At 35.0% G+C, this 61,781-nt stretch overlaps 5 protein-coding genes and 1 non-coding gene across 6 annotated transcripts; 2 read left to right on the forward strand and 4 right to left on the reverse strand.

Moving 5' to 3' along the window:
• Positions 1-3,413: 3,413 nt before the first annotated feature.
• LOC108985995 (copper-transporting ATPase PAA2, chloroplastic) lies at positions 3,414-20,535 on the reverse strand. Its single transcript, XM_035690592.1, has 17 exons — positions 19,817-20,535; positions 19,665-19,742; positions 19,177-19,274; positions 19,027-19,080; positions 18,732-18,818; positions 17,712-17,876; positions 16,447-16,557; positions 16,131-16,199; positions 15,589-15,698; positions 15,250-15,355; positions 9,213-9,279; positions 7,882-7,961; positions 7,256-7,710; positions 6,317-6,491; positions 5,940-6,071; positions 4,835-4,985; positions 3,414-3,804 (listed from the first exon to the last, which is right to left on the reverse strand). The coding sequence occupies exons 1-17, from the start codon at positions 20,451-20,453 to the stop codon at positions 3,716-3,718; spliced, it is 2,664 nt and encodes an 887-aa protein (XP_035546485.1). The 5' UTR covers positions 20,454-20,535; the 3' UTR covers positions 3,414-3,715.
• A 100-nt stretch (positions 20,536-20,635) lies between these two features.
• Positions 20,636-22,163, forward strand: LOC109010541 (ylmG homolog protein 2, chloroplastic-like). The gene is made up of 3 exons (XM_018991412.2): positions 20,636-21,062; positions 21,316-21,515; positions 21,694-22,163. The coding sequence occupies exons 1-3, from the start codon at positions 20,733-20,735 to the stop codon at positions 21,959-21,961; spliced, it is 798 nt and encodes a 265-aa protein (XP_018846957.2). The 5' UTR covers positions 20,636-20,732; the 3' UTR covers positions 21,962-22,163.
• Positions 22,164-23,153: 990 nt separating this feature from the next.
• On the forward strand, positions 23,154-24,143 carry LOC108985994. Its single transcript, XM_018958484.2, has one exon. It carries the CDS (start codon positions 23,637-23,639, stop codon positions 23,991-23,993), a length of 357 nt encoding a protein of 118 aa, XP_018814029.2. The 5' UTR covers positions 23,154-23,636; the 3' UTR covers positions 23,994-24,143.
• A 2,758-nt stretch (positions 24,144-26,901) lies between these two features.
• LOC118348624 lies at positions 26,902-28,012 on the reverse strand. Its single transcript, XM_035690677.1, has 2 exons — positions 27,556-28,012; positions 26,902-27,035 (listed from the first exon to the last, which is right to left on the reverse strand). Exons 1-2 carry the CDS (start codon positions 28,010-28,012, stop codon positions 26,902-26,904), a joined length of 591 nt encoding a protein of 196 aa, XP_035546570.1.
• A 63-nt stretch (positions 28,013-28,075) lies between these two features.
• Positions 28,076-31,950, reverse strand: LOC118348625. Its single transcript, XM_035690678.1, has 10 exons — positions 31,578-31,950; positions 30,726-31,163; positions 30,524-30,614; positions 30,368-30,454; positions 29,767-30,258; positions 29,025-29,709; positions 28,796-28,928; positions 28,479-28,657; positions 28,242-28,370; positions 28,076-28,153 (listed from the first exon to the last, which is right to left on the reverse strand). Exons 1-10 carry the CDS (start codon positions 31,948-31,950, stop codon positions 28,076-28,078), a joined length of 2,685 nt encoding a protein of 894 aa, XP_035546571.1.
• Positions 31,951-44,386: 12,436 nt separating this feature from the next.
• LOC118348838 lies at positions 44,387-44,494 on the reverse strand. Its single transcript, XR_004801845.1, has one exon. It is a non-coding gene; the product is annotated as a small nucleolar RNA R71 (small nucleolar RNA).
• Positions 44,495-61,781: the final 17,287 nt, after the last annotated feature.

A 61,781-nucleotide genomic window follows, 5' to 3' on the forward strand; every position in this document is an offset into this window, starting at 1 on the left:
AGGCTCGACATTCGACCTCTCTTGGGAACCCGTGCAGGTTCATGTGTGCCCTGAAGGTGTCCAAATGCTGCAACAGATCTTAAGTTCCGTCATACAGGTCAATCTGGGGGACCTTGAAATTTGGCAGTAACGACACTGCCATCACGCTCGTACTGTAAGGCAGACTAGTGCTGGCTAGCATTTGGTCTGCCAAGGATGATGTTCCTACTCTTCTCGCCATTTCTTGGTACTTATCTTAGAGCTCTTGCCGCATTCTTTTTTTATCTCACTCGTCATCCTCCATTATGACTCTATGTGACTCTTCTTCCTTGTTGCGACTTGGCTCCGGTTCTTCCGTTGGTTTATGGGGACCTTCTCACAATGCCTCACTTTCTTTCACGAGTGCTTGTATCTGCACCATTAACCTTTTCACCAACTCATCTTGCTTCATTTGTGGTGTGTCCATGATAACTGATGAGCCCACCAAATCCAAGCTTTTGTAATGAGATCCCACAGACGACGCTATTGTTTTGACTATGTTTCGTATGTACTGGGAGGACTCCTTGGACGGCTGGGAGGTGGACCAAAAGACCTGCAAACATACAAATAAAGAAGGGAGGTGGACCAAGGGACCAAGCTGCCTTGATGGTTAAGTCAATTTTCCTTTTTACGAAGTGTTTACTTTGCCTTAAAATTATGTGAGTTTGAACATACCTTGATTAGGCTTTTATACTAGGTAGTTTGGAGTTATGTTGCTTTCATCCTAAGGAGCTGTCCCATCGTGCCTCATACTTCGTGCACATGAATCAATTAGGGGGCATGATACACTAAGGGAAATAATCAATGTGGCATTGAGCTCTGACTCACGTCTCCCTTAGTCAAGTCCGATGAGTCCCTCTCTCTCTCTTTGCGGGGAGAGCCATGGTTGTTCTTTCAGCACACATTCTCATAACTACTATTTCACGACCATCATATCGGTTGCTTCTCAGCCTGCTGCGGCAGTGCCCACCTTTCTTTCCTTAGTGTAGAAGTTATGGTTACCTCTCCTACACGTTTCTTAGCAGTTATTTTCTACAGACTTGAGAAGTTTACACCCCTTCGGCCTGCCCTGGCAGTGCCCACCTATCTTTTCCCATGTGAATGGTGGTCATAGCTTCTCCCATATGCTTCCTAGTAGCCATGAGCTAATGATGATTCAAGGCGATTGACAAGTCGGCGTATGTTACCCCTGACCACTTCTGTTGGCATCTCATTACTCTTGTGGTGGGCTGAACAGGCCTCCCACTTGGCGAGACAAGCTCACCACCGGCTGTAATCTTTACTTTATCAAACCAATGGGCCTCCTTTAGATCATAGGGTCTCGGACTCTTGGGTTGGGCCTTTTTACCCTCTCCACCAACAATTGCTAACCAGACAGAGTACAATTACAATTATCAACTGTTAAACAAAATAACTCCAATAAGATTTGGGAAAAAACATTTTTCTACATACTAAAGAGATGAAAAGGGCACAAGCTGGAGAACATACAAGAAAAGGAGATGAAAAGAACTCAAGTTCCATGTGGAAGCACAATACATAAAAAAGACAACAATATGGAAGTGGTGTGAGACCAGGCTGGTGTTGATGGGTTTCGTGGTTGATTGCAATAGCAGTAGAGCGATGGTGGAGAAAAGTGCAGCAGTGGAGGATGAACAAGCGGGATGCTAGATTTTTGGATTTTTGTAATTATACTCTGTTTTTTAAATCATGCAATTTTCATTAATTAAGAACTATATTACATATACTGAATACACTGAGGAGTTTCTTCCATGTCAACAATAAAATCAAAAAGTCCTAATGCATTCTTGCCTAGAGTGTGAGCAATTATGTTGGCTTCTTTATGGATGTGTTTGATTGACCAGTGTTCAAAACATTGTAGCTTGAATTTGATGTCTGATAATAGCATTTCAAAACAATTCAAGTCTTCCACGGGACCTTGGATAGCCATCACAACTTATCTTGCATCTCCCTTGAATATTATTATCCTCAAATCCAGCTCACTACCAAATACTACTGATTGGAGAGCTGCATAAGTTTCTGCTAATAGAATCTGGGAATAAGTCTTGCTTCTTCCTCATTGTGGCCGAAAATCTCGAACAACAATCCCAATCCCTACCTTACAGTGTACCCTATCCACAACAGCATCCCAATTAATCTTGTAAGAGTCTCTTGGAGGAGCTTCCTATCTATCAAACCGATGGTTAGTAATTGCTAGTTGATTGGTCACCATTTGTTGAGAGTCTCTAAAGTCTTGTAGCAACCGATATGCATTTTGCAACAAAGATTTTGGGTGGGTGAGAATATCTTTAAATACAAAATTATTTTTTCTCCTCCAAAGTTTTTCAAAGTATTACTTAAAGTTCTTCATCTCCTCCTTGTTTAACTTCATAAACATTTCTTCCATAATTTCCTTGAGGCTCTTGTGGGAAACTCTATTTTTTTTTTTTTTTTAATTTTCTTTGAACACTGCTCCAGACATCACTAGTAGCAATGCATTCCCATGGGCCATAGTATATGGAGAGGGCATTGGGGATTGTCTACTATTTTCCTTTTGCACAAGTTCTCGTCTTTGCATAAAAGACATTGACAAGTTCTCCACAAAAACACCTGGCTGCAGGTGGGATTGCCAACTTCCATATATGTAGCCTGCATGATATGTCCTTTTTTTGAAATGATATGATGTATGAATGACATGTCCTTTAAAAAAAACAAAAAAATACAAATGACATGGCAAGTTTATATTGCTTGCAGTTGTCATATCATTTCATTGTAAAAACAGAGGTAAAACTTGTTGTACGTAGCTCATATGAAAAGCTAATTAACACGATGTGGATGGAGGGTTTTACATCCGGTTTGGATATAAGTTTTTTTTTTTTTTTTTCATTTAATTATTATAAATTTTTTAAAATTTTATATAAAATATAATAAATAATTCAATTTTTTCAAATTTTATAATCATAATAATGTTAAAAATTAATATTCTAATAATATTTTATTTAATTTTTAACTTTCATCTCAACTCAATTCATTTTATTTCAACTCACTATCCAAACAATATCTTAATTTTTTATTTTTATTTTTAATTTTTTGGAACCTTTCATGAAGAAAACGTTTACATTCCACATTTTCCATTTGTTCTCTTTTAAGGAAAAAAATGGTCAAATTGATTTAAAGGTGGGTGGCGCAACCCTGTTGGTAATTTTGGGCCATTGGGATGAAACAAGATATCTAACACGACATGCATGTTATTGTCCGTATTTGATTATTTGTAGAGCTCGGGCAGGTCTACACACCACTTGTACAAATGAAACCCATTATTAGGCCTGTGCATAAAGGGTTGGGATCCGATTGAAACATCCGATTTGTCCAACCCAAACAAAGACGAGTTCATCAGGTCAAAATTCAACTTCGGGTTTTAAACAATACAATCCGTCGAAACCGATCAACACCAGTAAAAGCTGAATTTCAACAGTTACATACAAAGTAGCATACCTGGCATACAAATCTGAGAAAAAGGAAAAAGCTGAATTTTTTAACAACAATTACTCTATTTCTACTTCCCTACACACAAGAATTGAGTTGGGGTGGAAATATCATGATAAATGTTTTTTTATTCTTATAATTTTAATTTTTAAAATAAAAAGTCTTTGCAGAAACAACTCGTGGAAAAATAAGCGAGGGGCATCTGAATCAAAAGCTACATCTTTCTGGTTCCCTTAGATGTATGGAGCTGTAAAAGCAAAGAATTGGTGACAACAAATATTGAGCTCAGAGCCATTAACCCACCTGCAAAACCAAATATCGGAGTGATAAAATGACAGTGGAATGCAAGGCTGTCCACGTCCACACACAAGCTCAGCATGGAACAAGGCTTTCCAGCCATTCCAATCAAATAATAAAATATAAAGCAAAGGGTAAATCACTATTGAGGACGACCTTAGGATTTGCATCTTTTCCAGAACTACTTTCTAAAAGGTTTTAAAAAAGTTACGACCTAGCACCTGCACCTAAGGTTTGAATCATTTCAAAATGGTCCCTCTGCTAGTCCCCTGATTGAAGTTGGAAGTGGCACTTGACCGACACATCCAATCTCAAGAGGACATCATTTGTATGTACAATTAGAGTTTTAAAAAAATAGTCATGATAGCCTACAACTCTTTTATAACTATTTTTCAGTTAGCATTAATAGTAAAAAAAATGAAAAACAAGAAAATAGCAAAAAAATAAAATAAAATAAAGATACACAAGTTTAAAAAATCAACTAAATTAAAAATAAGAACACATTAAAAAATAAAACATTTGAAGAAAAATATTTTTAAAAAATTATAAACTATTTTTTTTAAATAATTTAAATTTGTGTAAAAATAAAAAATACTAAATAACGTAAAAATAAATAAAAACAGGAAAATATTAAAGAAAACAACATTATTGAGCTATTTATGAAAAATGAAAAGGGGTGGGCACCCATGAGTGGTTGGTGGCCACCAAGGGGTGGCCCTTGGACAACGGCCTAGATCGAGCCGTCAAATCTGGGTGGCCCTTGGTGGACATCCACGGAGTGGCACTGTCGTGGGTGACCTCTTTTTTTAATAAATATTTTAATAATTTTTTTTAAATGATGACTGAACATACAGATGACACGTATCTTTCTCTTATTGGATATACAATTGAAGGACGGGATCATTTTGTTATCTGACCCTAACCCAGGTGCTAGTTCTTACTTAGCTTTTCAAACCCTAGATACTAGTTTTGCAGAAGCACAAACCCCAGATACCTGAAAAGTAATTTTCCTATAGAGAAGTATAAATTTGCATACCTGAAAGTGAAGGAGTCATGGCAAAATCATATTGGGGAAGGAGTGCTCCAGCAGCGATGGGGATGGCAACAACATTGTACGCTATCGCCCATGATAAATTTTGGTACACCTTTGCCATTGTTGACTGTGCAAGTTCCAGTGCATCCACAACCTGCAGAAAAAGTAGAACTCATAAACTAGAAGCATAAAAACCGAATAGGCTTTTATTTAATATTGGATAAACCCTGTTACTGGTTCAAAAACTCACATCAGGCTCGTTTTTCTTTCGTAACTTGCCAATCTTATGACAACTTAATCACAATACAAAAGATTTCAAATGAATTTTCTAGCAGTGGTCTAAAACTCAAATGCTTCAATCAACCACTACCAGATGATACACTTCAAAGACAATTTACCCCTTCTATCACTAAAATGAATTGTTTTGCAGCAGAAAGGAAATTCAGCCTAGGATTTTTATAAGGGGAACGAATCACTTGGTTTTGTTCTGTCAACATATAGAAGATTCCTCATCCTTTTGGAAACATGGTTTAGTTCTTCAAATCTCCTAGTGCAATCAGTCTGATTCAGGTCATATCAGCTTGAATGAAGTGACTAATTTGAAATGGCAACAGCCTTGTAACCAAAGCTTTTAGGTAGAATATCAAACAAATACATAGGTGTAGGTGCTTTCTCTGTGAAAGTGTGGATCAGTATATATGAGTATCAGCAACACAGGTTCTTATCTAAAGATACTGTAATATAAGCAAAGTTTTCTGGGTTCTATGGTACTTCTGATCACTAAAATAGAGAACATAGGGCTGACTGCAGTTCATATTCATATCGAACCTTATGGAGCAAAGGAAAATATAGGAATGAAAATTACCTTTTAATATAGAAGCTACTGAAACGAATGCCATCCTAAGATGTTATCTCAAGAACGATGAGTTTCAGCGAAGCAAAAAAACACATCATGTTTATTATTTACAACAAAAATATCTGCTACTACATATTATTGCCATGTTAGAGGTCATCATGATCATCACCTTTTTTGCAACAGAAAAATTCCATGACCTCATGAGTAGCATAAAACAAGAAAACTAAGTCCGTCTAATTCAAAAGAACATACTTGTGAAAGTTTGTTTCCAAGAAGTACAATGGATGCCGCATCCGATGCAGCATTCTCTTGTGCTTCAATCTGCAGAGCAATCCCAACATCGGCAAGAGCCAAAGAGGGTGCATCATTTATGCCATCACCAACCTTCAAAATAATAAAAAGCAATAGCCTTTTAGGAGTCTTTACATTGCTTTAACTGATCTCCACGGGAAGATTAGATGCCCAACTTAGATTTACCTAAGAGCTGTGTTTTTCAGCATCCATGGTGTTTAATGCAAAAGTTTAATTGAAGAGATCAGAGTCACTAGCAAGCTAGGACCTATTTGACCATTGCATATTGATTACAATCACATAAATTCTAGAGAAGGAATCCAATAGAAGATGGTTACCATAGCAACATGATGTCCAGCAGATTTAAGAGTTGAGATAACTCCAGATTTCTGCTGCGGACTCAAGGAGGCATTGATACAATCACTTCCTATTCCAACTGTCTTTGCAATAGTTGCAACTGCCTCTTCCCTGTCTCCTGATAGGAGGACTGCTTTGATACCCTTCTGCTGGAGCCTTCACATCAAAGCAGCAACATAAGCACATGAAGCAGAAAATCACATAATGGAAATAGCAAGGACCAGACTTTCATTCAGGAAAAAAAACCGTATAAAAAATATAATTTCTGGATCCAACAAATGGAATGAAACTAGAGACAGTCAATCTATCAACAACCCACAGCATACCAAACGGACTTCAGAAATGATGAAAAAGAATACAATTACACATGCTGAGGTTTGGGACAGATGATCCAACATAGAAAAGTTGAAGACTAGCCCTAAAAAGAGAAAATAAAGGCAAATAAAATGAAAAAGAAACAGAAGACTATCAATCAGGACACTGGCAAACATAAGATTGACACAACTTTTTCATGGAAATTATATGGTTCAAAGTCTATTTACGTACTTATTTTACTTTTCAAGGACCACATGATTCATTGGAACATCTTTTAATGGTGAGGTGACATTACGAAGTTGTACACAATTTACATGCTCTTTTGGTGACAAGTGCACTGCAATAATCTTTTGGTGAGGTTCAGGTAAAACATGAATCTATAAAACACAAGAAATTCCCAGAACAAAAATCAGAAGAAAGTTGGGGAAAAGGGAAAAATGTTGAGATGCACTATAGTTGGACTCCACAATGAATAGCTTTTGTCAAAAGGATGCTCGTGGCCGCTTTAACTTAAAACTGGGAACAAGACATAAGAGAAACAAGACTTATTGTCTATGAATACATTGATGATCAGTATTACATCATTTTATGGGATAGCAAATTACCTAGTTACTGTAGATTTAGCATCATGGCGTAAACTATCAGATATTGCAATAACACCAATAATGCCTTCTCCTTCACGGCCAACATAAACAACTGTTTTTGAATAGTTTGACAATGATATTCCTTCTACCGAATGTTGCATCACAGCATGCTCCAGATTCCTTAGATCAGATGGGTCTGCTCTTTTTTGGAACCGTTCATGAACCCATTCTAAAGCACCAACTGCTACCAAACGCCCATCTACTTCTGCTAAGGTTCCGAAACCTGGCTCTGCTAATTGCCCTCTAGTGACTGGGATATCCAAATTTAACGCTTCAGCTTTTCTTATAATAGCCTTTGCAATTGGATGCGATGCTGTTTTCTCTACTGCAGCAGCAATTTGAAGGATTTCATTTTCTTCGTAAAGGAAAGAAGCCACAGCAGAAACAGCAGGTTTTCCTTCTGTGAGGGTCCCAGTCTGAAAGTGGAGAAGTTGAGTGAGGAAGCCGAGTACTCGAAACAATCTAGATTAAAAGGCACTGTATCTTTCAAATTTTAAAGCCAGTTCAGTGTGTGTGTGTGGTGTGTGTGTGTGAGAGAGAGAGAGAGAGAGAGAGAGATGCAAACAATTCTATGCATGTAGAGCTACCTTATCTAAAGCGACATAATCTATGCTGGCCAAGCGTTGTAGTACATCTCCTCCTCTGATAAGAAGCCCCTGTCTTGCTCCTGTTCATGTTCCAATGCAACAACGGGAATGGTGGTCTGAATAGGTACAACATTTATGATATAGGGTATAAAAACATAAAGATAATTGCTGGCCATTGGAAAGACAAAACAAAACACAAAAATCTTGATTCAAGCAAATTTAGGCTATATGGCTTATTTGGAAACATTCTCCATATAATCATTTCTTATTAACTGTAAGTTTATTGTATATGAATACAAGTTCTATAAGATTGTATGGAGAGGAGAACGTTCTTGGTACACTGTTCTAGAACTTTTATCGCCATATAAAGTAGACTTATCTTACAAACTATTCTGTCTTTCATAAATGTATGAATACTTCTCTTTTCTTACTAGTCTGATATAAGGGAATTTTACAGATGAAAACATTTCTCCGTTTAAATTTTCAGGTTACTCTTATATTGTCCATATAAGAAATAGTAGAAGCTTTGTTATGTTTATTTATTTTTACTTAAAATGCATATGAGGAATCCATAGTGCATAATAGTTTAACAACCTCTCTAACTAACATAAAATATAATTCAACTTCATATCATGACAAAAGAAAAAAATGAAAGAGCTTTGCTCAGTGGCTTTTGGATACTGACAAATACCTCCTTTGTCTTCTCTAAAGTTTACAACAGACAAGTGGGAGAGGTACGATTAGAATCTATATAGAAATAGTTGAACAGATTACAGCATCTCCCCTTCCTGGCCAAGACCCCTCTCTCTCAATGGGTTCTAAGGATGGTGGCGCCCTGAATCAGTCAGAAGGAGGCAACTCATCTATTTTGGGAGGGAGTGGCATTCAATATTCACAGAGGATAGACATTTTGAGAATCCACGTATCCTTCAAATAATGTTTTATCCAACATTATTGTTTTGGATGCTTAAATATATAGCAAATTACATACAAGAAAAAAATATAATGGAATAGAAGTCACTCATTTTAGCATATGTTTTTCTTTATTTTGAGAAGTAAGAAAGACGATTTTATTAAAATGAAAACACTCATTTAGCATATGTTATGACAGATCCCACTATAGCAGACAATTTTATACCCGCAATCTACAGATTAACAGCAGGTATCAAGAAGAAAGAGGTTAATTACAGGACATAAAGTATCATTCTCTTTTATAAGTTACAGGACATCAAGGATTACATATAAAGCAGCACTCACTGTTATAGAAATTCCATCTACATCATAAATATTCCAGCTGACAATATCAAACAAGTTAAAACAAGTTAATGTACCGAGAGAGGTGCCAACTAGGATTGCTGTGGGAGTGGCAAGACCCAGTGCACACGGGCAAGAAACCACCTGCAAGGAAAGAGATAATTTTACTTTATTTTTATCAGTAAATAATTTTATTGATGATAATAGGCGAGGCCCAAGTATGGGGGAGTGGACATACAAGAGCGACACCTAAGCATGGTTATCAAGAGATACATAATTTTATTTGATGAACTGAATAAATAAGATAATGACATTTCTTTTAAATCTTCAGTGCAAAGTTTCTCATTTGACATATAGAATCAACTACATAAATGTCTTCCCTCCATACATAGAAGTTATGAACGAACTGCTGCCAATAGCAACAATATAAACAATGACAAGATAAAGTGGATCAGTCTAAATCAAAGGCATTAATGGCTTGCACCTTGTATGATGAATTGCATTCAAAGTTCTCAGCCTCCAGTATGTTCTTTAACTGTTAAATCAGTGACTGAAGCAGCTCTTTTCTTGTTAGCACTATCTTGAATAATTGTATATCAGCACAGATAACCTTTTTTCTCTTTTGATAAGTATTAGAATCAATACCAATTTTAAATAACTATCTTTTTCTTTGGTTATTCAGACAAGTTTAATTAATGATCAAGAAAAAGAAGCATAGACATTATAAGTACATAGGGAGTATATTTCGAATACACCCAATGAGAGAGAGAAAAGAGGTAAAAAAGAACTCCTGAATACCCTTTTTATGAGGAATCTTGGAGACCATACAAAATCAACATGCCTTTAATCCGGTTAAACCCTAAACATGTGTAGCACGTCCCCATCACACAGATCAAGTAAATCATCGGCTATTCAACGATAGGATGTGGCCCCAAGATATTGTTACACTCAAAGGTTCAAACCTTAGACTTGGAGGAAGCATGGCACCAACAATGAGGCCCTTACCACTTGAGCCAACACCTAGGGTTCTCCTAAATACTAGAATTGGGAAGACAAAGGTGGACTGCCTTCCAATGGTAAAGAAAAGTGAAAATTTAAGCATTGATTTCTCCCACTATCCTTGCTCCATTATCTCATACTAGGGGTGGCAATATGTGACATGAACTGTGAACCCAACGTGAACAAGACATGAAACTAGCAGGTTTGAGTTTGATGTTAACGGGTTCAGGTCTTAAAGGGTTGACCCGTTAAGACACAATTTATAAATGAGTCAACCTGCTTAACATGAAATCAACTCGTTTTGACTTGTTTAGAATTTATTTCAAAATTAAAATTTTATTATTGTTAAGTTATAATATTGGTATTTCTCAATATGCTTATGTTTTTATTGTTGGGATTATAATTTTAGACCTATGCTCATATTTGTTATTGTATGGTTTGTAATATTGGTTTTATTATATGTTAAAATTTGAAAAATATTGAAAAATATTGGTTTTAAGCATTGATTTCTTCCACTATCCTTGCTCCATTATCTCATACTAGGGGTGGCAATATGTGACATGAACTGTGAACCCAACGTGAACAAGACATGAAACTAGCAGGTTTGAGTTTGATGTTAACGGGTTCAGGTCTTAAAGGGTTGACCCGTTAAGACACAATTTATAAATGAGTCAACCTGCTTAACATGAAATCAACTCGTTTTGACTTGTTTAGAATTTATTTCAAAATTAAAATTTTATTATTGTTAAGTTATAATATTGGTATTTCTCAATATGCTTATGTTTTTATTGTTGGGATTATAATTTTAGACCTATGCTCATATTTGTTATTGTATGGTTTATAATATTGATTTTATTATATGTTAAAATTTGAAAAATATTGAAAAATATTTTTTAAGAAATTGTGGTTATTAATAAATATAGATTTTAACTTTTATGTGAAATTATGTTAATCAGATCAAATGAGTTATACTGTAACGACCCGACCCTATTTTTTTTTTAAGGGATAAAATTCGAATAATTTTATTAAGCTCAATAAATGAGTTAAAGCCCATTAGAAAATTTATCGGATAGATTATTTTTTTTGGCTTCATTATTATTATTATTATTATTATTTTTTTTTTCTCTCTCTCCAAACTCATGAATCCTCTTCATAATAAAAATCCTCCCTACCGGATTTTCTTTTATGAATTTCAAACAATCCACTCACATGCACATGCACATGCACGTCTCTTCCTTTATTTTTTTATCTAGGGTTTTCTTTTGGTTCTCAAGCATATATACATATACACGTTTCACTCACCAAAAAATGCAAGCCGCAATGCCCTCCGCCGTGAGTCTTCCAATCACGTATCAATAAAATGCATGCACGGCTCCATCCGTTTCCTCCGCATTCACGTTTCTCATCCTAGGGTTTTCCTTTTTGACTCTCAACTGGCTAGGCTTATAAATAGTTAAGCTCTCCTCTGCATGAAAGGCATAGCCACTGCCGCCAAGCTATTCCTCTCCGAAAATTTCCATGGAAACCAAACCCACGCCTTCTTCCCCACGTCGCACTATGATCCCCTCCACGCCAACCCAAACTGCAAGCCGCACTCATTAAGCCCTTGCACACTGCCCCCCACTTCATGCACGGCCTCCAGGCCACGTCCAGGAAACAAGAAATCGAGAGCCACCTGCACAACGGAAACCGTGAGTTAGCACTACCCCAGCCCCACAAAAGAGCATAAAAACTTGGCCTCTTTCCATAACCACGACGCAGCTCCTCCCTCTGACCACCTCATTGCCCAGCTAGCAGAATCACTACTCGACTTGCCTCAGAAAAAGCCAACAACCAGCCTCCCCTGTTTTCCACACCCAAAAACAGAGCATTGAGCTCTCCGACTATAAGCCACAGCCCAGCCACCCTCAGCCACAGAACACGCCGACCAGCACAACCCAGTGGCACCCACTCTCCCGGAAAGCCCACGACCGTCGTCGTCCCCTCTTTCTCTCGGTTTGTTTGCGGCTTGACAGAACTCCCCCTCTCCTTCTCTCGGCGTCATAACACCACTGCCCAGAGAACCCAGTCGCGTCTCCGGTCCTTCCCCAGCCACCCAGAGCCGCCTCACATCAGCTTCCTCTCTTGGTGAGCATCGCACCACCCAACCCGATTGCATGCATCCCTTTCACGCGTAAAGCCAAACCGGATCCATGCAACCCGTAAATCAATATTTTTTTTGGTTAGTTAAATTACAAAAATGCCCCTCTATTTTGTTTTCCCAAAATGCCCATGTTCAATATGTTGTTTTCCAAAAATATCCTTGCTTATTTAAGACTAACGGGTAAGGATATTTTAGTGTCAGAAAGCGTTTAGGTTTAGAAAATATAGACTATTTTAGTAGTTTAGGTTTTTAAATAAAATCACTTGTTTAATTAGAAATTTATGCAAAATACGTGTTTATTTTTATAGGCGACCGATTACGTGCCGAAAATAGATTAGCATTGCAAGGTAAGTAGCATGATCATATCCTTACACGTATGTTCGGTAAACTGTTTATTTATTTTTTTAATAAAAGATATTATGCATGTATGCCCTCATTGGAAGCCCCTTTCTACGTACCCAAGACATGATAAAAAGTTATGATTTTATGTGAAAGTTTATGAATATTGATGATCTTATGTGATAATTTATGCATTAAAATAATTATGGGAGTCATACATGATTTATGTGAGAGATTATTCACAAAATTATTTATTAAACGCATGATTTTACGTGAGAGTTATTTCATAAAATTTTCTATGAAAAGTTATGAATTTATGTGAGGAAACATGTATCACGATATTATAAAAGAATACGATTTCATTTGAAATCTATGATACGATGTGACAAGTATGTATGTGATTTCTTTTTAAATCTATGAAATGACAAGTATGCAAATATGATTTGATAAAATATGTAACGGCCTATGTTATGATATGAAAACGGTACCTATGTTATGGGCATATTGCATTGCCAGGTCGTGCATGCTGGTAGTGCACCCAGTATGTCTTCCTTATGTATGGATTTCACAACCCGCGGCCATGGACGGAATCAGAATCTATTTAGATTCGCTAACCCTAACTCACGGGGGTCAACAGTGGGTAACGGCCTATGATAAGTGAAAGATAAGTTAATATTCATGTTCATGTTATTTATGAATATATTTATGAATATGCATGTTTTTCAAGAAACCTTATGTTTATTATGTTTACTGTATGATGTGTTGCTTATTGAGTATTCGACTCATTTTAGATTGTTTTTATGTTTTTAAACCCCCCCAGGTGATAACATTTATGAAGATGAGACTGCAGAACAGGACTTGACTCCGGGAGGCGAGGCAGAGGCCTAGACAGATTATGCTATGACTTTCTATTGTTTAAAGTTTAAATAAATTATTTTGATAAGCACATGAGACTTCCGTATTTTAATAAGTGCTTCCGCAGATTTTATTTTGGATTTTCAGTATTTATTGAAATTTGTTATTTTATGGAATTCTTTCGCATTTGGCGCATTGTTAAAAAGGAAAAGCTTTTATATTTAAGTTTAGTAGTAGCACACTGGCTCCTCAAAAATTATAAAATGTCTTTATTGGGGAGCAGGGTGTTACATATATATTTTAGTTCAACCAATTTACATGAAACAAACGACTTTAAATGAGTCGTGTCATGTTAATATATTTCTAATTAATTATTAAACGGGTCTCCTCCTACACAAATTGTTTGATGTACATGGATAAATACATTGAAGTTTAATCTTAATGGTTGTAGAATGTTTGAAAGAACAATTGATAGCTAAGATTTAAATATATACCTATGGCATCGACTATTAGTAGACTGCTTGGTTACCACAATCTCCTCTGTTCCACTGTTGATTTCTCTTGTTCCTAATCTTAACTGCCCATTGTTTTAGTTGAATGTTAAAAATGTCTTTCTACATGACAACTTGCTTGGGGATGTTTAAATGGAGAAACTAACTATGTTTGTTGCTTAAGGGAGCATTAGGGGAACTGTTTACAAGTTAAAAAATGCATCATATGGCGTAAAACTTGAAAATGAAACATTAATGAAGGAGATCTTTTGGAGATAGAAATCAAAGGGCTTTATGGTTGAGGGAGGGGGATAAATGAAGACTTCTTCCATTGAGTGGCTAATTCGCATAGGAGGAACAATGCAAGTAAGATGATGGTGATGGTATTATTTCCTCAGATCAATCTGCAACAAATTATCATATTGTACAACATTATAAGCACTTACTCTCGGAACAGTACATGGAAACGACAGAAATTAGATGGGTTCGTGTTTGAGACAATTGATCCCTAGGAAACAGGGTGGCTTGAGAGGCCTTTCGAAGAAGACAAGGTTTGCAAAGTGGTTAAAAATATGGCTTGGGACAAAGCAGCAGGTCCCAATGGCTTCACTATGGCATTCTTCCAAGTTTGTTGGAAAGCAGTCAAAGGGGACATAATGTGGGGTTTTCAAGAGTTCCATGTAAAAGGAAGGTTTGAAAAAAGCCTCAATGCAACTTTTATAGCACTTATTCCTCAAAAAGCAGGAGTAGCAGACACCGTTCATATTGAACCTGCACCGTTCAGCTTCAGACATCGGTGGTAGTTCCCATTGAGATGACACCAACACCCATGTGTTTCCAAATCAAGATAATGGGTCATGCAAATCAGACACAATGGATAGTGAAAACAACAATAACAAAAAAAAAAAAAAAAAAGAACCCAGTAGAAGAATGAGATGAAAATTGCTCTGAATGTATGAGGAGGTGAGATGAAAATTGCGCCGAATGTACGAGGAGATGGGATAAAAATCGTGCTGAATGTATGAGGAGATGAGATAAAAATGCATTCTTTCTCGTTCTATTCATGCCTGAGATAAAATCGGGTTGAAATGGTCTTCTTCTGTGTTGGCTCTCTTTCTTTCTTTCACCTTCGTTTTTTAATTTCTTTTAATGCCATGTCAGTGCAGTGTGTGGGTGTGTTAAAATGGGCGGCATCCATGTAGAAGAACTGAATCCCAAAATAGTCTAAAATTAATGCATCAGGCCATATACAGCTAGTCAATGGCATATGAGTTTACCATTACTCACCAGTACATCAACAGAAAGCTTCAAGCTCAAAAGCAAAGGATCTCCTTCTGGCCCAGCAATGCCGTTCAGCAAGACATCTGGAAAAACGTGTGTCCCAATAAAATACCTTAACATGAATACAACAAGGTGTAAGAAACAAATAAAAGTTAACAAAACATATAGAAGAGTCAGAAGTTTCAATGTGGAGTTAAATTGATTAATGTTAATACAAATCCAACAATTTGAACCTTTCTTAAAAACCGATTCCTTAGTCCTATTTAACCTTCCATCAACCTTAAAGCACTTCTAAGTGGTATGGTTCAATCACATGGAAAAGCAATTAAAGAAACAAACACATACCAAAATGCAAATGTGGCAGCTGAAAGACTCATTACACTATATACAAAGGGCCCAGCTATCGAATCTGCAAGCCTTTGTATAGGTGCTTCACGACCTTGAGCATCCTCAACCTGACAATAAAAACATATAGCTTTATTTGAAGAAGAATCTGCCCATATAGAATAAGGTCTAAAATTTCCTATATAGCATCAAGCATTTGATAGTTCATTTGGGCTTTTATGGTAACTGTTAATCCAACCTGGACCAGGCTAATTGAATTGTTCATGACTTCATGCAACTGTAATGAGTTTCAAGCCTTATGTGAATCACTAACAAAGTGGTGATTCGGTAGTGCTAGGATCAGTTCCTATTTTTTAATCACTTGCTCTACTTAGCCATCAATAACATTTGCAATACAAGTTCAGAGGTTGCTTGAGCAGTGACGCTGTCCTCTTTAAAACCTAGAGGTATTTTGAAGATGTGGAACACAGGCAAGCGAGCACGTGCACACATACACAGTTAGAGAGAGAGAGACAGAGAGAGGGGAAAGCTAGCTTACTAACCATGCGAAAAATCTTGGATATCATTGAGTTGGTGCCTGTGGAAGAGGCTTCAATCCTCAAAGGACCATCCTGAAATAAATAATAGCCCTTCTAATAATATTAAGAGAAATTGGATTGTCAAAAGCCACATAAATTTGAAATTCCCAGGAATTAACTCGACTATATGATCTAAAGCTTGATTTTACGAGAAACATGCTAATCAAGCATACGTCAACCTCCAAGAAAAATGAGCAGTTCTATCTATACCCCACCAATGTCTCAAAGATAAACAAAAAACAGACATTATCACAATTCTCAAGTCTAAAATTAATCATACCCAATTTATTGTCCCAGCAGAGACCGTGAGGCCTTTTTCCTTATACACAGGAAGTGATTCTCCTGTAAGCATGGATTCATCAACAACACTTCTTCCCGAAAGAACTCTTCCCTGCCCCAAAAATTTGAATTTTAACTCTCAATCCATAAGCAAAAATCCAGTTTTGGAGTGTGTGTGCGCACATGCATGCATTACATGTGTGATGCAAAAGAAGCTCTGGTAGACAAAACTTGGAAACCAAAGTTATTTGAAATTTTGGACTACAGCTGTGGCGTCTAGATGCAATCATACAAAATCTTCACCTATTTAGTTTGGGTCTTATATTTATGCTTATCACGTAAGAAAGCCCATTGGTTCAAATTTAAATAAGTTTTTCTTAACTGTAGATAATCTAGTAATTTTTTTATTTGTAAGAATGAGATTATCAGAGACCAAAATGTCTTATTTTAAATTTTTTTTTTTGAGAACTTTTCCTGTTTCATTCTTATACTTTTTACTTAATTTAGGTTTTCTTTTAAAAAACAAAATAAGGAATCCTATTTTTTGTTGAATAGGTTTTGGCAATAGCCAATATAAGGGCCTTTAGATAATCTGTTTCAGATTCAGAAATGTTGTTTTGATAATTTCCTGTAGTTTGTTTTTGAGCTTTCAAGGTGTGATTGCCTAGTCTATTCCTTCTTCTCCATTCTATTCTTGTCTCAACAAGCACCAAAGTCGTCGGATCCCTTTTTTAACACCTATTTAACAATATATGCCTCCAACCAAGATCACATCCAGAAACCTACATAGTGCTTAAATCCTAAAGATGCTGCATTAGACTTGATATTACACAACACCACTTCTCTGTGTGCTGAGTCAATATATAATGGGAAGACGCTCAGCAAACTAAAAAGAAAATGAAAGAGATACTATTGTAACTAATCAACAGCACTTTCGTTTCAAGCAAAAACATATTATTGTGTCTATATTGATTGAAGATGTTGTAATTGGCCATATTCCTGATGGGTTGAAGCGGTGGTATGAGAACATTAACTATTGTTAGAATATTATTTTTTAATATTGTTATTATTTTGAGATTTGAAAAAGTTGAATTGTTTATTATATTTTGTGTGAAAATTTAGGAAAGTTATAATGATGAGATGAGATGAAACCATCTCTAAATCCAATCAGGGCCTTGCTATCATGCTAAAATGGTATCGAAGACGTGATTTCTTACAATGACTTGACTACAAAATATGCAACTCCATATCAACCTTAACACTTACATCTATAGGAATAGTCTCTCCGGGCAAAACCAACACAGAATCTCCGACTCGGATGTCATCAGTTGGGACCTCAACACATATTGCATCAGAGCTAAGTATGCTATCACTGTATGAATCACTTTCAGTGGGCATAATTACAAGCCGTGACTGCGTGGATATCAGTGACTGCAAAAACACCCAGCAAACTAGATCAAACAAGTGTTGATTATTTCATCCCCTGAGAGATACCAAGTATATGATAAAGCGCATCATGCATATCTCCATTTCTTGTTGATGCACAAAAGTTATCTGACCATGCAATAAACATAAATGCACCAATGACTTTTTCTAGTCACCAAACCAAAGAGAGACTTGAAGAACAAGAGAAGTGCGAGCTCTGAAAAGTGCTGAATTTAATTAAGTCAATCACGGTACCATATTTTATAACAACACAATATTACATGGATGCTTAGGCTGCTAGCATGTTCATCATAGTGAGCAAATGGTACTCTATCCTCAAATATGCATACCCATGCAACTTTCATATGGGCCATGACATTAGGCTAGACCTACTACAGGCAGCAGAGACATGGTGGTGCAGTCAAACAAAAACTACATTGAGACATCTTTTTTTTTATTTATAAGTAAAAATACATTGAGACATCCGTGACCAAAGTGTTTCGGTAACTGACTATATGGCTTTATTTTTTTAATATAAAATGAAGTTTCCATCAAAATGCACTAGATTTTTTTTTAAAAAAGAAAAAAAAGAAATCATGTCTCATGTTCAAAATACCTGTTAAAACATTTCAAACATAGAATTACTAAAAGTGAATCACAGAGCAGATAAAAAAAATGTAAGAAAATTAAAGTGAATGTAATGGGATCAAAATAAAATTTGCAACTGTCCAAACATAATTTAGCAGAAGAATACAAAAGTAATAGAAATAGAAATGAAACCAAATTTCACACGAAGAGACCAGCCAAATGTTCGTTAGTTTATCTGTTGAAATTAGAGACATGAACCACATTCTAACTTACTAAAAGTTCATTCATATCACTTGATGCCCTGATTCTCGCCTTTTCTTCCAGAGAACGTCCAAGGAGCACAAAACCAAGAAGCATGACCTGCATACTAAAACACGGGCATTCCATGAGGAGTGTGTTATCTACTAAACCATAAAGTTCAACCTTCTAGCTTTCAGATGTAATGATGGGAAGGGTGGTTATAACTTATAACAACCAAGTTGTGTTGTAGGTTTCGCAATCTCAAATTTAAAAAGTTTCTTATAAGATCATGTAAAACACTGTAAAGAATGAACGTAAAGCAACTCACCGGTTCCTCAAAGAATGATGCATCCCATTCAAGCCCAGGATTAAGAAGTGAGACCTATAAAAGGAAAGGAATTCAAGATTCTATAACTTGCAACAAAAATAAAAAAGGAGCATCCCGGAATGCAATGGAAAACTAAGGAAAGGGTCTCACCGCGCTGATCACAAATGCAGCTATGGACCCAAATCCCACCAGCGAGTTCATATTTGGGGAACCCTTCTTGAATGCCCTCAGGCCATCAAAAAGCAAGTCTGCAACACATTGTTATTCTAAATAATCAAAAAATAAAAATTGAGAATTTCGAAAATTCCAATTAAAAGGAATGTAGTAGACAATAAAATAGAATATTTATTCCTAACTGAGTTTTACTATGTACAATCATTTTTATTTTTTATTTATGCACTTTATTGATGTAATATTTGATATTAAAAAAAAAAATAAAACAATCAATCATAATATTAATAGAGTACATAAAAAATAGATAAAAATAATTATACAGTACATTTTTGTATTCCTAAACACGCTAATTGAATTAATATTTTTTTCCTTTTAGGACATTAAAATCCCACAAAACATGGAGTGCTTGAAAAAATTAGTAATATAGGGTATTCAAACAAGAGGAAAGAGAAACCATTACAGACCTCTTCCAGGTCCCAACAGAGTCCCAAAAGCCAAAGCGCCCTTTAGATAGGAATTATGAAGTACTTCCCAGAAAGATCCTGAAACCAACAACAATAAATCAAAGTTGGACATCAAAGCACTGTTCTCCAGTTCCAATATGATGAAGGAATACCATGAGCGACGTGAATGCCAAGAGAGTGCAAGATATGAGAAGCGTGCGATCCGCAACACAAGGCAACCAAAGTCCACGCGAAAGCCACGCGATTCCGAGAATTTGCTAGCAATTCCTCCTTCTTCTTAGCCATCTCCTTCCAATTCTTCACATTCTCCGCCACTCCCATCCCCGAAACCCTCCGCTTCGTCGGAAACCCACACTCCGTCAGCCTCCGAGCCAAACTCTCCGCAACATTCGCCGGAAAATCGGTCCTTGGCTTCAATTTGACAGCCGCGGTCTCGGTCAACATGTTGACCACTACCGATTCGACTCTGTCTTCGGCGGAGAGGACCGACTTGACACGGGACACACAAGCCCCACACATCATTCCGGAGACGTCAAGAAGAACCGACGTTGACTCATTGCAGTTTTGTTCTTCACTTTGTGTTAGAGGCTCGATTTCGAGGGAGTTGGAGAGAACAAAGTTAGAAGCCGAGCGTCGGCGTCTTTTTGGGAGGAGAAGGTTACGTCTCCGTTCTCTTGGAACAAGAGAACCGAAGCCATAACAGCGAGCAATGGAGCTTGATCTGCAGCTGTAGCTGTAGAAGAGCTTTCGGTGAGGCAAGAGAGACAGCCGTAGTAGATCGGTCGCCATTGTACGAGCGCGCGAGAGAGACAGGGAGAGACAGATGACGATGAATTATGTATATCTGATCTACTACATCCACATATGTTCTTCTTTGGCTGCTAGTTGACTGGCTCGTGGTCAAAATAGCAGCGAGTGCCAAGCTGTACTCATCCGTGCAAAAACGGCGTCGTATGGAGTACATTCTTGGGGACCATATCATCTCTTTCCCGTCCTCCTGATTTCGATGCGTGCGTTATCTTTCTCTCAGCCTGCTGCTTCGCTCAACAACAGTGGAGTCGCGAGAAAATGGCCCTGAAGAACGATTCGTCCGCTGAGAACACGATATGTATAGAAACAAAGTGGGTGCCGAACCGTGTAATTCTATCCTGGTGGGCATTCACTACTCAAACGCCATTTCTGAGACCATCCAGCTCCGGCCCCAACTCCAACTCCAACTCCAACTACAAGCCGAGTAGCCATTTTGTTCGTCCAAGCGTTCTTCTTCGTGACCTTCGCTGCTCAGTTATGTCAACTGCTGATAAGTGTTTCAGATTTCTTCTCTTATTCGCTTCTCAAAATCCACTTCTCAACAAGGTGCTATCGTTGTCTTCTCAATTTCAAGGCTTCTGCCAACAGGTAACGCCCTCTCCCTCCTCTCTCTCTCTCTCTCTCTCTCTCTCTCTCTCTCTCAACATGCTTTGAGAGGACTTTATGCAGAAGAAGAAGTGATTAGAAGTAGTCCATCGTAGAGATCTATACTGCTGTTCATCAAGGAGTCGTTCCGACCTTTCTTCGTTAGACAGCTTCAAATTGATGTTTAATCTGATTTTGAGAAATAATTTGCTTATTTATTTGATTGGTGGGAGTGCTCCATTGAACTCTACTTCAGATTAACTGCAGGAACTACAGGAATGTGAATTCTCTGTACAATCACAATTTTGCTGCCGTTTTACCCGGAGATTCAGTGGCAGGAATTGTGGTGGCTAATGGTATCTCAAATTTCTTGAACATTTATAACACGCTTTTGATTGTCAGGCTTGTTTTGACTTGGTTTCCGAACACTCCTCCTGCCATTGTTAGTCCCCTCAGGTGAGAGCATCCTCTATATCTAATTTACCTTGAACCAATGAACCACTTATTTCCATGTATGGAAAAAAGGAAATGGACAGAAAAAATGGAGATTTACTCGGCTTTAGCTTATGGTGTTGAATTTCCCACAATGATTCTGTATATATATCTTTATGATTGATGTCATGTTTCCATCCAGCACTTTATGTGACCCTTACTTGAACATATTCCGTGGAATTATCCCACCACTTGGAGGAACTCTTGATTTTTCTCCCATACTAGCATTTCTGGTTCTGAATGCCTTTACCAGCACTGCTGCTGCGCTTCCTGCGGAACTTCCAGCTACGGGAACATCTGAAGAATCTCCTGTATCTCTTGATAAGTTTACTAATATTACTACATCACAGAAGAAATGGATGAGAAGGCTTCACGGAAACAGGTCAAAGAGCAGCGGTGGTGCCAATTAGACCTTTCTGTTAATTTCCATAGTTTACTCTTTAAATTTTTCTGCATTCTTAGTTTTCATGGTCTAATAGATATGCAGTCTGTGTATTCTTGTACTGTTTGAGAAATGGACAATACCTTTCCGGCTTTTACCATGTCTTCTTTTGTGCTGAACTGCCAAAATTCTTGTGCTATACATTGTTGATAGTAATTCATTTTTCATAAGCTGGGAGATGTGTTGATCTATCATCTTTTTTGGTGCCAAATTTAAAACATTTGGAATGACAATGCAAGCTATTTTACTTTTTATTATGGTGAACTAGTCTATTGCTATTGATAGGATGAAGTCCAGGGCTTAGATTGTGATTTTGGTTGACTTCCTAATTTCTTTACTCTGAACGTGTGTCAAAGTAAATGTAAAAATGGAGGGAAATACTTTAGTCACAAAGGGATTACACAAAAGCAATCTCACATACTGATATAGTTAGATGTGATTCGTCAGATTATAAAGTTATTTGTATTGTAAAGAAGATCTAATGGATCAGATGAAATCACGTCAGTTTGTAGGATTATTTTTATGTAATTTCTTTGTGGATGTAGCAGTACTAAAAAATGGATGTTTATCTCTGCTTCCTCATTCATGTAGCACACTTGAGTCTGTTAATGTGATCGGATTGTCGACAAAGAACACAACCAAGGCTCAGGGTTGTTTCTCGAAGCAGAGAACTCATGACCACTTACCTCTCTGTAATTTTGGCAAGTATACCTCTACATCCATGAGAATCAACTCCTTAAGGAAACTGTCTTGGCAGCTTTATGATTAGGATCCCAGATTCCCTCTCAGGCAGGTCTAATCGACACCTTGAAACTATCATGGTTGCTATGGGCAATAGCATCCCTGCCATAATCATTTGCATTTTAGGCAGATATCAGGCCCTAAAATTTCACGTCATATTTGCCATGGAACAACCAGTATGTTGCATCAAAATCCAATCTCATTTTGCAACAACCTTCAACAGTGTCGCCACTTTTCCTCATGCATTTCTGTACATAGAAATTGATGGATATGTTAAGGTTAGGTTTGGATAATGAGTTGAGATGAAAGTTAAAAATTGAATAAAAATATTGTTAGAATATTATTTTTTAATATTATTATTGATTTGAGATTTGAAAAAGTTGAATTGTTTATTATATTTTATGTGGGGATTTATGAAAGTTGTGATGATGAGATGAGATGAAATGTGAAAGTTGTAATTGTTGGGAAATCTATGCGGCTCAGACAGAATCTGATTCCATATAATTATGCATACAGCATAATACTGTTGTCAATGGAGAATAGTTGATCCCTTTCGAAGAGCATGTTCACATCTATTCAATGTTTACACAACTGTGGCTTCACGGGTAAGCTGCTAGCGCATTATCTTAGAAAGTTGGGAGTAATTGTTTATTAATAGGCTGTGTTTAGTTGCCTTGGGGAAGATAAAGTACGAAAAGAGGATGCCTCTTTCATGAATCTTAACAAAAGTTGTTGCGTAGGAAAATTCCTTGAGATTAGCTCCCAAAACAAGCTAAGCTCAGCAACTAGTTTCAGAGAATATATCAAACAGTCAGTAGGGATGGAGAGTTAAGTTGTCCGGCAAAGCGCCGCCCGTCTGCCAACTCCCCCCACCCCCACTGCATCAGTGATTTGTTTACTGAATGGCGGCTGGCGCTACATGCAGCAAGACAAGCAGGCTTTCTTCATATGAGAGGCTGGTGGCTATAGGCTTGGCCCTTCTAGCTGTGATTTCTCCTCTCTATATCGACAGGAGACCGGTGATTGGTGATTCAGAACTTGATGAGGAGCCCGTCAGCCTTGTTCCTTGGCTTCATCTAATGCTGTTGGTGTTGATATTGGCCATCACTCTGTCAAGTTACTTGGACCGGTGCTTTACCAGGTCTGATCCTTATTGGATTCACAGAGTTGGTGGTTCTTCTGGTGGTCTAATTGTGATTCTTGTGCTTCTTGTACTGGTTTTGAAGTGTAAAGCCTCTGTAAAGAGCTGGGAGGCTTAACTGAAATTGAGAGAGAGGGAGAAGGGTCTTGTGAAGATTTTGTATTGCTGCGTATTGGGGTATTTTTTCATATCTAAGTAATTATCTTTTCAGAGATGGGGTGTAGCTTAGCAGCTCCTTTAATGTAATATAGAGGTTTGTTTACAGCTATTTTTTTTAGCCACTTTCTTCTAGTGGAAGTCATCCCTCCCTCTCCCTCCCTCCCTCCCTCTCCACGCATGCAAACTCAATCATCTTCACAAAAATCCAACTCCATCATTCTATCATTTCGTTATTAACATCCGGGAGATCGTTTGTTTTTACAGATGAGATAAAATGAGATTAAAGTTAAAAAGTTAAATAAAATATTGTTAGAATATATTTTTTTTAATATTATTTTTATTTTAGAATTTAAAAAATTGAATTGTTTATTTTATTTTGTATCAGATTTTAAAAAAATTGTAATGATTAGATGAGATGAATTGAGATCAACTGTGAAAACAACTAGGTCACACCAGAACAAAATTCAAATTTCTTCTCAACATTATAAAAAACGTATAAATCGAAAGAGTCTTTTCATCATGATTAGGTATTTTCGTCCTATCATAAAATTGTCATACTATTTAAATTGTCTATATAAATACTAACTTTTTAATGTCTTTGAGACCTTCATATAACACATTAAAATACAGTCTTTAATCAAAAGATGCATATAAGTTTTGTCCTCCATCTGTCTCATGTCAGCAGCTACTTACTAGTTACTCTTCCATTGCTTATCTTACTAAGTGGTATGGGGTCGACAGACGTTAAAAATTAATAAATTATCCATTCTATATCCATGAATGCTTGGCTTGGCTCTTGCCTCTTGGTTGCTGACACACGAGAGGGATTGACAGATTGTTGTCAAACTGGAAAAAATTAGTTGTTAGAGGTTGAAATTGTTAGCCTTCAACGTGTGATGAAATGATAACTCATTAAAATTTAAAAGTTAGCATGATGTTCTTAGGTCCAAACCTATTTAGCCTGTTTGGATTTAAAGATGAGATGAATTGTAACTAGTAGTAAAATTTTTAATTAAAACTAGATGAGATGAGATCATCTCACCTCTGAATCTAAACGGGTTCTTATGTTTTGGTTTGAAGTGGCTTCACACTAGTTGTGGCTCCGCTCATTACTCCGCCGTCATTACCCCTATTTTCATGTCAGACAAGTTTCGTTCCTTCATTAATTGTTGGGATTTATTGTCATCGTCTCATTTGGTTAATCTAAAGATGAGTTGAAAATTTATGAATAGTAATAATATAGTTTGTAAATAGTATTAAAATAATTTGAGTAAAAATATTTTATAGAATTTTAGAAAACGAGAGAGAAAAAATTGAAGAAAAATATTATAAAATTAAAATATTATTATAACATAATTTTTGTTTTGAGATTATAAAAATTGAATTATTTTTATATTTTATTTTAAATTTTAAATTTTAAAATTTGAAATTAAAAAATGCTTATAACATAAATGTTCTATAGTTTCTGTCTTATTTATTTATTGGGTAGTGATAGGGCTATACTACCATATTACTATCCATCTACTACCCAAGTGCATTTCAAGTTTTTTATATTTTTTATTATTTTTTTAAAGTATTTTTTAACATCTTTAATCACTAAGAAAAAATTAAAAAAATATATAACTTTATTAATACTTACTTCTTTAATCATTAAGTAAAAAAAATTAAATACAAAAAAAGTAATAGATGGATAGTAGTATATGGGTAGATGTCCTTAATCAGTAATATTCCCTTTGCATTTTTATAAAACTTCTCAATTCAATTTATCTTATTTTATCTAATCATTATAATTTTTTTAAATACTTACATAAAATAAAATAAATAATTTAATTTTCTCAAATCTTAAAATAAAAATAATATTAAAAACATATATTTTAATAATATTTTATTTAATTTTTAATTTTTATTTCAATTAATCTCATCTGTAAAAATAAACGTAGCGATGGTGTTGCCCCCGTTTTGTCCCGCCTCATGGTTTGGGGCTTACTTATCGTATTGTTGCTCTGGTTGGTTTGAGTATGTCGACTTCGATTTAAGGATGTATTTGAGCTGACTTCGGGCAAGTTGAGGCTGTCCAACCTCATCAATATTAAGGCTGCGTTTAGATATTAAACTGAGTTGAGTTGAGATAAAAATTGAAAATTGAATAAATTATTGTTAAAATATTATTAAATATTATTTTTAATATTATTATTATTTTGAGATTTGAAAAAGTTGAGTTGTTTATTATATTTTGTGTTAAATTTGATAAAGTTGTAATAATTAGATAAGTTGAGTTGAAATGAGTTTGGGATCCAAACGTACCCTAAATAGTCTCGAGTCGAGGCTTCACTTGTATGAGAGTGGAGCTCCAAAGTTTAGCTTGACCTTGACTTGATTTATAAAATATTTAGTTTAAACTCTGTTCAAAGCTTAAATTATAATCGAAATGGGAGCTTTATTAGGTTTGGCTTCATTTGATTAAAAGAGTTTTTTAAAGTTTCTTTTTAAAAAAAAGATTTAAATAAAAAATAAAACAAATAAAAGAAACGAATCAAAATTCCAATCTTTATGTATTAATAAAATATAGAAAATATAATTAGTACTGTTCATCCGGGCCAGATTTTTTCCCGGCCAAATCCGGAACCCAGATAACCGGATTTTGGATGTAGTTTTCGGACCAGATATAATCTAGGTCGGAACTCGGATTGACTTACCTGGTTCTATCTAGTCCGGATGCGGTTATGCAATTCGGGTACTAGATTTTAAACCCAATACCTGGTTTCTATTAAAAAAAAAAAAAGACAAAAAACTCAAATCAAGCCAAATTACCCCCAAAAGATCTCTCTCTCTCTCTCTCTCTCTCTCTCTCTCTCTCTCTCTCTCGTCTAAACAATAAACCCTAGCTCTCGCTGCTCATTCTCTCTTGAATCAAACCCTATCTCCTCCATCTTCTCTTTGCGTTCTCCTCCTCCATCTTCTCGTTCTCTGTAAGGTTCACTCAAGGACCTGCTGTAATTCACTAGTAATCACAACCAAACACAAGAAATGAATATTCAGATCAAGAAATGAATAAGCAAGATTCCATTATGAAACTTGCAGAGAATCTTCGAGGGATTCTCAACCTCCAAACACAATTCTTCAAATGATTAATCAATGAAAACAAAAGCTCCCCCAGCACTGCTTATATACACGCAGGCTGAGATGAAGGAACCCAAAACGCCAACAACAAAAGATAAAACGCAACTATAAAAAACTACAACATTCAAAACGCCCCGTTTCATTAAACTTCATCCATGAAACGCAGTTGCTTGCACGACGAACGACACCCCACATTAAGTCTCCAAACTCCCCGTTTCATTAAAGGCCCCATTCTGTTAATACCTTTATTACTTCACTCAAATTCCTCCTACACACAACTCCTTTAGCCTTCTTAAGGACACTGCAGTTCTTCAAGGCCAGCCACAAGGCACCTGTGACAATCCCTCCTTCTTCAAGGCCTTGCCCACAAGGCACCCGTGACAAATATTAAAGGACTGTACCCAGTAAATGTGGATACAATGACCTTAGCTTCCACAAAGATTCCCAAGAACTATCTTCAAGAAAAGCACCTAACCATTTTACCAAGACTTCAAAGGAGGCATGATTGCCTAACTTCTTAATCCTTTTGTCCAGAATCAACTCAGGTTCAGGTTGCACACTGCCTTCAACAACTACTGGTGGTAATGTTGGTGAAGGAGAGATATGGTCATCCTGCTTTTTCTTCAAAGAGGAAACATGAAAAACAGGATATATTTTGGAGGAAGAAGGTAAGTCCAATTTATATGCTACTGTCCCTATTTTCTGTATGACCTGAAAGGGGCCATAATATCTCGGAGCCAGTTTCATATTGTGCCTCATAGCCACAGACTTTTGTCTATAAGGCTGCAACTTCAGAAAAACCCAATCCCCCACTTGGAAAACTCTCTCAGACCTCTTCCTGTCAGCATACAATTTCATCCTCTTTTGAGCCTTCCTCAAGTTTTCCTTCAAAAGGGACAATACCTCCTCTCTAGATCTCAACTAGTGATCCACTTCAGCATTTGCAGTAGTGCCTGGAATATAAGAAATCAACCGAGGGGGTGGAATTCCATACAAGGCCTGAAAGGGTGAAAAACTAGTGGATGAGTGTACAGTAGTGTTATAACACCATTATGCCATTGGTATTCTGCCATTGGTAGCCACTTACTCCAACGTTTTGGCTTAGAGTCTTAGACCCCATATAGGATCTCAAATAACCCTCCACACACTTATTTAAGGTTTCAGCTTGGCCATCTGATTGTGGATGATAGGCTGAGCTAAAAGCCAAAGTGGTTCCCTGCATTTTAAACAATTCTGTCCAAAAAAGACTAGCAAAGTTGCATCTTGATCAGAGACAATAGTCTTTGGTAGGCCATGGATCTTGAATACACCAGTAAAAAAAAACCTCAGCTACTTTACAAGCTGTATAGGGGTGAGCCAATGGAAAAAAATGCCCAAACTTTGTCAATCTATCCACCACAGTCAAAATGACAGTCAGTCCATTTGAACTAGGGAGACCAACAATAAAGTCCATGGCAATATCAAGCCAAGGACTTTGAGGAACAGGCAAAGGTTGAAGTAACCCTGCATGAAGTACAGTTTCATGCTTGTTCACTTGACAAATCTGGCACTCCCTCGCCAATTTTTTAATATCCTTCCTCATGCCTAGCCAGAAAAAATCCATCTTAGCCTTTTCTAATGTTTTATGGTAGCCTACATGACCTGCTTCTGGATTGTGATCAATATGTTGCAATACTTTAGCATGAAATGGTGATGAAGGAACTATCACCAATTTCCCTTTTCTGAAAAGGAGACCCTGTTGTAAAGAGAATTCCTTAGAAACCTGCTGCCCTTGCTGCAAAGCCACAACCAGATTAGTTATGTCACTAGAAAAAGCATAACTTTGTTTAAGTTCTTCTAATCACAAAGGAGTGGGAAATGAGATAAGAGCCAATGTAGCTGAATCTTCTTCAGACTTTCTGAAAAGTGCATCAGCAACTTTATTGTCCTTGCCCCTTTTATATTCTACACAAAAATCATAACCCATGACCTTTGAGATCCACTTATGTTGAGCCTCAGTGGCCACTCTTTGCTCCAACAAGTGTTTCAAGACCTGTTGGTCAATTTTGATCTTAAAAGACTGACCCAACAGATATGGTCTCCATTTCCCTACTGCACACACCAGTGCCAAAAATTCTTTTTCATAGGTCGACAAAAACAATGCTTTTCCTTTTAAGGCTTTACTAAAGAAGGTTATTGGTTGGTTATCTTGCATCAATACAGCTCCCAACCCCACCCCTGAAGCATCACACTCAATAGTAAACTCCTTAGAAAAATCAGGAAGTCTTAATACAGGAGGACTTGCAACAACATATTTTAACTCTTTAAAAGCCACTTCAACTTCAAGAGACCACACAAATGAGTTCTTTTTCAGCAACAATGTTAATGGGGCAGCAATAGAACCATAGTTCTTGATGAACTTTCGATAGTAGCCAGTAAGGCCCAAAAATCCCCTCAATGCTTTCACTGTTTTGGGAACATGCCAGTCCAACATAGAAGAAATCTTTGTAGGATCTGCCTTCACTCCATCTTCAGAAATAATATGTTCCAAGTAGTCTACCTCAGTCACCCCAAATCTAAATTTAGATTTTTTTGCAAATAATGTGTGCTGCTATAAAATAGATAAAACTGACTTCAAGTGCTCTAGATGTTCACCAAAATCTTGGTTGTAAACCAAGATATCATCAAAGAAGACCAAAACAAATTTTCGAAGGAAATGTCTGAAAACATGATTCATCAATCCTTGAAAGGTGGCAGGTGCATTGGTAAGCCCAAAAGGCATTACCAAGAACTCATAGTGACCCTCAGGAGTTCTAAATGTTGTTTTGGGAATGTCCTCTTCTCTTACCTTTATTTGATGATAACCTGATCTACGATCAAGTTTAGAAAAGAACTTAGCTCCATAAAGTTCATCAAGTAACTCGTCAATGACAGGAATTGGAAACTTGTCCTTGATAGTTTCTTGATTAAGGGCTCGATAATCCATACACATCCTCCAACTACCATCAGCTTTTCTAACAAGTAAAACAGGTGATGAGAATGGGTTTTGGCTTGGTCTTATAACACCATTTGATAACAGGTCATGCACAATTTTCTCAATTTCATATTTTTGATAATGAGGATACCTATAAGGTTTCACTGAAATTGGTGCAATACCCTCTTTCAATACAATCTGATGGTCAAAGGCTATAGGGGTGGCAACCCCATTGGTTCCTCAAACATGAGCTGAACTACTGCAGAACTTCTTCCAATTCAGGCTGAACTTCCACCTGCTTCACCTCAGGTTTTTTTGCTACCAACTGCAAGAACCAACCTTGCTTCCTAATAGAAGAAGATTTAAGCACATTAACACCAGCTTCCCAATCAATTACATGAGACATAAGACCCTACAAGACCAACTTCTTCCCATCCACTTCAAACTGCATAGACATATCAGTAAAGTTCCATTGGATAGGACCCAATGTTTTTAGCCACTGCACACCTAAGACAATGTCACAGCCCCCCAAAGTAAGAACATGGAAAGGAACTAGAAACTTAGTTCCTTGGACAGTTACCAACTCTTCACATCTGCCCTAACTAAGTATTTTAGTACCATCTGCCACTTTCACCTGAAGAGCCTCATCTTTAATTACCTTTAAATTTGCAACTTCTACCACCATTGGATCCAAAAAATTATGAGTACTCCCTAAATCCACAAGAATCTCAACAGAAGCTGAGCCAATTTTTCCAAACAACTTCATAGCATTATTATTGATACATCTAGAAATGGCGTGGATTGAAACCTCTAACTCCTCAGATTCTTTCTCACTTTTTTCCTCCAATTCTAGTACCAACTGTGCCTCAGAATTGTCAATTAAGTCCTGCTCAGCATTACATGCCCCTTGTAAGTAATACACCCTCGGATTTTTGCAAACATGGTTGGGATTCCACTTTTCCTCACAATGATAACACAATCCCTTCCTCCTTTTATCATCGATCTGAGAAGAATTTACCTTCTTCAAAGGAAACAAGTTCTTTGGACCGTTATTTGCTAGATCAGCAAGTGCCACCTAATCTACTGGCCATTTATCAGCATATTGATTATTTGGCCTCCAAGATTTTCTTGAAGATAGTACATGCTCTTCCTGCAACTTAGCCAAACTGAAAGCAGCCCCTAGGTTTAATGGATTAAACATTTTTACTGGTATGTGAATTTCATCCTTTAATCTACTAAGAAAGCAAATCATTCTATGCTTCTCAGACAAACCTTTCAACCTATTAGATAAGGTCTCAAATTGTGATGTGTACAAACTAACTGAAGTAGTTTGTTTCAACCTAGTTATAGCCTCCATTGGATCATCAAATGCTGATGGTCCAAACCTCCCTTGCAAAGCCACTACTAAAGACTCCCATGAATTAAACTGTCCAGCATCTCAGGCATTTTGGTACCACACCAATGTCTCACCTTCCATATGGTGCGAAGCCACCATTAACTTCTGATGGAAAGGTATTTGAAAACAATCAAAATACTGATTAGCCTTAAAAGTCCAACTAGCAGGATCATTACCACTGAAACGTGGAAAATCCAATTTAACACTTCTGTGAAAACTACCTCTCTCTTCATGATTTCTAAGTTCATGAGAAACTTCTCTATCTCTACGAGTATTAACATTCATAGCATCAGCCAAAGATTTCAACATTTCTGAAACTTGATCTAACCTTTCTGTTATACCAGAAATTGCCTGTTGATGATGCTCCAATTGTTTCTGCATGACTTCCTGCTGCAGTTGAGAATCTTCAATCTGAACTTTTAATGCTGCACGTGTGCCACCCTCCATCAGAATCACGGTTGCAAGGATTGACTACTACTGATACCACTTGTAAGGTCCACTCAAGGATCTGCTATAATTCTAGTAATTCACTAGTAATCACAACCAAACACAGGAAAGGAATACTCAGATCAAGGAAGGAATAAGCAAGATTCCATTATGAAACTTGTAGAGAATCTTCGAGGAATTCTCAACCTCTAAACACAATTCTTCAAATGATAATGAAAACAAAAGCTCCCCGAGCACTGCTTATATACACGCAGGCTGAGATGAAGGAACCCAAAGCGCCAACAACAAAAGATATAATGCAACTATCAAAAACTACAACATTCAAAACACCCCGTTTCATTAAACTTCATCCATGAAACACAGTTGCTTGCACAACAAATGACACCCCACATTAAGCCTCCAAACTCCCCGATTCATTAAAGGCCCCATTCTGTTAATACCGTTATTACTTCGCTCAAATTCCTCCTGCACACAACTCCTTCAGCCTTCGTAAGGACACTGTAGTTCTTCAAGGCTAGCCACAAGGCACCCTTGACATTCTCCTCCTTTTGATATTTTTTAAAGTTCGTATTTCTGTAACTAAATCTTCTTTTAGGTTTCAGAGAGTTCTCAACGACTGGTTTGATACTTTTTTCACTACATTCAAAGGTATTGCCCTGTGTCGAACTTGGTGAAGTCGATTCAAAGGTACTGCCCTGTGTCGAACTTGGTGAAGTGGGTATCCATCCATGACTCTTGATGGTTACTTGATGGAGAGGAGTAGCATATATGGGAAGAAGATGGAAATGCTTGAGCTTGGGATCCAAGAGATTAGAACGTATTTCAGGCTCTGTATGTCAGGTACAAGCTTGTTTGTCCTTTTTATTATCTGCTCAGACCTCTCTCTCGCCCAATCTATATGTCAGGAAATGTTTCGCTTTTCCTTTTATTTTTCTATGAAATTTTTAGTTTCAGAATTTTATATTAAGTTTGAGTTTGGTGGATTTTAAAGGGGATTTTGGCGAGGCAATCGAAAAACTTCAGAGAATCCAAGATTTAAAGAACTCTTCTTTGGGCATTAAAGGTAAACATTTGCATTTTTTAAGTCTAATTTATTGCATTGTCATTGAATTTGTGAGACTAGACTCAAATGGCGAAAAGGATATTGACCAGAAGTTCTGTTGGGGTCCTTGATATAGTTGCTGCAATGGTAGCTCTTGTTGGGCTTCATCTCAGTAATTGTTGAGACAATCAATTACTGAGAGTAGTTTACCTAGGGTCCACTCAATCCCATTCATACGCATGGGTAGCTTAGCTTTTTATAGGCTTTTTTGTTTTTCATTTGAGTCTAAAGCAGAGGAATTGATCTTTTGATATAAAAGAGTCAATGGCAGTGCATTGTGGGTAGGTTTAGCTTTTGTTCATATGGGTTCTTTTTGGTTAAATATTATCTTTGTTTTTTGCAGATTTCTTGTATATATTTTTTCAGCTAAATGCATCCCACATTTATGTCCTTTTCTGATAGTGTTTTTTTTTTTATTTTTTTTTATTTTTATCAGATTTGTTAAAGGATGCAAACCCAAGCACCATGGTGGATTTAATATATTGATGAAGCTTACCTTCTAGAGTTGGAGCAGTTCCATGAGGTTATTGTTGCATCGGCCATATTTGGTACTGCTAAGCATAAAACTCTGTAATAAGTACTTAAATTTCATACAAATAATTCTGTTGATGTTTGTCGAATATGTTTATCAAATGTTTTGGCTTTGTCCAGAATGATTAGGTTTCACCTTTATATGATGGTTCTTAATCACACCTTTTAAGCACCAAAGACAACCATGTAGGATATAATGTAGGATATAAAAGATCACAAGGCCACTTCATCACACAGTTTCTTTTAAAAATACTAGATCAGGATGTAATCCACTTCATCACATAGTTGTTTAATTTTGTACTAATTTTGTGATTTTGTAATTGCGTTGCACATTTTAGTATTTTTTTTTTTTTTCTGTATTAGCCCCTTGTCTAGTAATTTTGTACTGACCTTTTTTGCTTACTGAATGTGCAGGATCTCTCTCAGTCAGATCACTTGAAGTTGCTACTTGCTGAAATTATTTTGTAATTCATATTTGGTAGTTTTGTATTTTGCAATGTAATGTGTAAATAACAAAACAATGTAATATGTAGTGCATTGCATGCATTTTAGTTTTTCATTTTTATATATTTTTATTATTCTTGAAAATGTTAGTACCATGCTTTTTAATGATGACTCATAATTTTTTTTTCATAGAATATATACTTTTATAAAAAATTATGATTTTCAACACTTTTTAAATTTTTTTTTAATAAATATAGAAGAATTATGCTTTTCAACATTTTTAATTATAGGCTTTTATATATAAAAAATATATATATATGCTTCCAAACCCTTTATATGGACTTAAAAAAAATATATATATCCGAGTACAACCCGGTACCCTGATTTCTGGGTTTCGGCCCGAGTTAATCCAGATCAACCCGGTCCAGGTCTGAAACCCGAATTCCGATTCAGGTATACTCGGGTTCTCGGATTGGAACCCAGATGAACACCCTTATATATAATAATGCAATACTACGATTTGTACTTATAATTAGATATATATATATATATATATATAAATGCATGCACACATATCTTCATGAAAGTGAGATAGTTGATCCATAAAGCTCCGCCCAAATATATAAATGCATGCGCTGCACGTGTGCCCAGTTGTCTACTATTAAATATTGTGAGATGTATAATAGATAATAAAATATGACTAACTTCAGATAGAATTATCGTGTAAAGCAAATCATCATATTATCACAAGCAGCATATGAGTAAGGATTTTTGACTAATTTTCCTTTTTATCTCATATTATAAACCCTAATATCAATGATTATATCCAATAGTGAGAATCTTGAATCTTATTAGGCAGCAAACTTAAGAATTGAATGCACTTAAATGAAATGTAATATCCATAAGCAAATTAAGATTATTTTTTTTACTAAAAATAAAACATTGTTTGGTTAAGCTTACCAAAATCTCTTGTTTAAAAGGTTAATGTTTCTATAATATTAAAAAATAATATTTTAACAATATTTTATTTAACTTTTCATTTTCAATTCAACTAATCTCATCTCAATTAGGATCTAACCTATCAAAAAAAAAACCACAATATCCAAACTCACCTAATCGGCAAAAGAGCAAAAACATAATAGAACCGAATTTGATGAGAAAAACAAGAAAAAAGTGAGAGAGAAATTGATAAGAACACTGTTCATCCCTTACTTATTTTCAAACAAAAGCCTATTTGAAAATAGATTTTATTCCAAAATTTTCATATCATATCCCATCTATTTTTTAAACATAACTGAAATACAAAACTTTTAAAATAATCATTACAACTTTCTCAAAATTTTAAATTTCAAATAAAATATAATTTATCTTTTTAAATTTCAAAACAAAAATAATATTATAAAATTATAATCTAAGTGTCTTATAATATTTTAATTTTATAATATTTTTTATTTAACTCTTTCTCTCTTTCAATTATTTTTTATAAAATTTCATCTCATCTAACTCCCTCCAACATTATATAAATTTTCAAATAAGGAAAAAATTAAAAATGTTCTAATATATATTAACATATTCTAGACCATATTATTTAACACTACAAATAATGTTAAATTATTACGTTAGTTCAAAGACAGTTTAGCTCTTAATTTAAGAATGCAAACCAGATCATTTTAATTTACTTCAAAAGTTTTCATAATTCTTTTTAATATTATTAAAACAGAAACACTATAAGAAATAATAAAATGAAAAACATTAATTTATTTAACATTTTCACACTTGGCTAAATAAAATAGTAATAATGACATATTATATTTTTAAATTATTAAGAAGTTATAATTTATTTCCTTATGAAAATTTGTAATTATACTAACCAACATACTATTATTACTCTTAATAATTATAGTTGGATGCGCATGTTGTATATTTGTTATTTCCAAAATAAATATATAATGTGTCAGTTTTAAAATTCAAAATGACAGTGGTAAGTATTAAATAATTTAATCATATATTTTATAAAGTCTCATCCTTTACATTTAAAAAAAGATAATGATAGGGTTACTTCCCTATTACTATCCAATTACTATTTATAGTTAATTTCAAATTTTTTATTTTTTTATCATTTTCTTTGAAGTATTTTTTCAACATCTTTAATCGAAAAAATTAAAAAAATATATAATTTTATTAATAATCAATTCCTTAATCATTAAATAAAATAAAAAAATTTTAAAAAAATCAAATATAAAAATAGTAGTAAATGAATAGTAGGAGAGTAATAACCCTATCATTTTCCTTTAAAAAAAATTAAATAAACTATAGTATATTAGAAATGATAGATTTACCTCAAATAGTGTAATTAATTTCAAGTTAATTAATAAACTATTCAATTTATCCAGAAATGAAAAAAAAAATATTTAAGTTTATTTTTTAATAAATCATTAAACAAAAATCATTAATGAAAGGAAAAAAATAGTTTATACTGAAATGTAACAATTAAATTCAATATTTACATAATTTAAAATTAAAGGAAATAAAACACAATAAAATACAATAAAGACACAGCCGCCCCTATAAAAACAATTAAATTAAATTAAAAAAATTAAAATTAATTATTAAAAAAAAAAAAAACCGAGAGCCGCGGCTTGGATTCGTCGTGGCGGTTAACGGCGGCACGATAGGAGCTGATATTGAAAGGGGAGGAACGCCGGACGGAGGGGAAGAGAATGGATGGGGCGGTGTTAGCCACGCCGGCGTGCGGCGGCGCATTGGAGGCGACGAAGAATCGGACGGGCCGCGGCTTGGATTCGCTCGTGGCGGTCAACGACGGCACGAGAGGGGTTGAGATTGGAAGGAAATGTACGCCGGTCGGAGGGGAAGAGAATGAGAGCGGCGGTGTCGAGTACGACGGCGTGCGACGGCGCACCGTAGCAGATGAAGAAACGGACGGGGGAGAGGGGAGGAAGGGCTCGCGCGCGGCAGAACCAGGGGTAAAATGGGAAGAATGTCAGTGGCAAAATCGTGATTTTGGAATAAAAGTAAGGGTAAAATTGAAAAAAAAAATGTTAGACGAAAATACTGTTACAAACCTCTTCGCGCTTTATATATAAGTAGATATGTGGAGTTTTCTACTCCCCCTCTCTTTTGTAAAAAATCAAGGGTTCTAGATATATTTTTGTCAGAAGAGGAGGAGCTTCTCTTTCTCCTTTCTCTCATTCCTTCATTCATCCACCTTGTTTATCAAGAAGTTCTTTTTGTTTAGTTTTATTTTACTTCCTTCAAGACCGAAAGAGATAGATTTACAACTTTCCATCAACTCCCAAGAAACACGCGCAGCATAAGTAGACTCCCAAGCCACAAATTATTCGGAAGGAAGTGGCGATTTTACGAAAATCACCTCGCATGGTCCTTACGCACTGCCCACATCTACGTGTGGTCCTCATGTGCCACCTCTTCTAGTAGTTCTTCTCGCCACACGTGCCAGATCACCAAACTCGCCACTGCCAGATCTTTCAGATCTGACTTTTGTGGCTGAAAAGAAACAAGCGTGCTGTCTTCACGCGTCGTCATAGATTCCAAAGTCTATTAGAATTGGTTCAAACTATAATCCGTCTTTTTTCGCATCTATCTTACTAATTTTGTTTTTGGTTTCTTTATTTTTAATGAAAATAAAAATTGAGTTTGTCTCTCGAACTTTTATTGACTCGGTCTAAAATGTACTTCCAAGTGTAGAAGTATCAAGTTGTATCAAAGATAAGTCCAGAATCGTATTCCACAGGAACAAATGATTATCAAAGCATTTGTGGAATTTAATTGGAAAATATGATGATGTATGAGAAGTGTAAATAAGTAAAATCAAGTATAAAATTATTTCTTTTTGTATTTTTCTCATGTATGTATAAACAATGAGCAAAATGGATATTAATATCTTTCTTTGAAAATGAATTAAGAAGATAAAAAGTATGAATTTAATTCCCATAAAAATTAAATCAAAATTGGAATTAAAGTTACTAATCAAATAGGCAAATTAACAAACACTTGAGTTGGGTATGAAACTTTCATTGTTTCGGTTTCTAGAATATTTTCTCGATTAACAATCCAGTCAAGTGTTTGCAATAATAAAAAGTTGTTTGCATTGATCAAAGGAAGATAAAAAGTTATGCTCAAGTTTTGTAATATTTCTCTAAGGGATTCACAATTTTACTAACCAAACACACTTTAACAATCAACTGAGAGAAGCCTTGATAATTTTCAAGCATTTGTTGTGCCTTACGTCAACAACAAATCAAGAGCAAGGGTCGCACTCTATTTTCAATTCAAATCTGACTAGTAACAAGTGAAATCAATATTCATCAACAAAATATTACATTAAACTAGAACTCAAAACAAGTCAAGTCTCATTTCACAATCCAAGCTTCAGAAATTAGCTACACATAGTATTTCTAATAGTAAAAATTAATTTAAATAAAGTCATCACAAAATCTGAGAGCAAAAGAAACCCAAATGAATTAAACCCTAAAATGCCTAAATTAACATCTCAAACAAAACGCTGTGGTTAAAATGACCACGAAAGGAAACGAGATCCAAGTCGTGAAACTCAGCTGTCCGAAAAGAAACCAAAGTGAAACAACGGAAATCAATACTACGTCTAACCTGAAAACGAAAAACTAAAAACTACCCCCAAAGTAAAATGTGAAGAGCCCCCTTCCACCAAGAGGAAAGCCGACGCCCAGTTGATGAAAAAAAAAAAACTCCAAAGAAATAAAAATCCTCCCGGGAATGAAAAGCAAAAAAATAAAAAATAAAAATAATATTCCCAGCAAATGAGAGCGGAACTCGACTGAAGAAATGAAGAAAAACTGAAAAAAAGAGTACTGAAAATGGAAAAAAAAAACTAGCCGCCATCACCAAGAAATTTCTCTCTCTCTTATACCCGGAATCCTCCCTCTTTCTCATGGATTTCAGCCTCTCCATTGTAATGGTTTCTCCTCGTTGTCCCCAGGCTCCTGTGCCCATGCGTTCCTCTGCCAGCAACCCACGTTCAATTCAACTTAAGCCTCCTTTTCTTTTCGTTTTGTTTGGGAATTAGAGTATACTCAACATTTTTTAAATCTTTTTGTACTTTTGAAAATATTTTACTTGTTAAATAATTTAAAATACTTTTAATAGAACTCATAAATTCACTTCAATCTCTACTCATAACTATTCATAAATATTCTATAATACTTATCACTATTATATATAAATAAAAAATAAAATCACTATAATATTTATCACTATTAAATATATAAAAAAAATCATTATAATATATAAATAAATAAATAAATCACTATAATATATAAATAAAAAATATTTATCACTATTATATATAAATTAAAAATAAAATCACTATAATATATAAATAAAAAATAACATTACTATAATATTTATCACTATTATATATATAAATAAAATCATTATAATATTTATTACTAAAAATAAAATCACTATAATATATAAGTAAAAAATATTTATCACTATTATATATAAATAAAAAATAAAATAGCTATAATATATAAATAAATAAAAAATCGTTATAATATTTATCACTATTAAATATAAATAAAAAATAAAATTGCTATAATATATAAATAAAAAATAAAATCACTATAATATATAAATAAAAAATAAAATCATTATAATATATAAATAAAAAATAAAATCATTATAATATATAAATAAAAAATAAAATCATTATAATATATAAATAAAAAATAAAATCACTATAATATATAAATAAAAAATAATTTTCACTATTATATATAAATAAAAAATCAAATCACTATAATATATAAATAAAAAATAAAATCGCTATAATATATAAATAAAAAATAAAATCGCTATAATATATAAATAAAAAACAAAATCACTATAATATATAAATAAAAAATAAAATCACTATAATATATAAATAAAAAATAAAATCACTAAAATATATAAATAAAAAATAAATCATTATTATATATAAATAAAAAATAAAATACTATAATATTTATCACTATTATATATAAATTAAAAATAAAATCACTATAATATATAAATAAAAAATAACATTACTATAATATTTATCACTATTATATATATAAATAAAATCATTATAATATTTATCACTATTATATATAAATTAAAAATAAAATCATTATTATATTTATCATTATTATATATATAGTAAAATAAAATCACTACAATATTTATTAATATTAAAAAATCACTATAATAAAATCATTATAATATTTATTACTAAAAATAAAATCACTATAATATTTATGGGACCCACACATTTTTTAACTACCTACTCAAAAGTCAACAACTCAACATACTTCACACATCCAAACAACTTAAAGTACTCTCAATGGGACCCATAAACTCACTCTAATCTCTACTCATAACTATTCACAAACATTCTCAACACTTCTCAATACTTCTCACTACCCAAACGTACCCTTAAGAGGCTCAGCACTTAGGCTTGAGGCAGTATTTCTCTTTATCTTCATGGGCTTCCTCTCATGGGCTTAAGTGCTTGTACGTGGGCTGTGATGATTTATTTTCAGCTCAAACTCTTGATAAATCCTGGAATACATAAACTATACAAGTCTTTCTGAATTTAAATAGGGACAAGAAAATCATTTCACATGTCGTACAAAGTTAAATCATATTATTTAATTAATACTCTCATTTTAATACATAAAACTCTTTTAACCCAAGATATTTAAGAGTATTAATATCATATAATTGATCATTAATCATTTGTCTACAACTTTAATTATTTTAAAACTTTGATGTATGGATTAAGAATAGATTTTTGAGGAGTTATAATTTAGATCTCTGATGGAATGATGATAAACATGCAAGAGTTTGATTTTAAGCGTAATCTAGAGGCTCTCAGGTTTGATGTTGGTTTTGATGAACTTTTTCGTATGACATGCTAGATTTGATGTTTAAATCAAGTTAAAACTTGAATGTGAGATATATAGTTGTGTTATTTCAATATATATTGCATGGAACTCAAGGATTTAGTCACTTTGTTTCAAGTCCAAAAGCATGCATGTTCGATTTCTAGTGACACCCCCTGATTTCTACTTGGGATCGGATGAATATTTGAAAAGTCAGGACATGCAACACAATGTTACCTGCCCCCGTTTGTTACAATTAAAGATGCAATACACCTAACATGCATCTAGCAGTATGCAATATTTGCAGTGAATAATTTTTTTCTTGAGCAATACTATTCACTAAACTAAAAATATCCCAAATACTTAAAACATAATCCATACATATTGAAATGATAAGCATCTATGATTACAGCACAAGTTCAAAAGGTCTGTAATCATAAGAGTAATGGAGACCAAACTTCTTAAGTACAAGTAGGAACTAAAGCAACTACCAAGCTAATCCATTGTGTAGCTCGTGCAACTCAGTCAAGGATGCCATAATACTAACGATAAATCGGAGCATTGAGGCTATCAGGTCCGTGTCGTGCCGTCGTCGTCTAATTGACCATCTCTAGTCGGTCAACCTTTGGTGCACCTCCTAATCCTAACACATGGTCTACCATTCCAAGGAAAATAGTAGTTGAGAATACCACGGTGAGATTTGATTATAAATCTCAGCAAGTTAACAGATAATTTAACATATATGTCAAATATGCATGCATGGCAGTAAAAGCATGAATGCATACATGATCATAAATAAGCTTGACACGACTTGACATTTAATATGGCATGAACTGAGATGACTTGAACTTGAGCATAGACTAAATTGAAACTAAACTACACATGACATGAACTTAACTTAGACTTGATTTGACATGACATGAACTTGAACGTGAACTAACTTAGACATGAACTTAAACATAAACGTGATCATAAACTGAACTTGAATTGAAACTGAATATGAACTTAACGTGAATTGAAATATGAACTGAACGTGAACTTGACACATGACTGAACGTGAACATGAAACATGAACTGAATGTGAACTTGAAACATGACTGACAAGAACATGAAACATGACTGAATGTGAACTTGAAACATGACTGAACATGAACTTGAAACATGAACTGAACGTGAACTTGAATTTGACAATCAAAATAATTTCATCAGTCGTTTCGTCAAGAATAGTGAACAATTAAAATGATTCCGACCAACATAGTCTGCCAAAGATACACAGATAGTCAGAATGATTACACCATGAGTATTTTAAATGAGACCCTAACAACCAGAATGATTATGCCAGGAGTTGTAACACCCCAATCTTAGAGGTCCAGAGAGTTGATAAATGTACAAAAGTGCACTCTAAATACCCTATTATTTGACTAAAATGCTAAAATATGAATATAAATCAAATGAATTAATGTGTATTCGTGAATTGAGTTTCTATTTACTTTGGGATACTCCTGAACAGATTTTTATATTTAGTTTCAGAGTCTATAAAAGAGCAAGTCAAAACCCAGTCAAATTCAAAGGATTTTCAAGTGGGCAAAACGTTGGAATAACCTAAGAACTTTCAACGAGTGTAGAACTCTTCAAATAAGGATAATGATGGGGTTTGAGAGTACTTTGGATCAAGAGAAAAAATCAGTCCGAAATTCGCTAGAAGACATTTTGTACATACTTTAATATTTTGATCGTAACTTTCCACTCAAATATCTGGTTGATGCGATTCTTGATGTATTGGAAAACTATCTTAAAGGGCTACAAAGTTTTCTCTAATAAGAATTTCTAAATTCAAACTCTTGAAACATGTACGTGGCTGCCAAGATGAGTCCTAAAATTTAGGCAATTTTGTATGCGGGAATATGAAGACATTTGGGTTTCTTTCCTATCCTATATAAGCATTTCATTAGCACAAAATTGAGAGTTTTTGAAGAGGGAGACGACTCAAGTACTGAAGAACAAGGAGACAAAATTAATTTCCATGGCCACCATTTGTTTTATTTTTCTCTTGAGATTTTCGTTGTCCATTATATTTATGGATAATTAAATTCTCAACTAGGGCTAGGGATGAACTTGCACATTAGATAGTATTTTTAAATTAATTTTAATTTATGTATTTGATTTTTAATTACTAAAACTCTTTTGTTTTATCATTCTCAATTCATTGTTAATTTTTATTTTTCGAATAATCATAGAATTTATTCTATTTATGGATTTAGACATACTTTTTTCTATTGAATGGATTAACTCTTTGATTATATTTGAATTAATTATTTATCTATATTGATTTAATTTTATGTTGCAATATCGCTCCCTGAATATATTTTCGTCGTTGGATTTTCTCAATAGTGATAATAATTTACGTATTTTAAAAATGGTGAATGATTTTTCAAATGATTACTTTTAGTTTAATTTTGGTTTATAAATCTATATATTCCGATTGGGAATTTTGGGAAATGAGTTCGCAATTAAGTTATTCAGTGGATTAAGAACAATTAAAATACTAGATTTGTGCAAGGGATTCTTGATATTTTACTGTTCGACAAAATTGAGTACTTTTGCCGTTAGTCACTTTGTTTCACTTTAATTTGCATTTAAAATTAATTTTTGTTCTCCATTAATCATTTAATATTTGTCTTTAGTTTTTTTGTTCCTTTTGCTATTCTTTTAATTTGTCTCTCTGTGGAATCAACATATCAAAGTTGTGCTACAACTACTGCGTTATTCTCTGAACGTAATTAAATTTTGGAACCGTTGTCGGGGAGACGGTAGAAGAATTGTTAGATAGTTTTTCTTTTCAGCAGTTTGTAAAGGCGGTAACTTCGTTCTCTCTTTTAGCTTGTTGCATCTTTATTTTATTTTATTTTTCTTTAAACAAATTTTTTATTTTTTTTTTACCTTGCATGCACAGATATAGAGACATCTTGAGTAGATTTGCTTGTAGGCTTGTGTTAGAGTCAGAATCAAACTTTTTGAATCATTTATTTGACAATCTATCTAGTCCTGAAGAAATGAGTGAACACGAGGATCAACCTACTAGAACTCTTCAGGATTACCTCCACCTTACACGCACAACCACGCCATCATGCATCTTGTTTCTAGCTAATACTCACAAATTGGATTTTAAAATAGGGGTGATACAATTACTCTCTACTTTTCATGGTTTGGAAAATGAAAATCCATATGTGCACATCAGGGAGTTTGAGGAAATAGTTGCTACTTTTCATAGTCAAAATGCAATTGATGATGTTGAAAAACTTAAGTTCTTTCCTTTATCTTTGAATGATAGAGCTAAGAGTTGGATATACTCGCTGAGACCACGATCTATTGAGTCATGAAATGAGATGAATCAAGTTTTCTTTAATAAATATTTTCTCTAACATAAGACCAACGCTTTAAAAAGGTAAATCTCCACCTTTGCACAAAAGAACAGTGAGATTGTATATCAATCTTGGGAGAGATTTAAGGAGTTGTTGAGTATGTGTTCTTACCATGGGTATGAGAATTGGCATTTAGTGAACTATTTTTATGAGTGAATTACACCTAGAGAGCGCCAATTTGTGGATATGATGTGTAATTGTGAGTTCTTACAGAAAGATCCTGGTGAGGCCATAGAATATCTCAATGAGCTTGCTGAAAAAGCTCACACTTGAACTGGACCTAGTGCTACTGAGAGCATAAATAGGTCACGACTACCAAGAAACCCAAATGATGGTGAAATTTACCATCATAGGGAAGAGGATAACCTAAAGGTTAAGATTGAAATGCTCACTAGGGAGCTAGAAGTGTTAAAGACTAAAGATTTAAAACTAACACACATGACTACTTGTGTTGAGTCCTTTGGACCATGTTTTGTGTGTAGTGGGATAGATCATCTAGCTCAAGAGTGCCCCACATTTGCTGAAATGAGAGGAATGTATGAGGAACAATATAATGCCTTAAGTATGTACAAGAAGCCTTTTGCACCTTCTCCCGATACCTACAATCCGAGGTGGCGTCATCACCCCAATTTTAGCTGAAAATCTGAAAACCAGCAACCTGCACAACTACCAAGAGCGTGGCAAGTTCTTGGAGGAATCCCTTAGAAGATACTTTACATACTTTTATTGAGGCACAGAGTAAAACTAATCAAAAGTTTGAATATTTGATTAGCTCTTTGAGTGTGAATGGGCGTGGCAAGTTCCATTCTCAAACTCAATCCACACCCCAAGGTCAACATATGGCTCAAGGAAATTTGAAAGAGGTCAATGACATTGTGACACGAAGTGGTAAGTCCTTACACATCCCAACAACTGATAAGCCAGAGGATGTTGAAGAGGAACAAAGAGTGTCGAGTTGTCCAAGAAAGCTGAGGTAATTAAGAGCCCAGCTAAGGTACCATTTTCTCAAGCTTTAAAATCTTGTATGTGAACTTTGGATTCTAGCAATGAAATCTTGAAGAATCTCAGGCAGGTAAAGATCAATCTCCCTCTTTTGCATGTTATTGAACAAGTTCATACTTATATAAAAGTTCTCAAAGATTTGTATACAGTTAAGATGAAGCATCATATTAAGAAGACATCATTCTTGATAGGGCAAGTTAGTGCTTTAATTAAGCAGCGAATTCCTTCTAAGTACAAGGATCCTGGTTGTCCAACCATTGCATGTAATATTGGAAATCATGAGTTTGGGCAAGCGTTGCATATTTAGGAGCTAGTGTAAATTTGATGCCTTATTCCATTTATTTGTAGCTTAGTTTGGGTGAAATTAAGCCCACTTATGTTGTGCTTTAATTGGCTAGCCGTTCAATTATGTTGTTGACTCTAATTCTAAAAGCCCCTTAATTTTAGGTAGACCTTTTCTCGCTATTACTAATGCTCTTATTAATTGCAGGAATGGTCTAATAAAACTCTCTTTTGAGAATATGACTCTTGAGGTGAATATTTTCCATATTGAGAAACAACCAATGGAGGATGACGAGTGCCACCAAATGTACATGATTGACACATTAATAGACAATGGAGTTCTCACAACTCATGATTCTGATTCTCTTGAATATTTTCTTGTTAATTCTGAGTTTGATACTATGAATGATTCATCTGATGTTGCCGATGTTTGTACTATTTTTTGTGAATCTCAGGATTATGGCCCATATATTTGGCAACCGAAATTTGAGGAGCTGTCTAAGAAAAGTGAAAAGCATATTCCTTCAAGCGTGGATAGTCCCAAATTGGAATTGAAATCATTGCCCTCAGGTATTAAGCATGTATTTCTTGGCTGATGTGACACTTTTTCTGTTAGTATTTCTTCGAAATTGAATGCTAGTAAGCTTAGGAAATTTTAGTTGACCGAGTTGGAAGAGTTGAGAAATGATGCTTATGAGAACTCTAAAATTTACAAGGCTAAAACGAAAATGTTTCATGATAAAAATATTGGTAGAAAGACATTTAAGCCTAATGACTTAGTATACTTATATGATTCTAGACTTCACAAGCACCCAGGAAAACTTCGGTCTAGGTGGAGCGACCCTTTTATAGTGAAGAATGTTTTAACAAATGGGGCGGTAGAAATAGAGGATCATAAGGATGGTTGGATCTTTAAAGTAAATGGTTAACACCTTAAAGTATAAATTGATAGGCAAGTCCCTCAAGTGGAAGACATTCCACATGTGGATCCGATTTATCAACTTTGACCACACCACGCAGGTACGTTTTTCTTTATTTGTTTTGTTTTGTTTCATTTTTTTTCTCTAATTTTCTTTATTTTCCTTTTTGTTTGCTGTTGTTTTTGTTTGTAGGTTAGTTTCATTTTGTCATTTCAGGTTACCATCTTTGATGCTTAGCAAGCTACCCATGTCACTCATCAGGTGTATTCTACCTTTTTTAGTTACTCCCCATTCAAATTTGATTCTTAAACATTGAGGACAATTTTTCGTTTAAGTTGGGGTTGGTGGTGCAAATTCAGTATTTAAAATGCTTGTTGGAACTCTGTGGCATATTTTCATGTGTCAATTTTCTTTTAATTTGCATCACACCTGCATCATTTTCAATTGTGTACTTATTCTCATTCATAGTCATCTTCGTAAATTTACCAAACCCACCGTAATTATTTTTTGCTGAAGCATTCATAGAACCAGGGGTAATGTACTCATCCAAGTTTTGTGGGAAGATGGTGGTTTGACACATGTAACTAGAGAACTCTTTTGCTTAAATATTTATGTGAGTTTTAGAAAGGATTAAGAGCCTACAAATGCAATAAATTGTGATAAGTGTTCATTGATCTGTTAAATTGGGCACTTCTTTTGAGAATAACATTAAATGGTTTGTAGTAAGATGGTGAATATACTTCGGATATGACGAAAGTCAGTTTAGGATCAATGTTTGAGCCTTTTAAGCTAACCCTTTCCATCATAGACCCCTAATAGCCAACTTTGAGCCAATAAACACATGTAACTTTTTCTTTTCATATGTCCACTTTATCCATGCCTCTCCACATTGGAGTATAACCTATACACTGATTTTTCTATCATTTTTACGTCCAAGTGTATACTAGGTGTGGAATCTGCATTTTCTTTCTTTTGCGTTGTGTTCTTTGATTAGAAAAAAAAAAAAAAGTCAAGGTTGTGTAGAAATTGCAAGAATACCAAAGTACCGTGTGTTTGTTCATCAAATTGTTAAAACAAAAAAAGAGAAGAGAAAGAAGAAGGAAAAACATTATTATTCAATGATCTGAAAAGATAGAGAGTACATCAAGTGAGAAGTGTGGTCTATTGAGATATTTAATAAGATTCCCTTTGTATGTACTTTGAAGTTTTTGAATCATTTTTTTTTCATATCGCCCCGAACTCAAGTCACGTTACAACCTTTTGTGTTGACCGTTCTGATCTTAAGTAAACTTTTGAAAAGAGTGGTGGAGGTTTCATTTGTTAGTGTTCATATCATAATATCAATGTTTGCTTGTTATTTGTACATAATTGCCTAATTCCTCATAAGAATGCGTGTACACCCATTGTCAGCTCCATAGAGAGAGTTATCACACGAAACACTTTTATACCCGTGAGTTATAGAGTTGAACCTTTCGATTGAGATGTTCTTAATGTTGCATGTGTCAGAACTTCTGATTAGATGGATATAGTTTGAAACACACACACACACACACTTTGTGGATTGCTATAAGTAGATTGCTTGTGATAGGGTTATTGAATTCCTAAAATTGCTTTGATATGTAAATCTAGAAAGTGTGACTTGGTGGCTTTTGTGTGTGATTTTCTTTGGTCTATTTCATTGTTTTGGTATGAAAATTGGTAGTGACTAGCAATAAAAAAGTTGATGGGTGTGATGAGTGTACGAAAGTGCATTTTAAATACTCTATTATTGGACTAAAATGCTAAAATGTGAATAGAAATCATAAGAATTAATGTGTATTCTTGAATTGAGTTTATATTTACTTTGGGATACTCCTGAACAGATTTTTATGTTTAGTTTCAGAGTCTATAAAAAATCAAATCAAAACCATTCAAATTCAAATGACTTTCAAGTGGGCAAGACGTTGAAACAACCTAAGAATTTTCAACGAGTGTAGAACTCTTCAAATAAGGATAATGATGAGATTTGAGAGTAATTCAAATCAAAAGAAAAAATCAGTCCGAAATTCGCTCGAAGATAGCCTATACATACTTTAGTATTTTGAACATAACTTTACACTTAAATATCATATTGATGCGATTCTTGATGCGTTGGAAAACTATCTTAAAGGGCTACAAATTTTTCTCTAATAAGGATTTTTAAATTAGAACTCCTGAAGCATGTACGTGACTGTCAAGATGAGTTCTAAAATTTAGGCGATTTTGTATGCGGGAATATAAAGACATTAGGGTTTCTTTCCTACCTTATATAAGCATTTTATTAGCACGAAAATGAGAGTTTTTGAAGAGGGAGATGGCTCAGTACTGAAGAACGAGGAGACTAAATTAATTTTCATGGCCGCCGTTTGCTTTATTTTTCTCTTGAGATTTTCGTTGTCCATTTTATTTATGGGTAACTAAATTCTCAAGTAGGGTTAGGGATGAACTTGCACATTAGATGATATTTTTTGTTTTATCATTCTCAATTCATTGTTGATGTTTTCTTCTCCGAATAATCATAGAATTTATTCTGTTTATAGATTTAGTCATACTTTTTCTATTGAATGGATTAGCTATTTGATTATGTTTGGATAAATTTCTATTGAATTGATTTAATTTTTTGTTGCAATATCACTCCCTGAGTATATTGTCGTCATCGGATTTTCTCAATAGTAATAATAATTTACGTATTTTAAAAGTGGTGAATGATTTTTCAAATAGTTACTTTTGGTTTATAAATCTATACCTTCCGATTGAGAATTTTGAGAATTGAGTTCCGAATTGAGTTATTCAATGAATTAAGAATAATTAAAATACCATATTTATGCAAGGGATTCCCGACGCTTTTTTGTTCGTCAAATTTGAGTACTTTTGTCGTTAGTCACTTTGCTTCACTTTAATTTGCATTTAAAATTAATCTTTATTCTCTATTAATCATTTAATATTTGTCTTTAGTTTCTTTGTTCCTCCTGCTATTCTTTTAATTTATCTCTCTATAGAATTGACACCCCAAAGCTATGCTACAACTATTGTGTTATTCTTTGGGCGTAATCAAGAGTTAATTCATAAAACTCAATATAATCTCCAGTAACACAATTGTAAATAATCCAAAAACTCCATAAAATATTAACTTATTTGATCAACACGAAAATCCATGTCGCTCCAACGAAACACTAAAGAAATGCCTCAATAAAATCAAATCAAATCTCCACAAAGACATGAATTATCCCTAACTCGACAAACCAAAATAACCGACAATTATAAATCTACTAAACATGACTCTCCAATCAATAGTTGTACCCTTTGACACTTATTTGTCTACGATTATCAAATATTTTCAACACTTCCTACTCTTGTTTTCCAGCTGAACCATCAAAATTATTTGAAAAATATTGTGAAGATAATGAGTGAGTTATCAACAACTCAGTAAGCAGAGAACATATACTAGTATGCAAATATGAGCATTTACAGAGTATAGAATGATAACAAAACACTTTTTATTTTTAGAATGCAAAATCAGAACATGTTATTAAAAATATCATAGCGAAATTTCAAAAAATATTCTTATTCAAAATTTATTTAGCATAGTATAACTTAACATCTTCATCTTATCTTATCACATCATAACAAAGACCATGTTTAACCCCCGTGGTAGAGTTGTATATTCTACGGAGAGCCAAGCAGAACATAAATCACCATGATACCAAAGCGACTGCACTCAGAATAGAGACCACTATTATATCTCGTGGTAGGGCGAGATGTCACTATTATATCCCGTGACAAGGTCAGATGTCACTATTATATCTCATGACAGAGTCAGAGGTCACTATTGTATCTCATGACAGAGTTAGAGATCACTATTATATTCCATAACAGGGCCAGAGGTCACTATTATGTCACGTGACAAGGCCGCTTATCAAAGCAAAACATAATCAGAATCACCATATGAACCAGAATCAGAATCAGAATCAGAGTCAGAATAGAATCAGAAAGTCATGCCAAAGGTTTTTTAAGATGCCACATCATATCAAAACAGAGTACCAAAATTCATATCATTTCACATTTTCCAAAACAGATTCAGAACATCTTCACATCACATGCAAAAATTATCAAATTTTCATATTCGCTCAGTTTTCTCAGTTCAATAACAGAATGCAAAAAATAAACTCATGTCTACACCAGTCATGCCAGAAAATACTTTATTCTTATACAGAATTTCATGAGTAATGCAGAACAAATAACTAAGGTCGTTTCAAATTTCTTTTCATAACAAAGCATGCATGTTTTTCATAAAATCAGCTTCAACCCATTTTATTTTATGCAAAGTTTAGCATAGGAATCTCGCTTACCTGAACTTTTTAACTTTTCAAAAATTTTCCACAATAGTGTCGAACGAATATTAATCGTCACTTATAAAATAGTCACGTAACTTCCGTAAACTTTCAATCAAACACATATTTCAATACTTAAACCTGAAATACTAAAATAACATATTTTCTTAAAATTCTAAAATTATCATAACCCTAAAATATCATCACTTCCCAAATTTATTGAAATCCACTTAATAATCACTTAACCTAATTCCAAATAACAACAAGCCCAGTATGTAAACAAAGCCCGCCATTAAATCAAGCCCAACTGAAACTACACGTTCGAAACACAATATGCTTTCGATGGCTTACAACTAAAAGGGCAAAACTGGAATATCCTCTCAAAATTTATTCTACTTTCTACGTAAGGGTTTTACGTGTGAAAAACCTTCCTATTTTGAAAGCTTACTGAGAGGGAAGGGAGACGTGTGGCGGAGGCCTTGCTCACCAGAGGGAAGCTTGCGACAGCGGATTGGGCGGTATTGGGTTGGTCGGCGACATGAAATAATACTGAGAGAGAGAGAGAGAGAGAGAGAGAGAGAGAGAGAGAGAGAGAGAGAGAGAGAGAGAGAGAGAGAGAGAGAGCGAGCGAGCGAGTACGCCGTGAGAGGACTCACCGTGGTGAAGGTAGTGACGAAGCAGCGACAAGGTGGCTGGGAGTGGCAGAAATGTTGTCTTTTGCGACTGAAGCAACCGACGTGGGCGATGGCTTAAGGGCGTTGGGTTGGTTGAGACAAAATGTTTTGTTTCGGGGGCTAAAAAAGTAGAGGCTCTCTTTTTTAGTGATAGCCAGTGCTAGCTCCATGTTGGTTCACGGTTGGGCTACAATGGTGAGGTCTGGGCTGTTAGCTTGAGGAGGTACTTCCGTGACTTATGGCAACAAGGAAAACCCGAGAGGTAATATGAGAGAGGTGGTTTGTGGAGGGGGGCGGCTTCATTGTGGGGGAAAAGGATCCAAGAAAGTTAATCTGGTGGTGCGGCGGCAACTCTAGTCTAAGTTAAATGGAGATGATCATGTGTGAGCCCCTACAAAGTATATCTATAAATAGAGTAGCCATGTACCCTAAAGGAAATAGACGTCTAGTGGAAAGAGACATGCATGCAGTGGGAACGGAAGTGAAACCATGCATGTTGTGGAGTCTGAAATTATAACAACCTAATCTTAAGATTAGGCCATAAGATAAATTTTAGGTATTTTTTTCATATAACTATCATCATCATCAGATTTTACATTGTTCATTTTAATAAGATTATTATCATTTTAATATTGGTATTTTATTATGGCCCTTTTTTTTTTGCAATAGCCATTAGAGTTTGGTTTTGAATTTTAAGCCTTATTTCTTCCTATCTCGTATGCCTCATCCTTATCCCCTAATTGATAAATCCAAATCCTATTGGGAGACCAACTCATAAAAAAAGCCTACCATATATCCTCTATTTTCCCTTTATAAAATCTCACAAAGCCCTCTGAATTAACACAAGAAACCTTCTAAGCTAGGGTAACAACTCCTTTGCAAGGTGCCAACCCGTAAGCCTCATTCTTCGGTAGTAAGTCACTCACTTCCACCAGAACCACGGCAACAACCTCCTTGCCAGACCACACCGACACCACTTTGAGGGACGTCAAAGTACCACCAACAGTGCCAGCTCATGGACCACCACTGCCCAGACCATGCATGACCGTGAAGACCTACCTCCAAGCATTGTCACATGTACACCACGCTGCAGCCTCTTGCACCCGTAGACGAGCACCTTGACGCAGCCAGTCCAAGTTGTTCCTCCACCACCACGTTGAAGTCTCCTCCCTCTCAGCCACTGTGCAAGCTCAAGAGCCTTCACAACACCGCCCTTCACCACCGTCGCCCAGCCGTTGAAAGAAACACCACCCACGAACTCCTCTGTTTCTCCAGCCTGAAACAAAGCATCCTCGCCCATACCGAGTGCCATGCATCGCCACAGTTGGGCCATGTCGCCACTGTCAGCAGCAACAGATGATGCCGAAGATTAAGCCTCCACCGTCCAGTGATGTCCAGCGCCACTGTCCGAAGCCCCATGCACGCCACGTGATATGACAACTCTCTCTATCAGCTTACTCCTCCCTCCGTCTCTTCCTCTCTCACTGTGTTACTCTCTCTCTCTCTCTCTCTCTCTCTCTCTCTCAATGCCCCATCATCGTGACCACTGCCACCCATTGCCCAGCCCATTGCTCCGCTGCACGTCTCAGTTCTCTCTCGGCAAGCCTCTGTGCGTTTATTAGTCTCTATTTCTTTTTACAAATGTTAATTGGATGGTTTACGTAGGTTGTCATGCATGCCTTTAGGTTAAAATAAAAACTAAGTGTTTTAATTACATTATTACCCTTCAAGTTACAAGTTGTGTTAGTATGTTTTAAACTTTTAATATATATTAGTAGACTCGATTTTTTATGTTTACAGAAAACTTTTAAGTAATTTAACATGTTATTAAGTAGAGATTATTTTAAGAGTAAACGATAATGGTGTAAATTTATTTCTACACTTTAGATATGATTTAGTTCATTAAATAATACTTGTTGTTTAATTTAAAATATCAGGATTTATTGATTATGGTGTTAAACAAAAGATTTATTCGACTATCTTCTAGATTATGAATTTAATTAAGTATGATATTAGTACATGATGTTCCTAGACAGATTTAGTGATAATCAGTACTGCGTATAGTTGACGAGCTACGAAGTGAGATTCAAGAAGAAACACAACGAGGTAAGTAATTTGATTACAAATTAGGATCATCACAATTCAACTTATATACAAGTATTATTCAAGCATGTTCATTGACATCCATTATTTATGCACCACTCATGTCATATGCAAACATGTCATCCAGCATAGTATACAATCATGTCATTTTGCATCATGTTCAAATTCAGAAATTATAATTATGTATGTATTATGTCATGCATCTCATGTGTATAAGACACGTAAGCTATCTTAAGTTTAAATGCAAGATAATATCAGATCAGTTAATTAGATGGTCATTCAGATGCATGGTACCAATGCAGTTTAGTTTCAAGGTAGATGTGCAAGCCACAGAATCAAGCGTGATCCACTATAATATGCTAGAATACTATCAGCAGCTTCCCTTGCGGTCGCGAGACGTGGGGCCGGTGCACAACCTCGTACACATAATTAAGTGTGTTGGCCAGTCAGATCAGTCAGTTAAGTCAGATTAGTCAATTAAGTCAGATCAATCAGTTAATTCAGATAAATCAAGTTATGCATAACATAAGCATCAATACGAATAATCATGATTTTAAACTCTCTGCATGAAAACTTTTATAGAAACCTTATGTTTATTATGTGTACGTTGTGATGGATTTCTTGTGAGTCTTCGACTCATTTTAGTTTATTTCATGTTTTTAACCACCCAGGTGAGGATGATGAACATGAGCTGGCATGCTAGAATTAGAAGGAGCAATTAATTTAGTTTCAGACTTTCTAGAATAAAATTACTTTTATGACATAAATGTTATTCAGTTTATTCATCTAATATTTTTTTCAAGACATTTTTCTACAAAATAAATTCTAAACTCAGTTATTAAATATCATATCTCTTGCCAGATTTATTTTATAAAAAACACGTGACACTCCTAGCCTACCTGAAGGGAGGGTTACAAAAATTGTTTTCACGAGCTTGGGCTTTGGGATGATCGGGTAGGGCCCATTTTAAAAAATTGGACCCACATTTTGGGTGGTGTAAGAAATTAATAAATGAGTTTTTTCTTAAGTTTCGGGTCTCGACTCAACCTTAAAATAAAAAATACACTATTCCAATAAATTTTTCGGGTGAAAATCACTTGATCCATCAAAAGTTTTTAAACCTAACTATCAAACCTATTGAAAAATCTATTGCACCAAAATAAAAAAAAAATCGGGGCTCATAGTCCATTAAAAATAAATAAATACTCACTCGTTAATTCCAAGTGGGCTTTTCATTCGTATAAACCCAAAAATTTTGAAAGTGGGCTTGGTGCTTGACTCGAGTGCTACAAGAGTAGCTAGTAATACTTTGACAATCAGAATGATTACGCCAGAAGCATTTGAGTAAAGGTATTCTAATAATCAAAATGATTGCGTCGGAAGTACCTCGCGTGAATTATAAATGGAGATACTCGGACAATCATAATGATTACATCACGAGTATCCCAGGCATGACCGACTGGGAAAATACTGTTTTAGCAAAACATTCTGTGCTCAAGACATGACATGACATGAAACGAAATGACATATAACATGACATACGTAACGTGACAATATACGTGAGATGCATGACTTGATGTAACATGAAATAGATAAACAATATGTAACATGTAATATATAACATTATGAGACATGACATAACGTGTAACAGACAATATTATGTGACATAGTGTAATGTGTAACATATATCATTACGTGACATGGCATAAAGTGTACCAGATAACTATTTCATGACAAAATATAATGTGTAACAAATGAATATTTCATGACATAATATAATATGTGTAACAGATAAACGTATAGTGACATGGCATGGCATGACATATATGATAACATAAGTACATAACCAATAATTCCCTTACCAACACACATACACAGTAATCTGACAGTAAGTTAGAAGCTAATTTAAAATAATGGTCACGTTTTACGAGGTAAAACTTGAAATACGATAAACTGTAAGTAGAAGTTTTAAATGTTAGAAACTTTATCACTAATAACTTAGAAACATGAAAAAGAGCTAATTTAGAGTAAAATTACCATTTTACCCCTCTATATATGGGAAAATGATCATTTTATTCCTAACTTAAGGATTTCACATCCTAATTCTAAAAATCACCAAAATTTACATTTCTCATGTAAATTTCATCCTAAAATCAAGTATCAACTTAGAAAAATTTAAAAACAATCACAACTATGAAAAACAACATAAGGCTGAAACTACCAAAAGCCATATCTCTTGATTTGTTTGCAATTTCATCCAACTCAAAAACTCATGATCAAATCGAAATATTGCAACAAAGATACTTATATTATAAACTTAAAAATATGCTTAAATAAAAAACAAAATCTACTTATCATAAACACAAAAATTTTTAAGAAAAAGATCCAAATTTTTAACCAGAACATAACCCTTGAATCTCAAGGTTTTGACCTTTTTCAAAACATCTCCACAAACTTCAAAAAATTCAAAGATTTTCTTCTAACATATTCATAACACATTCCTAAGATCTAAATTGCTTTGAATCAACTCATAAAAATCACGAAAAAATCACAAAATCTCACTTGAAGTACTCGGCTCCAACACTAAGTAAAAAAATGGAATTTTTTCTAAACTTTACTTTGATCAAACACTTGATCGAAGGCATAAAATCACAAAATTTCACTTGAAGTTCTCGGCTACAACACTAAGTCAAAAATATAATTTTTTCTAAACTTTGTTTTGATCAAACACTTGATCGGAGGCTTACCATAATGGGATCTTCATCCTAAAACATCAAATGGTTTAAAAATGTGTCATAAACTAAGCATTAAACTTAAAATCACATGGCTAAAAATAAACCAAAACATGGATCTAGCCAAAAACATCAAACTTTTGACTTAACCGAGTATTCTCTTTCAAAAAAATCATATCTTCACAAATCAACACCTAAAATCTTCAAACCAACATCCTAACATGTAGATCCAAGGCTTAGAATCATCAAATAAAAATATGAAAGTCATTGGAGTAAGATTAAACTACAAAAGATCCAAACTTTCTTAAAATAGAAACTGTTTTTCTCATTTGAGTTTCTAAGTTTCTGGATCTGAAAACAAATTTCATGAAAAGCTTTAATCAAGCAACAAATCTCCAACAAACATTCATATAAACATGTTGAAAACAATCCATAAAACTTTTAGACCAGGATTTGTGCATTCGTTTGGTCAAAAACTACAAACTATAGTTAAATGACTAAAGAAAAGATATTGCATCTACTCACTAAAACTTCATGCAAGAAATCAGTAATCACTATCGAGTCATCGACTCAAATGTATGAACTGTCAGGACTAATGTGAGATTGAGCTATTTAAATCAAATCCAGATTATTATTTATATTTTGGTGCTGTAAATTTAACTTTATTTTGAATATTTGTAGTTGAAAATTTAAATTTTTTGCACACATTAAATCACCTATTTTTTAATTGTATGTGATTTAGTCATTGCACACGGTATTTTAGAATTTTTAACTATTTTTTTTACATTATTTTGTCTTTTTTAAGATTTTTAAACAAGGATTAATTTTTTATTGGGCCTTCGATATTGGGTTGTGGGCCTAGGCTCAATCTGAGTAGGAAAAGCCCACTTAACTCCGATCGAAGCTCTGACCTCCGACTTCGAGCTCCGAACTCCGACTCCTACTTGGAGTCGGACAACATTTGGACCTCCGACCCCAGTCAGAGTCGGGGGTCGGAGGTGGGCATTTCAACCTCGCCGGAGGGGCCAAGTGACTCCCCCACCCGGAAAACCTTCTAGCCTTCTTGGCAGTTAGGGCGTGTAGGATCGTCCCACGAGACCAGTGGAGTGAGGCTCCATAGGCCAAGTCGGGGTTCGAGAGGGCTCGTGCTCAGTCCATCCAGAGGATGGCCGACATGCTAGGGCTTCTTCTTCGGGTTAGGTTTTGGCACGCCTTTTCTCCCTCCTTCTCTCTCTTTCTTTTTCTTTTTATTTTTTTTTTTTTATTTTTTATAACTTGGCTTGTTTTGTGATAGGGTTGGAGTAGCTGGCGACTATCATTGTTGATGACCGAGGAGCTCCAGAGAAGGAAGCCCAGGCACTCCGCTCCCTGGCTAACCTAGTTAGACAACACGCCGAGCGAGTAAGCAAGGAGAAAGGAGGAGCTAGAGGAGACCCTCGTCAAGATGGACTTCAGTCGTCGAAGAAGGCAGAAGAAGATTGTCTGACTCCATTAGCAGAGAGCCAACCTTAGGTCTAACCTTGCCAAGTTGCAGGAGGAGGCCAGCCAATATAGCCTTCAGGCCAAGCTCTACAAGGAGACGCGAGACAACTTGCATGGCTTGTTGGATTGTCGGATGGGGGATGTCGACAAGCTGAAGGAGTCGATCTGGGAACTTCAGTAGGAGAACTTGAGGCTGACAAAGCGGCATGACTCTGACTCTTGGTCATACAAATGGCTCCACAAGAATTTCACTTCCCTCTCCGAGTCCTTGAAGAACAAGTCGTCCCTCCTTAAGTCTCAGGTCAAACAAGTGAGGGACCTGGATGTTGAGGTGGCCCTCACTCGGGCCACGACACATACAGAGAAGCAGCGGGCAAAGGAGTTGGAGGCTAGGCTGGCTGAGACAGACCGTCAGTTGCCTCCTGCAACTTTCTTGTCAAGGATCTGCAGTCAGACTTGGCCAAAGTCTAGGACATTGTCCCTCATATGTCCAAACAGTTGTTGACGGCCAAGCTCGTCTGTAATCAAGCACGTTCCTACGGCTACAAGAGGGCCAAGAGAGGATGCGGGACCATGTGTTGGAGTTCGTTGCTGAACTCGCAGGACGACCTAAGGTCCCTCAACTTGAAGTCTCTCCCCATCAGACCTAGCGGCGCTGAGGCACGACAACTCTATAAGCGAGGACCTGATGTTGGATGCCTTCCCGGACGACCCCGACGGTTGATGTTGTAATTTTGACTCCCCTGTATATTTTGTTTTTTGTAAAGGCATTCTTTCTCTGTATATGTATACTTCCATTGTGCAATATTTATATACTAATGACATTCTCTCTTTGTGAGCTGTCAAGCCCCTAGATTCTGCTTGGGATCGAACGGATTCTGAAGCATCGGGACATGCAATACAAAGTTACTAACCACTGTTCATGAGTGATAAAGATGTAATGTACTTAGCATGCAACTAACAATATGTAATATTCGCAGCGGATAATTTTTTTTTTTTGAACAATACTATGTATCGGAAGTAATGTACCCCAAAAACATAAACATATTTTATGGCATTCACAATATAACTAATATCCAAAAGGTTACAATACTTGTCCATTAGGTCTGTAACATAATTAGTATTGGAGACAAAGCTCCCTAACTACATGCCAAACTACGGTAACTGCTAGGGTAATCCATCGAGTAGCTCACACAACTCAGTCAAGGATGCCATAATACTATCAAGGAAACAAAACGTCGAAGTGATGAGCTCCGCGTCGTGCTGTTGCTATCTAGATGACCGCCTCCAGTCGATCATCTACCGTATCTCCTGATCTTGGCACATAATCTATAATTTCGAGGGGAATGGTAGTTGAAATTACCACAGTGAGATTTGATTACAAATCTCAGTTAGTTAATAGAAAATTTAACATACAGTTTAAATTTGCATGCATGACAATAAAAACATGAATGCATACATGAAAATCATAAATAAACATGACGTGACTTAACATGTAACATGGCATGAATTGACATGACTTCTACAGAATATAGACTGAACTTGAAACTCGACATGACGTGAACTAACATGAGAAGAACTGAACTGATGTGAATTTAAACATTACATAAAGCTAAATGTTAACTAAACATGAATTGAACTTGATTTGAACGTGAACTGACTGAAATTGAACATGAACTGAACGTGAAATGACTGAAATTGAACATTAACTGAACTGAAAGTTAAATAACAAAAGCATAAACTTGAAATACAAGAACTTGGAATCTTGTTCAATAATTAAGTGTGATTGATAAACGTGAAATGTGGGTGCTACATGGGTCCTCTTGAGCCGTGTGTCCCTACCAATTACTGCATCACAATACAGGTATATGCACTAGGTGTGAGTACATTAATATACGTGCCAATTCATAGGTATTTACACCTGTTGTGGAACATGTAATGTATGTATCCCGTGTCAGGTATCTACACCAGCATAAGTACGTATAAAATGAAAATGAAATGTATGGGGGGCACCATCGGTGTAATTAGTGCCCTTCTTCGCTCTAGTAACTAGTTAATTAGCCCCATTCAAAATCCGTTGAACTTTACCTTGTCAACCTAAAGAATTTCACATTAGATTAGACACTCTAGCAAGAGTAAAGGAGTTCCACTATGATATTATCTCATCCTAGTATTTAGGGTCGTGATAAACGTATTTCATGTCAGTTTTTTCCTAAACTCAAATATCAACTTAAAAAAAATTTAAAACCAATCACAACTATGAAAAACACCAAAAGGTCGAAACACCCCCAAGCAATGTTTTGAATACCGTACCAGACGTCGTACCGGTCAAAGCACTGGAATGAAATATTTCGATACCAGTACCGTTTCGGGATAGCGTTTCGGGATAATGTTTCGGGATAGTCGATATATAAATAAATTATATATATATATAAATTATATTTCAAAATAATAGTCTATATATAAATAAATTATATATAAATACATATATATAAAAATTATAAATAGTTTAGTCTAAATTAGGGGTTAAAAAATAAGTTTGTAGTTTGAAAAAACGATAAAAAAAAAAAAAAAAACATACAGGCCGAAATATCAGCCGGTATCGGTCGAAATATAGGCCGGTACAAGCCGAAATTTAGTCCGAAATGGCCTGTATTTTAACCAGTACGAAACAGATATAATACCTGTACCGGCCGGACGGTCGAAACGAAAAATTTCGGCCGTACCGGCCGGTACGGTACGAAATTTAAAACAGTGCTCCCAAGGCCATATCTTTTGATTTTGTTGAAATAGTTCAAAATTTAAATTAGTTTTCGTTATCCTTCAATAATTATAGCTAAGAAATATCTATCTAATTAACTCGTGCTTATCTTGTACGGTAGTTAATTAATTATTGTTATCATTCATAAAGATTGAATTAGGATTGAGCTCATTTAATCTTTTTAAAAATGAGTGAAAATTTAAAAAATGGACTCAATCTGAATCCGCCCAAGAAAGTGCATATATAATAACTATGAATAATTATGTATATATTATATAAAATGCAGCCATGAAATCTAGTTTAGACTAATTGCAACTACTTCACCTCACTTGAAGAAATATGGTCATTTTGCCACGAATGTTTTTGCCAAGATATACAATCGTGGCAAATAATAAGCCGATGACGCTAAAATTGTTCGTGGGAAAAAAACAAGCCTTTTACCATGAGATCATGTCGGCAAATAAAACTTTGTGGGGGAAAATTGTTTTTGCGGCGACTTTTGTTCGCCGCAAATAATTCTACCAAAAATATTAAAGAACACTGCAATGAGTTGTGTTTGGGGTTGATTTGTGAGGTTATTAACCACCACAACTACTTGTGGGGTAAGCGAAAATTTCATTACATTTGGTTTACGTTCCTCATCCGACGGCATATATATTAATGTACTTCAGACTCTCTGGGAGAGAAAATAGTGGTGATAATATATACTACGTACGGATGTCGAGGCTTGAACTTCCTCTACGTTGAATTAGTTTATGTTACCGGGAAGTATGATGCTTGGAGGCATTAATGTATTTTGGGAACAAATTTTCCTCTTTCCGCTTAGAATTAATATACAAGTGATACAATTGTAGTAGAAAACTATCTTTCTAATCATAAAATAATTATTAGTCATACGTTAAGGGTTGGTTTAGATTTAGAGATGAGATGAGATGTTTTTAGATGAAAGTTGAAAAAAATATTATTAGAATATTATTTTTTAATATTATTATTGTTTTGAGATTTGAAAAAGTTGAATGAGGAATTGAAAATGTTAAATTATTTATTATATTTTTTGTAGAAATTTAAGAAAGCTATAATGATGAGATGAGATAAAATGAA

This window comes from Juglans regia, chromosome 6, assembly GCF_001411555.2.
Source record: "Juglans regia cultivar Chandler chromosome 6, Walnut 2.0, whole genome shotgun sequence".
Lineage (NCBI taxonomy): Eukaryota > Viridiplantae > Streptophyta > Magnoliopsida > Fagales > Juglandaceae > Juglans > Juglans regia.

Bases quoted from the DNA above. Each gene is read 5' to 3' on its own strand.
- LOC108985995 (XM_035690592.1), bottom strand. From the start codon at position 20,453: ATGGCGACCGATCTACTACGGCTGTCTCTCTTGCCTCACCGAAAGCTC. The intron at 7,962-9,212 runs GTACATTAACTT...GAACATGAACAG, and splicing joins CCTAGTTGGCACCTCTCTCG to GAGCAAGACAGGGGCTTCTT. The intron at 6,492-7,255 runs GTAATTTGCTAT...TTTGATGTGAAG, and splicing joins GCTAAATCTACAGTAACTAG to GCTCCAGCAGAAGGGTATCA.
- LOC109010541 (XM_018991412.2), top strand. From the start codon at position 20,733: ATGGCCCTGAAGAACGATTCGTCCGCTGAGAACACGATATGTATAGAA. The intron at 21,063-21,315 runs GTAACGCCCTCT...ACTCTACTTCAG, and splicing joins TTCAAGGCTTCTGCCAACAG to ATTAACTGCAGGAACTACAG. The intron at 21,516-21,693 runs GTGAGAGCATCC...GTTTCCATCCAG, and splicing joins GCCATTGTTAGTCCCCTCAG to CACTTTATGTGACCCTTACT.
- LOC108985994 (XM_018958484.2), top strand. From the start codon at position 23,637: ATGGCGGCTGGCGCTACATGCAGCAAGACAAGCAGGCTTTCTTCATAT.
- LOC118348624 (XM_035690677.1), bottom strand. From the start codon at position 28,012: ATGAAATTGTATGCTGACAGGAAGAGGTCTGAGAGAGTTTTCCAAGTG. The intron at 27,036-27,555 runs GTACAGTCCTTT...TGTGATTACTAG, and splicing joins ATTGTATCCACATTTACTGG to TGAATTACAGCAGGTCCTTG.
- LOC118348625 (XM_035690678.1), bottom strand. From the start codon at position 31,950: ATGGAGGGTGGCACACGTGCAGCATTAAAAGTTCAGATTGAAGATTCT. The intron at 28,658-28,795 runs GTCATGTAGGCT...TACTTCATGCAG, and splicing joins TGATCACAATCCAGAAGCAG to GGTTACTTCAACCTTTGCCT. The intron at 28,154-28,241 runs GTAAGTGGCTAC...TCACCCTTTCAG, and splicing joins CTCTAAGCCAAAACGTTGGA to GCCTTGTATGGAATTCCACC.